This window comes from Cornus florida, unplaced genomic scaffold (assembly GCF_030987335.1).
Source record: "Cornus florida cultivar Cherokee Brave unplaced genomic scaffold, ASM3098733v1 CherokeeBrave_3.0.0_Hap2_Chr08, whole genome shotgun sequence".
Classification (NCBI taxonomy): Eukaryota; Viridiplantae; Streptophyta; class Magnoliopsida; order Cornales; family Cornaceae; genus Cornus; species Cornus florida.
Window position 1 is genome coordinate 33,682,476 of NW_026775578.1, and position 72,089 is coordinate 33,754,564.

The window sequence follows — 72,089 nt, forward strand, 5'->3', positions numbered from 1 at the left end:
AAGAAAAAATTTAGGCATTATTTGTCGTAGTGTCTTTTTAACAAATCTATATAAAATGAAAATCAATAAAAACCAAAAAATGAATGCACAATATAATTTTCAGACATACATATATAGATATAGCAGATAAATTTTAAGGAACAACTTAGATTTATATAGGTCTAAAGGCCGGATGGAAATGCAAATATAGTATAAATAAAATTTAATACTATATATATTCAGATATATATATATATATATATATATATATATATATATATATATATATATGATTGGTAAATAAAAGAAGTTGAGAAAGAAGAAGAGTGCGTGTTACTAGACTGTCAAGTTCACATTAGTTAGATGAAGGAATATATTTTTTATTGAAAAAAATTATTTTGAAAAATATATAAAATAAATAAAAGAAGAAGAATAAGAAGAAAAACATGTAGGCATAAATAATATATAAAAAGAAAAAAAAAATTAGGCATTATTTGTCGTAGTGTGACTAGTGTCCCTTTAACAAATCTGTATAAAATGAAAATAAATAAAAGCTAAATAAATGAATGCCCAGTATAAATTTTAAGTATATATATATATATATATATATACACACATAAAACAGATAAATTTTAAAAAAAAACTCAAATTTATATACGTCTAAAGGCTGGATGAAAATGCAAATATAATATTATAGGTCTAATGGTGCATATTATATATACCATTATATTATGATACATATTATATATAATATTATAATGGTGTATATAAATAAATATATATATGATTGGTAAAAGAAGTTGAGCAAGAAAAAGAGTACGTGTTGTTCCAGTGGTGAAGGATATGCGGTGAATAATGATAATGGAGTAGATGTATTTGTGAGGTATATTAAAATAGTTATATGAGCATTTTTGTCTCCAAAATATATGAGAAAACTCAATGTCCAACCAACTTCCTTTAAAGGAGGGCGAATCCAAAAATTGTCCATGGGGTGGGCTACTAGTAGTAATAATATATATATTTTTTGGGCTAGGCCGGAGTTAGGTATAGGAAAAAAAAAAAAAAAAAAAAAAAATATTTTGGGGGGGTGGGCTTGTCAGTGCTTTCAATTAATTTTCATTAATTAAATCACCCCCTTGAATAGTTGAGGGGAGTTTTTTGGTAAAAAAATATAAAAGGGAATTAGTGCAAAATGCATATAGAAAATGGTGGTTTAATGCGATTCACCAAAAAATTATATATATTTTATTATATTTGTTTAGTCATTTTTTTTCCCAGGAAAGATTCAGCAATATTTATGCGTGTGAGAGACTGAGAACTGTACAAAAGGAGGGCAGCGAGGGCCATTACATGGATCAGACAACTAACCCAAACCAGGCAAAGCCCAACCAAGCCTAGACGGAACAATTAACCAAACAGGTCTGGTGAATGACCATTTTTGAGCGGATCGAGTCTGTGGAACTTGAAAATATGATTTAGGTTCTCTTGGGCTTTAGATTGCTTTGTTCGGTCACATTAGATGAATTCAGATCCAAAGCAGTACAATGACGGTTAGATCATTCACAACTGTGGCTGTCTCACGTTTGAATGATCCCACCGTCCGTGTTACGACACAATAACATCAGAGGATCCAGCTCTAGATGAGATGTGCTGGCTAGTGAGTTTGTTTTCAAATTTTTATCGACTTAAGCGTAAAGTAATTAAGGTGAATTAGATCACGTAAAACTTCCTCAATCACAACTGGTGTTCAATGATTGGAGGTAACACATAATAAATACCCTCGAATATTATATACTTTATCATACAACGCTTTCTCATATTGAAAATAACTAGGGCAATGATATCTTTTATATTTGATTTGTGTGTTTGTGCGTGTATTTATTATTTTTTTTTCCTTAGCATCTTAGTTTGTTACATCTTTTTTAACCTACAAGGAGTAAAAACTCCTATGTCAAAAATTAATTACCCATGAAACTTTTTGTGTGCATCGAGCTTTGCTAGCTCTTTTCACTTTTTCCTTGTACTCTAAGTCTTGACACTATTATACAAAATGGTACTATGATACTCGAATACATATATGTCCTACCATTGTGGAACAATAATACAATGCATGGAATTAATGACTAACAGGACTGGTCGATAACAAGTTAGTTGAGCATATAAATGTTTTAGATTTTATTTTTTATTTTTTTGTGGCTCCAATTAGTAATATATATATTTTGCATTTTATACCTATTGTTTTTCTATTTATTATTATTATTAAATATTTATAAAATTTTAAAATTATCCTCACTAAAATTATATATATTACAGTGGGGGAAATTGCTCCCACTTAGGAATGATGGCAATGGGTGTGGTTCTGAATGGGTGTATCATCCCTCACCCCGTTTAAATTACCCCATCTGTTCAGTCCAAAACCGTCTAAACGGGTGCCTTGCCACCCATTTCCACTCCCATTTATGTTTTTGCACCCTGCGGGCACTTGCTACGCTTGTTTACTTCCAAATAATTTTTCTATTTTATTTATCTTTATTAATTTTTGCCCCAAACACAATTATACAAATATACAACCCACCCAAAAAGCATTATTGATCAATACTCAAAAGTAGTTAATATAAAATTCAAATTATAAATATTTCATAATGATTTCTACTGTTTTATACCTACGCTACAGGAGTGTAATTTAGTAAAATTAAATCTAAACGGGTGGGCGAGTAACCACCCCTCAAGGTTAAATTGCCATCTGTACTCTCACCGGATATAACCATCCCCTCGGGGTAAATAGTATTTAGGCCTATGTATTTCACTACACAATACAATTTGAGAAATCGATTAGAATATAATTAATTATTATATATCTTTGCCTAATTTACATTGCAAAATTACTTAAATACTAAAGATACATAAAATTAAAAAGGAAAAAAGAAAACTTAAGTCGTGGATTTTTTATTTATTAAAATTAATATGGTAAATTATTATTGAAATACAAAAGAAGTGAGTAGGAGAAAGCTACTCGGCAATAAATAGTTAAACATTATTCTTTATAAAATATCTATACAAATGCCGATGCATGTTTCATATAACAGTAAGTCGAAAATGAAAAACATTTACAACATTGTTAATTCTCAATTTAATTATTGTACCGCTATTACATTATGAATTTAAATGCATTCGGGCCTCGAGGGTAAGACCAAACATAGCCGAAGAAGATTCTGATTCTATCGATAGATAGATGAAGACACTACAATGAAAAGTAAAATAATAAATGTGCATACATATATATATATATATATATATATATATATATATATATGGTCCAAATGTGCAAGACAACTAAGCAGGGATCGAAAATGACTTTGTGAGACGACTTGACAAGATTCGGACAAAATTGACGTGGACATGGCTAGAAGTGCTAAATTATGTGGTCAATTAAAGTGCTTTTATGATGATGATATGCCCAAATAAGGTCACATGGTTATTATGATATACTGTCACATTATTTTTATTTGATTTAGATATTTTTTAGAATTTGTATTATTATTATACATATATTTTTCCAAAATTAATTGCATATTGCTGCTATTGCACATTGCACATTTGATAATACAATACAAGGACATGGTTTGTTGCTCATCCATTAGACAATTAAAGTGAGTTGAGTCTATCAAGATAGCTTAATGGAGAATTGATTCGAAAAATTTAATTGGTAAATATTAAAAATTTATAGGCATTATTCAGTGACTTAATTGATAAATTACACAACTTTTTATACAAATATGTTCATATTCGAGTTCTCCCTCCTCTTAAATTGCCAATATATATACACAATAAAAAAATAATGTTAAAATTACAACGTCATCCCAAAAGTATTCTTCTGATTAGATTATGGCTTCTCAATTTCATAAGTAAAGTTGAGTCGAGCCTATTAAGTGTGCGTGTTTTCTTCTACATTCCCAAAAAAAAAAAAAAAAAAAAAAAAATCGTATTTGTTATTTAATATATTTGTTAAACCATTTGCTATGATGCTATTTGCAAATAAATATGATGCTCATGCTAGTTGTGTCTTGTTTTTAGTTAGGGCAACAAAGAGTTTGTCATGTTATTGTAAAGTCTCTCCTCATACAACTTGTTAAATTCAGTTGAATTCTTTTTAGCACGAGTTGTTAGATTATTTATTTATTACTTTATATATATTTGCCATCTCTAAAATAAGTTGTCTTGTGAAGATAATAATTTTTTAATGTGTTGATAACATGACTAATGACTTAGCTTTTATGTTTAAAATAATATTGGAATGTCATGCTGCCGGTGCAATCTCTAGTTTTCAATATTAAAATTTTATTACCTTCCGAAAAAAAAAATAAATAAATAAATTTTATTTCTTTTTTTATTCTATCTTAATCAATGTTAAAATTTATATGCTTAAAATATGATTCTATAATCGGAAAAAAAATTATATCCAGTTACTCTGACTTGCAAATTTTCAATTTATACCTACAGCTTTAGTATAAAACATATATATATATATATATTAAAATATTTAATGAATTTAACCTTCTCCTTTCCTAATTTAACAAAACCACAAAAATTTCTAAATTACTTTTCTCCCCATTTAAAAGTTTCCTAAACCAACATTGCCCAAACTAATAAGAGCATCTCCAATTGTCATATCCCAAGCGTCATTTGCAACAGCTATTTTTGATATCAATAATTCTTTTAATCGTTGCATCAAATACATACTTGACATTTGGTATACCATCAAATATGTCAAATTTTGCATTTTAAAAAATAGTATGCTTATTTTTTTTATTATTATTTTAATTTATGAATTCCACAAACTATTTAAATTTGGCATAATGTGCATCTCCACCGGAAACTTCAAATATAAGTAAATTTAAAAGTTTATATATATATATAAATATATGTATATTTTCGAGCCAAACATATTTTACTATTCAGTTTTTTCTCCGGAAATTAAAATTTTCTGTTCACTTTTTTAATTCGGAAATTAAAATTTACTACTCCCTATTTACCTATGACTTGGTCAACTTTACTGATTTTAACAGATATATATATATATATATATATATATATATATATATATAGATTAATATGAGTACTCCGTAATAAACAAGGATAAAAAAGTGAAGCTGAGCTGTGTGCAACTCAACTTTAACTGTGGTCACTTGGCCAATGGAGAGTGACAGTGTACGGAGATTCAGAAAAAGATGATTTGATTTGAGGAAGCATTAATATTGAGCTACGCACGTTTTCACGAACCACTCGTCACTTCATTTCTCTCTCTCTCTCCATAACCCTCTCTCTCTCTCGTCTCTCCTCATCTCTTCTCTCTCTATCTGCCCTGAAGAAAAACCGAAAGGTAATGCCAAATTTCTCGGTTATTTTCAGAACATAACTCGTGATAACTTTGTGAATTGAAAAATTATATACACATTTTTTTCCTCCTTCTTTTCCAATTTTTGTGGTGATTTTATTTTTTAGTACAGGCTTATTTATTTGATTTATTGGACATTCATTACTCAAAGATTTTATTTTATTTTAATTAATACCATGTTTGTTTGCCTAGAAAACAGAAGAAAAGTAACGGAAAATTAGTCTGAGGGACCGCATTTCTTGTTCCCTGCTTTCTGAGGGTGAAAATGTGGTGTAAATTAACTAGTCTAAGTATTTTAGGTTTTGAAACTTCTCAGCAACCTAACGGTTATTCTATTTATTTATTGATTATTTCCCTTAATTTTTTTTGTTTCTTTTGATATTTTTGTTTCTCTTTCCTTTTTACGCCTGATGACTCTAATACTTAGTACTGTTGCATTAGTTGAAAAATGTAACTCTGCTTGCTTAATCATTTTCTGGATAGTGTTGTTTTTTTTTTTGGAAAATGAGATGAAGAATAATAGTAGTAAAGTTGTGAACTTTCTCAACAAATTCAAACAATTTTATTATAGGGTTTTCAGTGGCAGTATAAGCTTAAAAAACAACCCTTTTGCTTTTGTTTTTTATGGCAGAACTTTAACCAAAACAATGCAAAACCTTCCTTCTTTAGGCAGCCACTATATATATTTATATAGATATATATATGCGTGTGTATATATATATATATATATATATATATATATAATTTTTATTTTTGTTTTGTTCTGTTATGTTTTTCTGCAATCCCATATTAACTAAGATTACTATTATTTTCCTGCATCTATTTTCAACACATTATCCTAAATATTGTTGTTCATTTTAAAACAAAACAAATAATTTTGTAAAAAAGTTTCAGATTTCTACTATAAGTATAAATAGAAAATGAATTATTTAGTATATGTACTCAACATTTATGTTCTTCACAGGTCCGTAGTTAAATTTTTTATGCTTGTTTCATTGTTTTTACAAGTTTATAATGTTAATTTCTTGTTATAAAGTTTTGTACCAATAAGGTAGGTTAGGATGGTGACAGAAACATGGAATTAAGCTATTGAAAGAGGACCATGTCATTTACTACTCTATCACAGAGGAGGCACACGAGAAGTTAAAACTATGGATAACCATGAGAAGCTGTGATTCTCATTCTGTAGTTTAGTTGACCATGTCAAGGCAAGCTCACCTTCCTCCTCGATGCCCATTTCAAAAGAAGGCTATAAATAATCCAATTCATGACCACGACCCTCCAACCCTGTTCAGAAATATTGAGTCGTATCCCCGGCACCATAAATCTATATCGCAGAGCTACATCTTAGAGGAGCAACCGGCATGGCTTGATGACTTGTTGAGTGATTCGGACTCAAACTCCAAAGGGATATTCCATAGGCGATCTGCTAGTGACTCCGTGACTCTTTTGGATGGTCTTGTTCCACTACCAAGTCTAACTACACTTAATGACGATAACAAATCATGTTCTAATGAAGCTGGTAGTGGTTTGGAGTCAGCTTGTGTGTATGGTCCTAATTCCCCTAGAGGCAAATTAAACTTTCCAGAGAATGGCATAATTTCAGCACTATCAGAATATGTTTCTGAAAACCCTATGCAGTATTTAGATGGGGATATTTGTGTTTCTAGGACCCCACAACTTGATTCAGCACAAGATGCTCGTGGTTCAACTGGTGAGATCAATGCAGATACAAAGGCAGTGAAACGGTTAGCTTCTGTACCACATGCTTATTTTCCAAGTTGGACCAATATATTTTTATCCAGTCATCTAACTTTAGGGTAGCTGCTTGGTATAACATGCTATATATATATATATATAGATATTGAAGGGATCTGATAAAGTGATAATTATGTGGTTCTAAGAAAGCTTTTATTCATAGGCATGGTTCTTCAACATGACCTTTTATGTCTGAAGTTTTCTGATGTGAATTAGTTGCCTGCAGTAGCATTAGTATATTAAAATATGGTGTTTTCAATTAAGTAAAATTTTTAATTGCTATTTTAGTGGAGTCTTTGATTCTCATGTAATTGCTCTGATACTCATATATCCTCTTAGTCATTTAAGTTGATGACAAATTACAGGATTGTTGTTGATGGTTGGTTTTTTTTTTTTTTTTTTCCTACTCTTGAGCTCTACATCATCCTTAATTTCAATTATGTCCATAGGATAACAGTTCATTTGACTTTCACAACTTTTTGCATTGGTTTTGTGAAATTCATCACACATAAAGGATGGGATTATCATAAGAATTACAGGCTGAAAGCCTTTGCATGTGGGATGTGGGATGCTGGAGTTATTTGGGAAGCAAAGTCTTCGTGTGGGGTGTGTGGGATGCTCAAGTCATAGGATAAGCAATTTGCAATGCATCTATAAAAGGAAAATTGAACCATAACCAACATATATGATGACTTATCCCCCTATAAGCCTTCATAACTACCAATGAGATCTTGTTTCTTGATTCAGTCATGTGAGGTTGAATGATAGGAACTGTGTTATGAGTCTACACTATGTTCTTCTAATTACTCAGAGAGGAGAAAGCACAAACAACTCTCCATTTTGAAATGCACACTTTTAGAGCCAACCCGTCCTGGTTCAGTGCTAAGTTTATGCTTTATCTTAAGCTTAGACTTCACAGTCAAGAGAATATTATCTGTTGAATCATTGTATCCGTCTGTGCTTCTTACTCCTTGCATCGGGTCAAATTTTCAGTTGAACTGCCTGGTGTTACATCATAAAGAAATCCCAATGGTTGCTAAGGAATTTCAAAAAGGAGAGAAAGAACAGGCATACGCAAGCAGAGAGTGATCATCGGCAAGAAGATTAGAACACTAAACCAAATTGCTTGTTTAATCACTAGTGATACAGTGTAGAAAGAACAACATTCATATCGTGAACCATATAGCGACAAACCTCAAAATATAAATTATAACTTTGTGATTCATATCATTTAGTGTTACATTTCCCCACTTATCAATATTTTGGGCTTGTACCTTCTCCCTGTCTATTCTCGAAAGTATCTTGCTCCTCAGGAAACTGAGACTTAGCAGTTGATAGCTTTACCCAAGGTTCCTTCCCTAGCATTCTCCACTTTTTGTCATTTACTCTCTCTATGTAGCTCAGGTGAGCATCTATTATTTGTGGCTGTTGATCATAAACAAGAGCTTGGTACCTATGACAGACGGTAGGTTGGTTAACAACTCGATGTACCTAAAACTAATGCCTTCTTTGTAACATCTTTGGCTTTCAGTCTTTCACTTTGTTGTCACTAGCAGTCTGTTTCATATATTGCGTCCACGTTTTCATCAATTGGATTTATGAAGACGATGCCTTAAAGGGTTTTCATTGTTTCAGGCAGTTTAATGGTCTTGTGTTACTGACAGAACTTTTGCGCTGATTTGATTTATTTTTCTTTGAGCTAAATTTTAGCCAAATACCCTGGAAAGAAGGTTATATTTGTCTTTTTCTTTACCCGAGTCATCAGCAGATATATTAGTGACTCAGGTGGGAACCTAAGAAATACCTCACTAAAAATAGATGTTTCTAATGTTTGTTCGAGAACAATAAGATTCTAATTGAACCTCAATTATTTTTTTTTTTTTGATTACTGCCAGTGTTTGAGACATGTTCTATTGCCTCAAATATTGAAGGCAAATGTTTGAGTTCATGTATGAAGCCCATGTAATTTCATTACTATATGTTGTTTTCCATTCTCAGTTATATTTTGTTTTATGTTTTCCATTTTGCCGTATATTAATTTTATTTATTTATTTATTATAATTGGATTTTATGGCCTTTAAAGACATTAAATTTCTGTATATGCCCTTTTGTGTTTATTTATGCCTCTACTCTATATTATTTGATAACTAAGGCAGATTTTTTTGACACCTATGTATAATCTTCGATACAAGAATCATATCTTAAACTAAAATGGTGCTGATAATTTCTTGACAGGCACTCCGGTCAGCGCTCAAGGGTTCGTAAACTCCAATATATTGCTGAACTAGAAAGAACTGTTGATGTTTTTCAGGTAATTGTCTGAGAATGGTGTCTGATGCTAGTATGCTGTATTAATGTAATAATCTTCGTCATAATCTAGGTGGCATGCAAAGGGTTCTTTGTCATCTTTGTGGTGATGATATATATTACCTGGATGGGGTCTCAAGATTTCCATATAACAATTCACAGAAGAAAATGTAGATGGAGAATTTATGCCTTCTAATACTTTCTTGGAAAAGAAATAGTTTATTAAAACCATTAAGATGTAAAATAAAGTTAACATTGATTACATACAATATCTACCATAAACCAATAGTTTTTCACTAATATATAAGACTTTAGCTTTGATCAAAACATAATGCTTGGGCCTGACCGCTAGCTTCCAATACCCAGTTTGAGAATGCTTTGAATGTTGTGGCAATATAATGTGAACCAATTGATAAATGGGATTTATCTAATTCCACGATGTTATTGGTTCGTTTACGGATCTTATTGCTTCCGCAGCTACTAGTTTTGGTCAATCATTTTCTGACAAAACAAACATGAATGTCTCACGGTGCAGACTTTGGAGTCTGAGTTGGCTGTTAGGGTTGACTCTCTGCTTCAGCAGCGCACTGCTTTATCAGTGGAGAACAGCAAACTAAAGCAGCAAGTAGCCAGATTGCAGCGGGAAAAATTGATAGTTGATGGTGAGTTATTTGTCTTTTGTTTGTTTTCAGGGGTTCATTTGAAATTAATCGGGAATGCATACGAAAATCCAAATTTGCTGCCATTTATTTTTGGTTCAATTTTCTTTTTCCATATAATAAAGAATTTGAGCTTACAAATAAAATTGAGAGACAAATGGAAACCCCTGTCTCACTTGACTGGTTGCTTGGCCTTGATTGTATGATTCATCATAGCTCCCATCTTTTACACATATGAGTCATATGACAAGCAAAACCTTTCAAGGACTTTCATTTAAGGACCAAACATGATCCCAGCTTGCTATTTAGGGTGCCGCTCCTCCTTCAAATTTCTTTTTAGGGCCTCTTACCTGAGGATTTCACTTCTCTTACTTCTTTAGGGACTCTCTTAGGGGTCCAGATAGACAGCTCCAACATGTTCTTCGAATTGAATGCATTTAAAGAATGTCATGATTGTGCTGCACTACTCTGACCATTGCACTGGAGGCTTGTTGATCAGGTATATATTGACTTGATCAATCGAGTGCTTGCTAGTCAATGCTCAACCGGCTCAGGCCTCAACTCACTGTGACCTCAATTGGTCAAGCTTTCTATTATGTAGATCATATCGGTTTTATGACTCGTGATCGTATGCAAGCTCTCTTGAGACTCCTCTTACGTGTTCCAAATCTCCTCCATCAAACTTGACCTCATTTGTTCTTAAGCATACTGGAGTGACCAGTCCACTCCTTGCCTGTTTTGGTCCAGCTGATCTAAATGGTGAGACAAATCCTTCTACCTTATGAGGAAAGACCTCTTTACAGTGTTCTTAAAGCCAAACTTCCAGTACAAACCTTTGGGTTTGGATACCACTTGTTGGCCAGTGCGAAAGCATACACATCAAGATCCAATAAAAAATAAACAGCAAACACATAAGAATACAATAATTAATGTTATTCAGCTAAATTCTACAGAGAAATATGAGAAGAGAAAATGCACTACATACTCTAGAGGAATTATGAAGGGTAGATAATATAAGATGCACTGAACCAACACTGTTGCCCCAGTTTCCTGCTCGGTTGTACTGTTCACCAACAACCAAGCGATGCTGAGTATTCCACTTTACTTCCTGCTCACTAAATTCAATGTTGACCTATGAAAAGAGACAATCCTCTATACATTAGATGAATTGCAAAGGGTAGATAATACAAAACACAAGTGAACCAACACTGGTTCCCCGAATTTCCTGCTTCGTGTATCACTCACATGGAGCAATGCTCAATATAATTGAGCCTTGAAGCACTCCACTTTACTTCCTGCTCGCCTTCATCGTCTAAATCCATGGAGCAATATGATTGTTTAATTCTCACCTCCAGCTTTCTTGTGACTGTACCAAACTTTTTCTACAGGCCCTACAAGGTAAAGGCACAATACCCTCACCAACCTCTCTCTCACGAGTCTACAATCTCTACTTACCATTATGAGAAATCTCAACCAATTGTCTATGTATATATCTAGATCTTATGCCTTTTGGCATAAGAGCTTTCCATACAAAAGAACTTTTAAAATATAAATCTAATTATATTAGGATTGGAGTCATATCAAGTCTCAATCAACCACGTGTATATATTTGTTTTGAGTTTTGAAAGAATTAAAAACTTTGCGTATCCTCAAAGGCGTTTTAGGGCTGCCTCTCCCGGAGAACCTTGGAGCAAACTGCAAAGTGGCTTTTCAAAATTATGGCAGTGAGAAACTATGAATTGTATCAACTTATGGTCATTCAGTGCTTACGAGTATTTCAAATGCTTGCTTATCTATAATTATTTGAAAAGTAAGGAAGATAATGAAGTGGTGATGGTGAAGATAGTTTTGATCGTGATTGTGATTCCTGCTACTATTATTCTTAAATCAACAATTTTGTGAGCACTTCCTCTAATCTTTATTGTGACATACTCCAGAAAATAAGTTACTCTGATTTTCTTTTCTTGTAATGTTGTCCATAAATTTTGGTACAGGTCGGTACAAGTCTCTGAGAAAAGAAATGGATAGGTTGAAGATTTGTTTAGCCTATGCCCCAAGTAGCAAGGTCAGCACGAATTTCAGGTCAAGCCATGCTGCCGAAGCAGTTAGTTCAGTGGCTACATGGCAGATGCTAGAGTTTGGAAAACTTGATCTTAACTGAAGACTTTGATTCGGCATGAAAGATGAGAGTTTTTTCTCCGTATTGTAATTGCCATGTATACAGGAAAATCAAGATGAAGTTGCTTCAAGGTCAGTCATCATTGCTTCACTCAGCTGTTGTACCTGTAAACGTCTCGTATGTTTATGTTCTTCTACGAATTGCCATATGTTTTGACTATAAAGTGCATCAATCTTTGTACCCATAAACATAACATGGGATGATTTTGAGCATCCAATTGAAGTCTTGCAAACTACAAATTTTCACTCGGCAACTCTCAAAACTTGCAGTTCTGCTTTGAAAAGAGATTTTCGAAGTGATAGAATTAATGCAGCTCTTAGCTGCAGCTGCTAGGCCTGTGGGGATGAAACTCGTGTTCTAGTGTGCATTGTAGAAAATAGTTATGGAATAACTCCTAACGAGTGAAAGTGGCATTTACTATTGTGCATCCACATCAAGCTTTGACAATGACAGATTCTAGTTGAGTCGTTAAAGCATGGATGGAAAAGGTATCAGCAAACAAGCAATTAGCACTAGAACAATAATAACTTGGCATTCTCGTTCAGTTGATGAACAATAATGGAATGTTCTCAACATGGAAGTGGGAGTTGTATAACACACTCGAGGATTATCGTGAAATGGTCACACTTTAGACTACAATTTTACAATATGGTGGCATAACTTGTTTTGGGACTAAGATCCTCTCCTAAAAAAAAGTGTCGTGTCTCGACCGGTTATTAATGTACCTTACAAAAATATTGTGATGTTAAATCTCATATCACAACATTTTTGTAACATACATCACTGTTTTGCATGAGAGGATTTTTGATCCGTTGTTTTGTTACAAAAAAAAGTTATTGAGATGCAAAAACATGATCAAGAATAATATGCAGGCTATTGGATATCTGTACCAGAAAGATTCTTTATTAAGAGACGAAATTTTCAATGAAGCTCATATTATCTCTTTATTCAAGCAGTATCAAAAGCAATTGCAAAATAATAATAATAATAATAATAATAAAATAAATAATAGCAACCGTTACAACTCACATATGTCGCATGACCTGTTAACGAAGAGTCTTAAAATTTAAAATTTTCAGAAATCCTCAATTTCAAAATTTTACTAGTATTATCAAATTTACTTAATCAATTTGTCATTTAATTTATTCATATTTGATTACTCAATTAGATAATCATTTAACTCATTCAAAATTTATGCAATTGAGTTACAAAATTTTCTGACCTGATACTGCGCAACTTATGCAAAAATTCACACCAGCTCTGTACAGTTAACAGCAGAAGAAACACAACTTCATAAACTCTAATCACCAAAATAAATAAGAGTAAAACCCCATAATCCAAATGAAATTTTTGCCGTTTTCATTTCGTATCTTCGTATAGTAACGACTATTTTTTTTTCCCTGATGTTTTTACTCCCATTTTCGTAGGTCCATATCAAAGTTTCAAGTGTTGCCTATCATGAAATATCTCCAAATTATTTGAAGTATTAGCGATCGCTATAGAAAGCAAAGTTATATGATGCACATATGTTTACAATAGCTAGCTCCGGCATAATCCCTCTGAGAGAATGAATAGATCCCCAAGAGATGGCAAACGAACCCTTCAACCTAGCCAACTCCCTCTCTAACCACGAATTGATGAACGAGGGACAGCAGGTAAACCCAGTTCATCCTCAGCCTGTCAAACATCAGAATTGGCAGATGTAAAATGGGTAAGGACACAACAAATGCCTGACTGCACAATACATATGTAAAAATACATGTCTGTCAATCTGTCCCATTTTTCATAAGATTATATTATGAAACCACCTCTTTTTTTTCTTTTTCTTTTTTCTTTTTGTAAGTATATTATGAAACAACCTCTTAACCCCCAAAAAAGAAACATGGAACACAAATAAAAGGGAGTGTACCAAGAAGAAGCGTTTCTTTCAGGCAAACCAGGTTAACTCGTGTAACAACAAATTTGTCGAAAAAGTACCTGAGCATTGGATCTGCCTGCTGGAACTGCTGCATGCCCAGATGGTGCTGAAGGCAAGTTGAGTTCTGAATCCAGATCAGGTTCCTTATCAGGTTGAAGATATGCAGGCACCCCTTCACCTTCAGTCTCCATCCCCATGTCTGCTTCCAAAGCATCAAGCTCTGCATCACAGAATCACAAAAAGTATAAAGGAAACAAAATAAACAATCTGGATACCAAGTTTTGCCATGGATCCAATTTTGTTGGATATCTTTTTGCAAAATCAGCCAGCTGTGATATTGAGGAGAACTCGCATGACAATATACCTCTTCTTAAGAATATTACTCGTTTATAATGGGATTTCAGAAGTTACTCACCCAATTATTTCTGTTTTCAAATTTTGGTCCAAAGAAAAGTACATATAAATTAACTAAGAAAAAGAAAAGAAAATATATATATATAAATTTCCAAGGAAACCTTTTGCTAGAACTATTACTTTCACTTTTGGTAACAATCCCCATGGCACATTTCCCCTTTAACATCTAATAAGTTTATATATGAGATTGAGCTTACCACCCATGAGATCTTCCTCATCAATGTCATCAGGTACACTGTAGCTTCTACCAAGAGACTCTTGAATTTCATTACTCACATCCATCAGGTCAATCATTTCATCTTGCAAGTTCTACAGATTAAAATCAACAATCCAGGATTAGAAATTCCCAATGACAACCACAATGGAAGACAAAGAAAATAGAAAAACTATACAAACATCTATATCTTGAATCTTCACAGTCTTCATCATTCCTTTCAACTCTTTGTTTGCTGATTTCAGTGCTGACATCTGGAAAGAATGCAACAAAATTAGTTCGTGCAAAGTCACTCCATAAATAATTATTATAATAGCCTAAAAGTGCCTCCAGGACACCCATCACTTCATAAACCAAAATGAGTACTGATACAGAATATGAGAGTATCTAAAATGTGGATCAACCACATATTTTTGAAAGAAATCCCTCCCTAGTGACAAATGGGTTGTTCCCTACCTCTCATGAGGTAGGCAGCAGGTTTGAACCAGGGTACAGAATATGCTCCGTCTGACATGCCTCGAACGGTGACCCGTGGGGCGCTACCAATAAAAACACATAGTTCAAGGTAAATATAGCGTAGCCCCAATAAACCATATTCAATCTAGAGTAATGTAAATCTAACATAAATGGTGCTGATTATAATTTATAAGTAGAGCTTGCAGAAAGACCCAGTAAGAATTTATGGCTGGAAAGTCTTGATTGTGACCACTCCAGAAAATGATAATAATGATAATAGCTGATTGAGATCATTTAATCAAATATTATCTGTGGCTTCGCTGATTATCAACAGGGCCCACAAATGTTCCACCAGCAGGCCTGAGTTTCAATTGTATTAATCAAACTATCATTTGTGGCTTTGCTGATTATCAACAGGGCCCACAAATTTCCCACCTGCAGGCCTGAGTTTCAGTTGTATTAAATCAAGCTACATATAAACATACTTTAGCATGTCTAAAGCCCAAGCCTGCTAGTGGGACACCCCAAGTTCCAATTAATTACATTGTGAGCTCAAAACTAATAAGGCAACCGTACTGCAGAATTTTCCAATTAATTACTTTGTCCTCTTCACAATCTAAAATTGTGTTGAAGCAGCTCAAAACATGGATGAACCAACCAAGACACTTAAAATATTAAAAAAGTAAAAATTTAACAGGAAAAAACAGTTATAAGCTCCAAAATATTAAAAAAGTAAAAATTTAACAGGAAAAAACAGTTATAAGCTCCCTCGAACATACTGTTTGTTGAGCATCCTTAATTCCCTCGGCAGCAAATGAAACTTGGTCTAAGTTGAATGTTTGAGTGTAGAGCATGTCACGTTGTCCTTCATATCTGTTCAGAAACTTAATGGTTGGATATGTATCACGGCAATAAACACACACAACACAAATCAAGCAGAATGGTAAGTGTAAAATTGAAGAAATGCAAAAAATCATTTCAGCCCAACAGCTGCACAGCATAGCATCAACCATATAATAAGCATACAGGTCAATGATTAACATGCCACCCATATACACTTGGTCTGAGAGCTAATTAAAATTGGTTTCGCATAGTCATATTCTACAAGTTCATAAAACATGAAGATAGAAGTACTAAAGATAAAGATCACTAAGGTAACTAAGGTTTAGATCATTATTGTAAAGAAATGCAATCGATAGATTGACTAAAATACTTCCCAAGTTTAAGTCTAATGAAATATACTTCAGATGTTTACATTTTTTTTTATCCTAAGCACTTCAGATGTTTACATTACAGTCATTGCTTATGGCAAATACAATACAAAACTCTGTATGATACAATAGGCACATGAGGTAAACTTAGGCACATAAGGTAAGTAATCTTCAACATCTTCTAAATTTTGAAGATTACTTCTGATTTAAAATCATATTCCAATCAAAATATAAAAATATCTGATAAATTTAAAGATACTTTCACTTTTATTTATACACTCAACAAAAAAAATTTCTCTCCCCTATAATATCCATTGCCTATTATTACGCGCCTAATGCAGTCTATAAAAGCCTCAAAGAGCATATTTGAAGAAAAGAAACAATCTACATTCTCGTTTGCACTAATGTTTCTACTATTAGTATAAGAGCTTTTGTAAGATCTTCTTCACGCTACATGAATCTGTTAGAAGAGCCGCATAAAGAAGAAACAACATAGAAAAAACCTACATTCTCTTTTGCTTGAGGACCCTCATGGCTCTAGCTTTGACAGCTTCTTGAGCAGGACCAGGTCGGGTTTTCTTGATCTGTTCTCTAAATCTAGCAAGTTCAGCATCAAGCTTTTTTATCTTCTCATCTACTGTTTCACCTCTTTTATTGATCTGGAACAAATTTATAGAAACATAATTTAAGCATCTCTTAAGAGAAATAACATCTAGGATTAAAGAGACAGTGAAATGATGAAATCTCAAAAGGTGCACAGGAATCACAGTTGAATGTCGTCCATGATATCTTATGCAACCATAAACATCATTACGGAGAAGCTCAAAGATATGCAGTTTATGATGATAACACCAACACCATAAATGAAGTTGCAAACAGTAAAACAACACTAAAAGCAAGTATAATAGTATTACTGAACTCATTTCTCTACAGAAGAGTAAAAAAAAAAAAAGAAAAAAAGAAAAAAAAAAAAAAAGGCTTTTCAACTTGTTTCCAAAAAAAAAAAAAAAAAAAATCCCTTTCAATACGCAAAACTACAGATTCCAATCAGAGACCAATTATTTAGTACAGTTGTCAACCTTCAGTTGTTGTCAATAAGGAATATCAATAGAGAACATTGGCCCATAATACATAGGAAACACAAGGTAGAAAATTATTCTGAGTATATTCAGAAAAAATTAGGGCAGCTTCATTTTCGCCCTGTCCAGAACGATCAAGTGGGGTCAAGAGTGACGAAGATAATAGCAAAATCAGAGGTTCAAGAATATTTTAAGCAGGGAAAATTAAATTGAAGTAATCAACAAACAAACTATTTTAAAAAGGTGCTTTCCCGAAAGCGTGTAAGTTGTAACCAATGGCCGGCTATCCTTTCCGCTCATATACTAACCGAATCACAGCTCTAAATAAGGGGCTCTAATTTATAGTGCATTAAGCTTCACCGGAAGCAGGCAAGGAGAATTGAATGAAATTATTGAAGCAAAGTGACTATAGCAATACTAACTTATCAAAAAAAAAAAAGTGACTATAGCAACACTATCGAATTGGAAGCATATAAAATTTCTTGCCCATTGTGCTTTCATAATTTATTAAGAGCGGTGGCGGACCTTTCATCTCACTGCTGATTTCTTTTTAGCCAAGAGAGAGCCTTGGGAACTCCAGACCTTATTTTCATGTTGCCTGCGGTGCTTGCCAGTTGGTCTTTCTCTTGCTTCCATAAGTCTCTTATCTGTTAGAGACTTTGACAGGTTTAATACTTCCATTTCGTTTTAAAGAATAAAAATATAAGTCCTGTTGCACTTTTTAGCAAATTCTCGGTGCAATTTGATAATTTTTTTTTGGTCTTGTCATCACATTATTTAGTGATAGATCAAACCACATGAATTTCCAGGATCATGCCTAGCATGGAAATCCTTTCAAAGACTTATTTCAATTCAAGAATCAACTTACTATAAATTATACCACATTTTGGTGCACATATTAAGTTCAAAACACGCCAGCTCGCTAAAACGAAGACATGAAGACACCAGCACTTCACATAAGTGTGAATGCATTTACTATTCTGAAAATATGTTTTCATATAGCACAAGTGTGTATGCATTAAGATGAATTATAGAAGAAAGGGACAAAAAAAAAAAAAAAAAAACTAAAAAAGTAAGTTCTTTAATAAGAAGGCATGACAAAGTGTTGCATTTCCACATATCTTTTCAGGTAAATGCGCTTAACTAAGTGTTACAATGGAAGTTTAGATACACAGAAAGAGTGTCATGTTGCCACAGCTCACGACTGACACACCTTAATCCATTTACCATTATTTGATTGTTCTATCTTTAGTCAAAGTGGTGTTGTGGCCCTTATTGCGAGGGGAAGGGGAAGAAGATAACTAATGTGGGTTGAGATAGTTAGAAAAGATAGGATAGCCTTACATAGAATTAACACTGAACAGGATTTATATTGCTGAACCCTATGTGATATGGACTTAGGGTACATGTATTGGGTACGGGTATATATCCACGTATCAAATGTGTCAAAAATTCCAAATATATTTATATTTTATTTTTTGGAGTAAAATAATGTCTTTATGTAATCATAGTGTTCAACATAGACATTTCATCCCCTTTTTTTTTGGATAAGTATAGACATTTCATCCGTTTTGAAGCTATAATATAATAAAATTGAATTATTGGATATGTTTTTAAAGTGCCTGTCCAACCAAGAGTGTCGGACACGTATACTGTATCCACGCCCGAGTGTTGTGTGTACGACTTGGGTACTTCAACTACTTTGAAGAGTTGGTCAATGTAACATATGCTGACCCCAAATAGTTGAGGAAAAGGTCACCTACGGGGTTCTTCGCACCCGGATAGTACCAAGACCCTTTTATTGAGTTGATTTGATTGAAGTTGGGCAAAATCAACATAGTTTTTTTATCTTTACTTATTGGCTGGCCAAATTCTCTCCCATTAATCAAAATGGTTAGCTCTATACATTCAGGATTAGTCAGCCATTTTGATCTTTCAAACATTTAGCACCAGGTAACCAACCCTAACAACAATTTGTCAATATTAACATACGCCAAACACTAACAATATGCATTGCCACTAGAAATCAATACATTGGAATTGGACTTATCAATCGATTCATAACCTTTCGCACACAACCAATATCTATTTGAACTCCCTTCACTTGTAGAAGTACATCTTGGATCTGTCGATTATGTTATGTCCAGAGTACTACTCACAGATACCTGGTCGAATTGGAGGAGGCTGTAGGTATTATTGCAGGTCAATATATTGGAGAACCAGACATTCAATTAACATGAAGAACTTCTCATACTGGCGGAGTATTCACAGGTGGTACTGTAGTCAACTTGGGAAATCGAGTTAGCTGGGCTGGTTCCCTGTCCCCGACATGTAACGAAAAGATTGATTGGTTTACCGCATTCATTCATGAAAGCACCTGCCTCTCTCTGGTGGGCCTTGACTTATATTGAAAAGGTAAAGGAGAGGCAGTCGAAGTCATTACTTTCTTTGGTCTTAAGGATTCTCATGGCATAGCCAGGAGATAGCTGCCCACTAACTACTGGGGTAGCACTACTAGCTAGTAGCTACTATTAGGACTGTTATTAAAGACCTTGTTTAATTAAAAAACGTGCATTAAGATACAAAGGCTTCTTATTCCACAACAACAAAAGCACTTTTTCACTCTTTCATATAGTAGGGGATTCCACTTGGAAAAGAAAATGTTTCATACAAACGAATTTGGGTCCATAACCACGGATTCCAACACACTAGATCTTGTAGTACTCTACTTCAATTTTTAGGTATGGGGATCCTTCACAAATATGTTGATACCAATATGTAACTTAACAAAAGACATAACACTCTGATATTCCAGACATTTAACTTATAAAAAAACATGAGCATGATTGGAAGTCTCCATTTTGGTCTCAAACAATAATAACTATACATGCCATGTACACACAAATTGCGAGTACACATTAATCACTGTAGATCACACAGAATCAAAGACATTCCCAGGAAAAAGACACACAATTCATGTTGTAACAACATTAAAAACAAGAAGTGCAATTGAAACATTAGTAAATTATCATCATAAACAAGCAAATATAATCAAATCATATAAAGCAAAATTCAAAAGATTTAATGCGTGTAAATATAGAGAGAGGGAGAACCCGATCAGAGGTGTCTTGAACGGAAGGAGGGGGTTGCTTTTCTTTCTTAACGCCGAACACTCTCTTCATTGTTCTTCTTCTTCTTCCTCCTCCTCCTTGTTTAGATTAGGGTTTCAGTAGAAAAAGAAGTTTCGAAGTAATTACCAGATTTTTACAGGCGTGAATGTATATATCGAGTCCATCGACATTAAAACCATACGTGCTGTGATACGCGTGTTACGAACGCGACACGAGCCATTTAAATTAAATGGCAACTCACTAATTTTTGGGTAATAAATTTGATTTTAATTTCTCCACTCTAATACCTATTTCTATATTTTAATTGTGTATATTATATTTTTGCCTTAAATATTTTGTAGACATAAATTTATTGTAAAAGATATTATATTAAAATATAAACATATACTTATATAAAATAATGAATTTCACTAAAAAAAATATATCAATTTAATAATGAATATTTATGTCAAAACGTATTATAAAAATTTCAAAATCAACATATAAAATGAATAACTTATGAAAATAAAATATTTATTAGAAGGAGATTAGAATGCACAATATCTTTCCACATATAATATTATTATACTATATTAAAACATAAACATATATATAAAATAATGAATTTCACCAAAAAAATATATCAATTTAACAATGAATATTAATGTCATAATTTATCATAAATATTTCAAAATCAATATATATAATGAATTGTAATGGTTGTAATTTATTTATATATGTATAATTGTGTGGCGAAAATAAAAGGAAAAGAAAGAAACAAAAAGAAAATGTTTTTGATGGTGGGACCCACCACATCTTTTAAAGGCTGAGAGGCCTCTCTTTCTTTCCCGTAACTCTCTCTCTCTCTCATTCTCTTTCTAGATTTTTTTTTCTTTTCCTTTTGCTTCCAAAATTCAAACCTTGATTTCTCCCTCACCATTCGGGGTTTTTAAATGCCGTTTGTGGCAAACTAAAGAGCACGTCGAGATCTTCGATTTGATCAGAGCAAAGGTTGTTTTGGTGCACCCTAAGAATTTTGAATTCTAGGGTTTGGATTCGACAAATTTGAGGGTTTTCTATAAAATTGAGGTAGGGATGTTCTAATCCATGACTTCTTGAATTTTTTGTGAATTTTTCTCTTTAATTTGACATTAAGCATGCTTAATTTTAATTATCTTGTCCATTACTATTGTGGTTGTATGTGCTCAAAATGACGAATGTGTTTTACATGCTAACTGGGTTATACACATGGCTATTTACATTATTGTGAAGAAGCATGTCTAATTTTGGTATATTATGTGACTTGTGAATTCCCAATTGCTATGGAAATTGATGTTGTGGTTGTAAAATAATTGTTTTGGAATTTGCTATCAAATATATATATAAAATAATAATAATAAAATGGTGATGGTGTAGAAGAGCATGTAAAATTTTATTGTTGAATTTGGCATTCGGAAGCATGAAGCATTCATGCATTCATTGGGAAAAGTAAAAGGGAAATGTTTGTTTTAAAAACAAATGAAATTGTTTTTGAGAAAAAAGTTTTTGAAATAGTGTTTGTGAAAACTCGGACGCCTGGGAGGCGCCTAGTGGTCCGTGGTGTTAGTATAGTCTAAAGAGGATTAGGGATTGGGCTAACTAGGCCGGATACGATGCCTTGGAGGTGCCTTGTGGTCGTGGATAGTTAGTCAATCCCCTTTTCGTGACGCCTTGGAGGTGCCTTGGGTCGGATTACACTAACGGTTTGGAAGTTGAAACGGAATTGTTTCAGAAATGGTGAACGACATGGGCATGGCATTACACTTCATTGGCATATATGGTGTATTTGTGACTTGGATGACATTGTGTTTATATTTGACGTTGTGGATATGGATTGCATTCCCGGTATAGTATGATCCTGTTCTTTTGATTTTTATTCTATACGTGGATTCACAGGGTCATAAGAGGTGTGTCTTAAACACCTGCTACTGAGCTTAAGCTCACCCCATTATTTTAACATTTTTTAGGTTTGGGAAAGGAAGTGATAGACGACATTCCTCCACAGGTTTTGATGGGTTAGTGGACTGTTTGACCTATTTTGTAGCTATGATCCATATTATTATTATTTATAAACCCTGAGATGACACGTATATTATGTATTGCCATAAGAATGAATGGTAACGTCTTTTGTTGATTTCGGATTCGGGTAAGGATCCGGTTAGCGATTCGAACTCTCGAATTCGGGTCGTTATATGAATAACTTATGAGAATGAAATATTTATGAGAAGGAGATTAGAATTCACTCACAAATCATTGAATTTTTATTTATATAATAGATTTGCATCATAACAGTGCGAGGGTTTCATGATTGTTGATTATAAACTTGAGTGAACTATGTATATATAGTATATTGATGGATTTTCTATTTCCACTTTGCAATTTTATTCCCTTCAATAGATTTTTACGTTTAGTTTACTCTAATTTTTCATATGTTTATATTTCTCAATAGATTTTTACGTTTAGTTTACTCTAATACATATGAAAAATTAGAGTAAACTAAACGTAAAAATCTATTGAAGGGAATAAAATTGCAAAGTGAAAATAGAAAATCCATCAATACTTTTAATTTGGAGTGTAGCATCAAGTCCATCAATATGTTTAATTTGAAGCGTAGAATTAATACGTTTAATTTCAAGAGTAAAACAAGTGATGGAAAACCTAAAAATATAATATTTGAGGGTAACATTGTCATTTAAAAAAAATTTTAAAACCTAAAATCACCTAATAGCGGTGATACCAAGATCAGCACGTTTAACAAAATATGCAAATTAATCAATTAAATTCAAACTTAAAATGATATGTATTAAATTGAATTCATAAATCTAGAATCAAATGAATAATTACTTACCATTTGAAAAATGTATATATGTATATGTATTACAACTAAACCTAAAATCGACCGATAGGCTTCTTATCTCTTCATCTAAGAAATATGGGATAATGTTGTCTTTGAACATGGAAATAGTTGAAGGTGGTGTTAAATCTTGAGATGGACCCTTGTGGGAAAATTGAATACAATTCGGTTTTGGGGCTAATTTTTTTTTCTATTTTGACTTGCCAATGAGATTTTGGTATAATAAACTACATTGTTAAGGAGTTTATAAGTTTTATTTGGCCCAAAAGTGTTGAGTTTTGATTTTATTATGGATTTTTGAAATTGAAGATAGTTTGCTATCAGAAATGTTGAAGAGTAGAAATTCTTTTACGGTTTTCTTTAAAAACTGACACAATTGACAAAGGCACTCATTCAAGTAATTTTAAGCTTTCAAATGATTCTTGTTTCATGCAAATTAAGTTAGAATTATATTTTTGATGATTTTTTAAAGAAAGTAGGTTTTTTGCTGAAAATATGAGTAAGCTTCGTACGGTAGTACCTTTAACTGAGATTTTGGATAAAGAAAATAGACTAAATGAGGTTTATCAAAAAATTTGTTATACCAAGAAACATGGAATATTTAAAATTTAATTTTGGGTACAATGATAGTAAGTGCATTCATCCCGAAAATGAAAGATGGAAATTATGGGCTGATTTTATGAACTATTGCAATTTTAAGAAAATGAATTTTATTTGTGAGAGACTGAACTCGAAAATGGAATTTGGAAATTATGCTAATTGAAGTACTATTATTTATTTAAATATATTCTGTCGTCTAATTCCAATTATTCACATTTCCTGAATTATTATGCAATTGTTAAAGGAAGCTATTCTTCTATATTTTAAAGTAGCTCACCATTTTCTTCTTAAAAAACATTTTCAGATCCAAACCTTGCTCAGAAGTCAGAAAGAAATGTAAGTTGTCATGCAGTAATGTATTCTTGAGACTTGGTGTTACAAGTGAGATTTGTGCCGATGAAAAATTTAATGAGTATATATAAACTGAGTATTAATTCCACATAATAGTTTAAACTTTTGAATCGGATTGCGAAACACCCATCCATTACCATTTTTATTAAAATCAGAGAAATACCACGCCAAACCCCATCAAATATTTGATGTTTAGCGGGACTCATGCATGACTATTGACTAAATGACCCAGGTGATACTAATATCTGTTGGGAATTACGATTAGAAAATGAATAGTATTTAAATCACACAAGAAGTAGGGGTGCAACTTGGACGGGTTAGCTCAGCTCAACCCGAGTCCAGCCCATGAATTTTAAAATCTGGACACATAAATTCATAATTCGGGTTTCAGTTAGGTTGGGTTTCTAAACCCAACCTTATTCGGTTTGGGCTGGGTTCAACCCGAACCCAACCCGAAAGCCCAAATTAAACATTTCATAAAAAAAATAAATTCAAAGAACCCTAACTTTCTCTCTCCTCATCCTTCTCTTCTCTCTCTATATCTAAGCAGCATCGCCGCAGACAACGACGCTCCAATCATCATTAAGAACCAGTGGATTTTTATCAAACTGGTTGTTGAATTGGGAATTGATTAGTTGTACTGTTTCATCATCAAACTATAGAAGTGAACATATGCTTGTAATTGTTTTTCCTTTTTTCCTTTTTTTTTTTGTTTGCTAATTATCCTCTCTGATTTATTTTTTGTTTTTCTAATTTTGTTGTCAGATTCATGGAATATTGAATGCTGTGAGTTGGGGGATTATGTTTCCGGTAGGAATAATAATCGCAAGGTATTTGAGAACTTTCCAGTCTGCAGATCCACTCTTCTTTTTCTTTCTCTTTCTCCCTCTTCTTTTTCTCTCTCTCTCTCTGCCGCAGTCCATGGGCGAAGCTTGAGAGTTGAGAGGGGGGCAAGCTTGAGAGTTGACAGACAGCGGCTGAAGCTTGCGAACGGTGAACCCGAACTAGAACAGCGGGCCGGCGATGGACACTGAAAGATCTGGATTTTGATTTTTTGAACAATCTGAAAGATAAGCCGATCTGATTTTTGATTTTTTGAACAATCTGAAATGATATGCCGATATGGGTTTTGAATCTGATTCTTGTAGATTTTGTAATTTGCAGTTGGAGAGAGAGAGAGAGAGAATGTGGATGGGGCGACAGGCAGGCTGAAATGATTTGGTTTTTTTTTTTTATAATAATATAGTCAAATATATATAAAATAATATATTATATATATATATATAATTTTTTTTAAAAAAACATAAAATTAAGAACTCAACCTGTCCAAAAATATTCTATTCGAATTATAATAATAACCCATGTTAAGTACAATTCGGGTTGGTCCAACCCAACCCGTTTCAAATTGAGATTGGGTTGGGACTGGATTAGGCCAACCCAAATTGCAGCCTAACAAGAAGTATGAAAATGTTTACTTTATCAGTACTTAAAAGGGCAAACAAAAACATGAATAAAGCTCACACAAAAGTACGACAGTTTTGTTTCGTGCCATGTGATTGACCTGGGACCATAAACATGAATAAAGCTCACAAAAGCTGACACTTTTTGATTTATTGTCATCTAATGATTGACCTGGGACCATTCCAATGGTTCTGAACCCATGTAACAATTTTTCACCTGTATGAGGAGCCTGATGCATTTGTTTTGCCGTCAAGAGGGGAAGGACCAGGCCAGACAACTTGTGGAGGCCATGACAATGGCTTACCATTGATTCAGACTTGGTCGGAGTTGCCAGAGTAAAATACACTGATATCCATAATAGATATATACAACTGTATTGACTTCGTATGCAAAGCAATTGCCAAAGAGAACAACCCATGTTGCAATGACTTTTCAGTTGACAAAATTGAGTTCGGTAACATTGCATGTCTGAACCAAAGGCCATGGTATCACCTCCCCATCCTCAAAGAGGGGGGGTGGGGTTTGAGCCGGGTGCAGGCAAAAAGTGTGTGAGAGTGGTGTGAGTGCATTTCTTACCGATGTTACCATTAAAAAAAAAAAAAAAGTTGTTCATTGCATGTCTGACTGCAATGGAACTGACTTCATACTTAAACACATTCTATTGAAGATAGGGAGAGAACACTGTCAAAACTTCCTTGTAAACGGGCTTCTTGAAATCCACTGCCTGCATAGAAAATGTAGAAAAAGAAGTGAAGTTAAATCACAAAACCAGATCACTGGTTTTAGGCCAGCACAACAATACGAGGGAAAAAAGTTCACCCACAAGATCAACTACTTGTTCTGGTGACATCCAAGACCACTCTCCAAACTCGGCCTTCTCGGTCCCATCACCTAAAAGATTGATTTCGTCCTCCTTTCCAGTGAACTTAAGAAGAAACCTGTGTTTTTTTGCATGTTGAAATTTAATGAAGTAACTGATTACAGACAGTTCAGTGCAATAGAAAACCCAAAAGGTGATATTCATATCAAATCTACACACACCACACAGTACTTTTTTGGGAGCTGTTACATGGACTGTTCAAAAGTAGTGAAGTACCCGTGTCGGACACATATCCCTCAGACATGGGTATGGGATATGTGTCCGACACTTTTGGTTGGACATGTACTTAAAAAACATACCCAATCATTTAATTACATTATATTATTACTTTAAATGAGTTAAATACCTATATTGAACATTATATTAGATAAAAATATTACTTTACTCTAGAAAATAATTTCAAATAATTAATAAAATGAATATTTAGCCGTGTCCGTGTGTCCTTCTATTTGGAGATTTGACACGTCCGACGCATGGATACATACCCGAGTTCGACACTCGTACCCGAGTCCATGTAACATACTTGGGATAAACTCTAGCTGATTAAAAACGCAAGAGATTGAATCACGAACCATTTTCCGAGACTATCTACTTTACCGGAGATCAAGAGCTGTCCCACCAATATTACATACCCAGCATGCCATTTTTCAAGTTTCTCATGTTAAGTTTAGAATTCAAGGATGGGATTACTACTAAAGCCCATCAACTTGATTGCTGGATTTAGCAGAGATGACAAAACATGCATTAGTACCTAGTCAAATGACAGGTTTGAAAAACAGAGTGTATCACCATGTGGTCCTGCTTACGCAAGGCGATAGGAAGGAAAATTAGAGATAGTCACCTTTGGTATTATTTTGCATACAGTGGATGCTTTGAAACTTGAACATGCCTCCTCATGTATGGTAGCCAGAGTTTTTACTATTGTACGGGCTTGAAAAAACATAAGTTGTACAAAGTTATTCAGCGATGTAATGGCAATTCTTACATCAGCTCTTTCCAAAAATGATATTAACAAAGTCGTTTCTGTTGTAGCCAAACACAACTTGAGCATATATTAGAGCTATGGGTTGTGCTCCCATAGTTTTAGTAATTTGGCTCTAGAATGACAATGTAAGAGCAACTATGAGATAGGTCGGATGAGGTTAACAATTTATGTAATAACTCAACTAGGGAAATGAAATTCAATAATTTTTTCGGTAAATTTGGACTTGTTTCAACTCTAGCCTAAACTTGAAGCAAACAAAAACATAGGGCCTTGGGGTTGTATTCCACCAAGTGTCAAGCAGGTGTGTACTTCAATGTGTTGCTCAATAATAATAATTAAGTTTTAATGTTGTCTGGGCTTCATAATCCTCAATTGTGTTTAATTTTCAATGCCAACCCAAACCCAAGTTGCTGCCACCTAATTTCAACATATGCGTCTGTGTGTGTGTAACCAAGTGTAAATGCATAAATTGATGCACTGACCACTTCTGTGCTTGACCTTTCCAGTCTGATCCCCATTGATGCTTAAGTTTTTCCCTGACCGCGGGTGGGAAATCATACGTTAACCAATATGGGACCTGCATGAGGAAAATATTGTCAAAAACTGGCTTGGTAAATCCATGCACTAGGAAAAAGAGAAGGGAAAAAAAAAAAAAAATTCCCGCATGAGCTCTTTGCTTTAACTTTAGTACAACCATGAATAGAAACCAAGAGTAAGATCCAAAGAAAAAATCACTGAAAGCTAACCTTAACAAGTCAAAAATATTAACATAAGACGCGGATATTTTGACAGGGATGAAACTTAGCAAGCCCAAATGGCATGTCTAATTTTTATTTAATAGAACAAGCACCCAGAAATACACAAACTTGTACATTACTAAAAATAATTATAATGCACAAAATTAAAATGGTGTTGACCAAGTATGTTTTAGTGCGTAAAACATGAGATAATAAATAACAAGTTCATAAGATAAGCATTGTGGAATTGCAAATATTTGAACAGAGGAGAGGTAGAACGAGAAAGAAAAAAAATTAAAAATTGTTATATTCGTGGATGTATTAAAGTGATACCAATTCACCTATTGAAGAAAGAACGGATTTTTTTTATCTAATATGGTTTGACATGCACAACAGACCAATAATTTACATTTTGACTTGAGTATGAGCATGTCCTATTGTGGTAGGGATCTGGAGCCACACGGATCTTCAACGGGTTCGAAACTGATTCCAGGCGGCCGGCCCCTTAAGACAGAACTCTAATGGTGTGAAATACTTTCTAAGGGTTTTAATCGAAACAAAAAAATGGGTTATCAAAAGCATTCTCGCAAAAGACCAATAACTATACCAATGAGGACCACAGTTCACACAGAGGATAATGCTAGAAGCAAGGAAAGATCCAAATTAACATAGGTTGAGATAGTAAAGAAAGATACGATTGAATACAATTTCATTAAAGTTATGACCCTACAATGAAAAGGCAAAACATGTTTTATATAATCAACCCCAAATAGTAGGGACAATATTTTAATTTGCTGAGATTAGTCAAGTTGAGACTTCAACTACTTATGATATAAAAATATAGGCAATTCTGAAAAACTATAATATACAAAGTTAAAATGGCTCAGAAGAAAGATTGCAAATAAGACAATTTGACCTGAAGGTATTTGAAGTATAGGCTTGAAAATGCATGGTCATGATGGCGTAACCTAGTGTTTCATGGAATTAAGAGTGCATTTTCATCATAGATTTGTGTCAAGATTTAATTTGGTGAAAAATATGAACACCTTGAGACACAAGTAAAAGAGACTAGTTGAATTGTTTATTTATCTATGTATTTTGGGTGGATTAAAGTTATTAAACCAACTTCTCCTAAGATTACGCATTATTAATTTAGAGACCTTAATGTTGGTTAGGAAGCTTAGACTTTTGAGTTTGAAGTTGTCAAAACTGACCTATCTGTCTTCAAGAAATCATTAAAAATAAAATACTTGGAATCTTGGGATGAGTTTTATGTATCAGGAAGCTAGATTAGACAAGGTTTCCAACTATATATTATATGAATAATTTTGAATCTATTTGACTCCTCAATGAAGCATAAACACCCATACAATGTGCAGACAGGTCTGGCAGAAAGCTTAGATCGCTTTCACTTGAACAAACTCCCAAGAGCTTCAAGTGATAGGCTGATCGCTCCAACTCGCTGGGCACATCACTGGAGGGAATTCAATTGCACGGACTTGCCTTGGATTGCCAGTCGGATGTCTAGAGTTGGTAAAACATGCGTTTCCAAGTTTAAATTGATTTCTAAATCTTCTAAAACTTACCCAAAACATTCCCAATCAATCTTTAGTCACTCCAACAATATAAAAATGTGTTCTAAGATTCTCTAAACATAAGAAAACATAAGAGACAAAACTGCACATACGTAACAGAGATTGAAAGCTTTATTTATTTAATCACAAATTAGGTTTTTCACTAGAATATCCTACTATGTGATTGAGATCTAAATCATGGAGCTTCATCGAATTCTTGAAGATCTTCAACCACAACATACATCAACCAAAGAATAGAGAGTTGATACACGAGACGACAGACAATCATTATAAGAAGGTGTGAGGAGTGATTTCGTTGATTTACAGCAGCAGAGCCAGGTAGAATGTATGGCATGAGTTTGGATCAAAGGTAAACCAACATTGGTGATTCTTAAGGGCTTTATTTTTAATCATAAATTAGGTTTTTCACTAGAATATCCTACCATGTGATTGAGATCTAAATCATGGAGCTTCATCGAATACTTGAAGATCGTCAACCACAACATACATCAACCAAAGAATAGAGAGTTGATACACGAGACGACAAGCAATCATTATAAGAAGGCGTGAGAAGCGATTTCGTTGATTTACAGCAGCAGAGCTAGGTAGAATGTTTGGCATGAGTTTGGATCAAAGGCAAACCAACATAGGCGATTCTTAAGGGGCAAGAGTAATAACTAAATATATGGGTAACACTCTCTTTGATTACAGTGGATTATTTGTATTTGGATATGGCCTTGAGGTCTTTCCCCTCTGGGGTTTTCCATGTAAAAAAAAAAAAAAAAAAAAAAAAAATGTCTTTGTTTCTCCAATTTACTTTATTACTTTGAGATCTGAATTGATTAATTGGATGATGGTCACGATCAATTAATTAATTAAAATTTGAAATAAATTAAAAATTATCGAAGTATGCATTAGATCTATTCACCCTCTCTCTAGGTCTAATCGGGACATAGTGTACTCTAACGTATTAGAACCTTGGGCAACAGTCATTTCCCTCAATATGAAAAATTATAAAGACCAAGTACAAGATGCCAAAGAGAAGTAACAAATAACAGCTCATCTGAGAGAGGAAAAAATTTCCTATTTCATGTATTGTTTTTTTTTTTTTTTTTTTTTTTGATAAGTCCTATTTCATGTATTGTTCAGTGGAGAAAAGGAGAGGAAAAACTAAGCTCTTTAAAATTTTGGACTTGAGAGTGTGCACCAATAAGAACTTTATCCCTCTTAACAGAACCAATATTATATAACTTTAGAGGTTGGTTGATATCTTAATCTTAATTCTCTAATTTGGCTTTTGATTTTGATTTTTGTTCCATAAAAACTTCAACAAAGGAACACGATAACAAATGCTTTTCAGTTGAGCATTTTCTTTTCTCTTTTGCCAATCTTTCTGGGAACCAAATGCATTGTGAAAAGAAAAGAATTTACCAGAAGACTAATAAATCAACCAAAAGTTTTAAAGCACAAATAGTCAAATCTACAATCCAAACCTCTGCAAGAACTTCTGCTGAAGTGACTCCTGTTTCTTCTCTTAATTCCCTCATGGCTGCATTTCTTGGATCTTCATTTTCATCAATACCACCCTGTTTAATACAGCCGTATCACATACCTCCTTTTCATTTATATATATGAAAACTAGATTTTCTAAAGAAAGAAAAATCACGTTGCACAAAATTTTATAAACATCAGAGAGAATTCCTGCAACATCTCAAATTTAACAATTATTACAAATTCTACGAAAATCTTACAGCTCTATGAAAATTCTTCTCTTACAAATTCTATGAAAATTCCATTAAAGATCACCAATTAATATACAGCAATGCTTGTTCACCTATTCATTTCACACATTCACACAAAATATATAGAATATCTGTATAAAATAAGAAATAAATATAAAGTTCACAAAAATATCTTCCTCCAAATTTCATAAGCAAATCTCCTAGGACCTCCCCAAAAATATCCCAAAAATATATATGTATTATAAATTTCAAAAATCAAGGCAATTCTCATACTTACCTGAGGCATCTGCCAGGCATCAGGTATATCGAGCCTTGAAGCAGCAAAAATCTGCATAATTCAAAAGCATAACAACTCATTATATATATGTGTGTGTGTGTGTCTATATATATATAAACACAGAGAGAGAATATGCCTGACCTTTTTAGATGGATTGATGAGACAAATGCCCACATTTGTTCTGTAACCTTCAGGAGGGGCTTCCATGGATGAGGACGCTGCAATACACGAACCACTTATCGAGATTATATTAAGAGGTCTTCGACGCAGAAGGGTCAAGTCTGCGAATTTATTCAATTTTAGAGGGTAATTTGGGGAAGATAGACTAGGGTTCGCGAGCAGTTGCACTGGCTGACGTGAAAATGGGGAATTACAGAGAATGAATCGGCATAAAGCCATAACACACCTACGATTCTCTCTCCTCTCCCTCTCTCTCTAGAAAAATCTTCATCTTCATGCGGTCCTCACACTCTGAATTTACGACAGTGACCCTATGTTTATGCTAAAACTACCAAAAGGGCAATCACACTCATATTTATAATTTTATTTCTTTTTCTTTCTTTTATAAAGGTGACAATTTCTTTTTCCTTTGCTTCTCTTCCCTCTTTAGTTTCTCTCTCATCTCATCTCTCTCTACCCTATGTACGGTGTGCTTACAGTTGAGATTTTGATTCAGTTCGCTCTTTGGTTTTGTGGGTCGTCCATTTTCAGGTTCTTCTCTCTCTCTCTCGCACAGAGAAACAAGTTCTTTCAATATTGCTGCTAATGACAAGGAGAGAATTTTACTTAAATTTATTTATTTATTTTGAATAAGCCTAATTTTAAGCAATTGCATAGACCAGGAATATTACAAGTAAAATGTTTTTATAGTCTTATCATAGTCTTATGATTGAACCACCTTTCAACTGGGTTGTAAAAATTATGGGTTGGGAAGGTTTATGCCCAGTTTTATAAACAAAATTTATTTTATTTTATTTGTGTTTTTGCATTTTCCAAATGACAATTGGCACAAATGAATGTCATGTGTCCTATTTACTTATTTGATTGAACATAATGAATGTTCATATAACAAAATAGCAATGCAGATCTCACAATTCTTTAGGCTGTGTTTTTGGCGTCTTACAGACCAGTGATTGTGTAGGTTGTCCTTTATGACAATTCTGCATGTTATATTGAACAATTATTCGTCAGTATGCACTCAAAATGACAAGATAGAGAAGAGCTGGAAAAAAAAGTAGCAACACAAAATAAGAGAGAAAACACCCTAGAAATCCTTTATAAATGGAAAATTTCCTCATTTAAATTTTGTAGATATTCGGCATTAAACATTCGGTATTAAAACTTATAAATATTACTTCTGTAGATGGGAAGTCAGCCTAGCATGTGTCTTTGGCGATGTAAAGGGGGTGATGCCTGTTGGAAGGCACGAATAGTTTGATATATATATATATTTATATGTATGTATGTATATATGTATTGATTATGACCAACAGGCCAAGGGGCCTAGCGGTACCAAGCCACTACTTCTTAAAGAGAGGTCAGAGATTCGAGCCTCAATGGAGAGGCATGTGTGTGTGAGTACCCAACTAGGAAAATATATATATATATATATATATATATATATGATTATGCAAACTAACATTCAATAGCATAATAGTGCTCGGAAATAAGGTTTTTATTTAAAGTTAGTTTATTACTCATAAAATTAGCAAAATATAGTTCTTTCTGGAAAAGTGGAAATAAAATGATATTATATATGCCGTTGGATCTGCTTGACAATGCATTTCAGTACATCAGCTCCCATTTTATAGTACTAGCATAGGTTCTTTGGTTGAAAAGAGTGGTGTGGGCCTGTAATGACTTTTAGTGGATTTTGATAAATATTAGAAGGCATTTTAATGAGTAACAACCTATAAATTGTATTTTAAGCCACTATCGGCAAAAAAAAACTTACTAATTTGTGGTTCACTTAATTTATGACTTGAATGCACTTAGTATGAAATAAGTAAAAACTACCAAATAAAACACATTAAACAACAATGGAACTTCCCGTCTGGATAGATTCTTGCTCTCTGGAGAGTGGGAGGAGAAGTTTCCGGATGCTGCTCAAGCCGCTCTGGCTAGAGTCACGTCGGATCATATTCCTTTGGTTTTGGACTGTGGAGGATTGAGTTCATGTCGTACCCCATTCAGATTTGAGAATATGTGGCTTAGAGTGGTGGATTTTCACGGTTGGTGCGGTCTTGGTGGGAGGAGGATATGGTTGTGGGAACTTCGAGTTTCATTTTTGCAGGGAAGCTTTGCCTTTTAAAAGATAAGCTCAAAACATGGAATAAGGAGGTCTTTGATAATTTGGAATGGAGGAAGAATAGAGCCCTCGCTGGCATTGCAGAGTTAGATAGATTGGAAGCAGTGAGTGGTCTTGTTGAGTCTCAATGTAACAGGAGAGCAGCTTGTTAGGCTTAATGTGGCGAAATTGCGATTTTGGAGGAAATCTCGTGGCGACAAAAATCTCTGGCCTTGTGGCTTAAGGAAGGTGACTGTAATACTAAGTTCTTTCATCGTACCGCTAATGCTCATAGGAGGGGTAATTATATTGGGCGAATGTGTGTGGACGGCTATGTTACCCGGACTTGGGTACGGGTATCGGATACGGGTATGTGTCTAGAAGTCAGATCCATCTATGTATCAAATTATAGGACATGGGGACACGAAATAAAGTGTCCAAAACTTGGACACGGGTACGGGCACTTTATTTATGTTGTAAAAGAGAGAGTACTCTTGTCAGTTGTATACCTTTTAGTTTGCACAAGTTGAATTTATATTTTTTGTCAAGTCTGTTTTTTTCTCTTTTAGCAACCACATTATCTTTTACTGTTTTATCTCAAACCAAAAAGAAAATAAGAAAATAACTTACAAGAGAAAGCCCAAATAATAGCCCAGTTCAATGTATTATATAATTGAAACACCTTTACAATTTAATGTCCAAATAATAACCCAGCCTAATGGATTATATTATTAAAACACTCTTACAATTTAATGTCTAAATAATAGCCCAGCCCAATAGATTATATTATTAAAACACTCTTACAATTTAATGTCCAAGTAATACCCCAACCCAAATAATAGCCCAAGCCCAATGTATTAATGTGTGAGAGCTATAACCCACCTATCCATTCTGCTCAAACGGTCAACATGACTGGTTAGTGGGTTACAGCTGGTAACCCATTAACCACAATATTTATGATTATATATATATATATCTATATATATATATATATATATATATATATATATATAGATATTTAGATACTAGAACCACACACATTTATATACTTCCATATATATACTCTATTACGTTTCTCAATAACAAGCTTGACAGCTGCCGAAATTTGTTTACGCATGAATGGAAAAGTAAGAGCGTGAACAAAACGCTCCAAACAGGGTGGGTTTCTATGCAAAAAACGCGTGAATAACCCTCGTCTTCTCCAAAACCTCCTTTCTAAAATCGTTGTGAAACCAGAATGTATCCCTAATTTACGACCACTGAAGCAAGAGTTTTCTTCAGCGGCCGTGTCCGTACAAGGTCGGACGCATATCTCGAGTCCGTGTCCGTGTCCGTGTCGTGTCGTGTCGACACGGATACCCTCACCGGAAACGACGAGTCCAGGTAACACAGGTAGACGGAACAACGTTGAGCTCTGAGGAGGAAGTGCGTACGGGGATTGTTTCTTTTTATTAGAGGTTGTACACTGAGCCTCTTCGTTGGAGGCCACGTCTTGATGGTCTTCATTTTGACTCTATTTCAGTGGAGGATAAAGAAGGGCTGGAGAGACCTTTTACGGAGGAGGAGGTTCTTTTGGCACTGAGGAGTTGTAATGGTGACAACGCCCTAGGTCCGGATGGTTTCACTATGAGGTTCCTTCTGGAGAGTTGGGAGGTGGTTCGTTAGGAGGTTATGGGCACTTTTCATGAGTTCCATTCTAATGGGAGGTTCGAAAAGTCATTGAATACTTCTTTTATTGCTCTCATTCCCAAGAAGGGAGGGCAACTGACATTAAGGACTTTAGCCCCATTAGTCTGATTGGGTGTATGCTGTGTTACCTGGACTCGTCGTTTCCGGCGAGGGTGTCAGTGTCGACACGACACGGACATGGACTCGGGATATGCGTCCGACCTTGTATGGTCAAGATCGGTACACGGCCGTTGAAGAAAACTCTTATTTCAGTGGTCGAAAATTATGGTCAGAAATTAGGGATACGTTATGGTTTCATCGCGATTTTAGAAATGAGGTTTTGGAGAAAACGAGGGTTATTCACACGTTTTTTGCATAGAAACCCACCCTGTTTAGAGCGTCTTGTTCACGCTCTTACTTTTCCACTCACGCATAAACAAATTTCGGCAGCTGTCAAGCCTGTCATTGAGAAATGTAATAGTGTATATATATGGTAGTGTATATATATGTGTGGTTCTAGTATCTAAATATCTACATATATAATTATAAATATTGTGGTTAGTGGGTTACCAGTTGTAACCCACTAACTAGTCATGTTGACCGTTTGAGCAAAATGGATAGGTGGGTTATAGCTCTAACGCACATCCATTGTGCACACATTAATACATTGGGCTTGGGCTATTATTTGGACATTAAATTGTAAGAGTATTTTAATAATATAATCCATTGGGCTGGACTATTATTTGGACATTAAATTGTAACGGTGTTTCAATTATATAATACATTGAACTGGGCTATTATTTGGGCTTTCTCTTGTAAGTTATTTTCTTATTTTCTTTTTGGTTTGAGGTAAAATAGTAAAAGATAATGTGGTTGCTAAAAGAGAGAAAAACAGACTTAATAAAAAATATAAATTCAACTGGTGCAAACTAAAAGGTATACAACTGACAAGAGTACTCTCTCCTTTACAACATAAATGAAGTGTCCAAGTACCCGTGTCCGAGTTTTGGATACTTTTATTTCATATCCCCGTGTCTTATAATTTGATACATAGATGGATCCGACCTCTAGACACATACCTGTGTCCAAAACCCGTACCCGATTCCGGGTAACATAGGGTGTATGTATAAGCTGATCGCTAAAGTCTTTGCGCTTCGTTTGAGGGGGGTTTTGGATGGCGTCATTTATGATTCTCAGAATGCGTTTGTTGGGGGTAGACAGATTCTGGATTCCGCCCTTATTGGCAGTGAATGTGTGGATTTTAGGCTCATTAGCGGGATTCCGGGTGTTTTGTGCAAACTGGACATCGAGAAAGCCTATGATCATGTTTGCTGGAATTTTCTGTTTTATCTGTTAGAGGGGATGGGTTTCAGGGAGAAATGGAGGCGATGGATTGTAACTTGCGTCTCGTCTGTCAGATTCTTGGTGTTGGTCAATGGGTCCCCATCCGGGTTTTTTGGCAGCTCCCGTGGTTTGAGACAAGGGGACCCTTTCTCCTCTTTCCTGTTCATTATTGTTATAGAGGCTCTTAGTAGGTTGATGAGGAAAGCTGTGGACTTGGGGTTTATTCGGGGTTTCAAGATTGGTTTTGACGCAGCTCATCAGTTGGAAATTTCTCATTTGTTTTTCGCGGGTGACACTCTGGTTTTCTGGGAGGCCGAGGAGTCCCAGTTGAGATACTTGCAATGTGTCCTTGCTTGTTTTCAGGCAGTCTCTGGGCTGAAAGTCAACGTGGGAAAGAGTGTTATTATCCCTGTGGGGGATATTCAGGAGGTGGAGTCTCACGCAGTTGTCTTAGGGTGTAGGACGAGCTAATTTAGGCTTGCCTTTAGGTGTCTCGACAAGAAAGGTGGGAAGCTGGGACCCGGTGATTGAGCGTTTCGAGAGAAGGCTGGCAAGGTGGAAAAAGCAATACCTTTCGAAGGGGGGAAAAGTTACTATGGGAAGAGTACTTTATCTAGTCTCCTAACTTATTTCCTGTCGCTCCCCTCTGCTATTGTTGGAAGACTTGAGATGCTCCAACGGAATTTCTTGTAGGGCGGTAGAGGTGAGGAGTTTAAGTATCATCTCGTTCGATGGGAACAGGTTTGCAGACCCCTCAGGTTGGGAGGCCTAAGGATTAGGAGATTGGCCCCTTTCAATAGGGCCCTCCTAGGCAAGTGGCTTTGGAGATTCGGTAGTGAACGACATAGGTTATGGAGGAAGGTTGTTTCTTGTTGGTTTAGAGAGGAGGGGGGGATTGTCAGCTAGACCGGTTAGGTCGACTGTCGGTGTGGGGGTTTGGAAATCCATTGGGAGAGGTTGGGATGATTTCTCAAAGCATATTAGATTCAGAGTCCGGGAAGGAAGGGATATCCGGTTTTGGGAGGATGCTTGGTGCGAAGATCGTCCTTTGTCTCGTTTGTACCCGAGGTTGTTCAGGATTGCTGTTGATAGACATGCTATGGTTGCTGACTGCTATTGCCTTGATAGTGGTAGGTTGTCTTGGGATGTTTAGTTCTGGCGCTCCTTTCAGGATTGTGAGTTGGATGATGTCATTGGTTTATTGGACCTTCTGTATAGATAGGAGATGGATGGCACGGGGCCGGACTCATTGACTTGGGTGCTTTCTCCTCAGGGGAAGTTCCAAGTCCGGTCCTATTTTCACCAGCTTTCAGATTTTCGTGGATCCACCTTCCCGTGAAAAACTGTCTGGCGCTCGATGGCTCCTTTTAGGGTGGCTTTCTTTGTGTGGACTGCTGTTTGGGGCAAGATCTTGACTCTTGACAATTTGAGGAAGAGACGACATGTTATCGTTAACCGGTGTCGTATGTGCATAAATGATGGAGAGTCTGTGGATCATCTTCTCTTGCACTGTCCCGTTGCTCATGAATGCTGGAGCCTTTTGTTGGGTTTCTTTGGAGTTCAATGGGTTATGCCCCGGACCTCAAGGGATTTGATTGATGGTTGGAGGGGCCAAAGGGTGGGAGCGCGCGCTTGTAATTTCTGGAGGGTGATTCTCCTTTGTATTTGGTGGAGTCTGTGGAAAGAACGCAACCGAAGATCTTTTGATGGGGAGGGGACTTCCATTGGGGCTTTGAAGTTCGCTATTCTTTGCTCTCTTTTTAGTTGGGGCATGGGGAGAGATTGTATTTCTTTGGATGAGATTATGGACTTTTTGGGGTCGTTGGGTCCATAGATCTCATTTTCTTCTCTTTTTTCGTCTTGTACAGTCCTTGGGAAGCGTTCCCCTTTTGAATGCCTTCTATTACAATTTACTTATCAAAAAAACAAGAACAATGGAACATACATATCAATGACCTATAATGGAAGTTGGTACTTTTAAGCGTGGAATATAGCTCATCACCAAAATGACTTTGTTCTGTATGATTGGTATTGCTTATGATATTTATTATTCATGAATCTGATGGGGCCCATTTGGTCTCTTTGTGATGAATAAGCTAACTACAATAGTGAGTTCTTATTTTATTAGGCTAAGTTATTGACCTTAGTTGACATAAATGAGTTCCAAAGATCTTGAGCAAATCCAACCAATAATACACCCAAAATATTTCTAGATCCCAATACAACCAATAATACACCCAATGCCAGATAGTTGCTAGGAAGCAACCAAATATTTTGGGGATAAATACCAATTGCAAGTTCTGACGACGCAAGAAGCACTTGATCATATTACAATCAACAACCATTGTAATATTATCTGAAGAGAACAGCTACCCAGCTAACTTTTATTCTTAAATACTGTCAGTATACAGGTAGATCTCATTGTGAAAGACCTACTGGATAATTCATGAATAGAGCCAAAGAGTGAACAACATGGATTCAGGCAATGCAATGTAGTTAGACTCTAATGTGGATCCGAATGAATCATCCTTTCCACTCATTGAGCAAAGGGTATGAAATAAATCAAATGAATTTTTTGATCAAAAGTATCATGTGAAATATTCGGTTACAACAGCTTGCGAAACAAAGGCCAATAAAAGAAGAGAACATGTATGACTGGCATAACATTCATGATTGGATTCAAAAAAACATATCCTCGGGCAATTTGGATGATGAATGCTTTTAAGTAGTCGGCTTGGCCCTGAACCTATGTGCCTATGACTTTGAGGACAGGTTTGAAAGTCATTCAGTAAGATTCTCGGGAAGATAGGCAGTTACCCAAGGCACTGATATTCTGATTCTCTCAATCATATGCGTTTTAAAGAGTTTCCATCAAAGCAACTACTAGAGTATCTCCTCCTATCAGAGTAAACCAAGGAATACTAAAGAACATCCTTTGGAAGCCAAGAGGGCGATGCCCTCATGTGTAGGACGAGTGAACAACGATGTGCAAGAATAGGGGGATCTTACAATTCTTGTCGGGTTGTAATTGTAACCCTCTTCCTAGTTTGTAAGAAATATATTAATAGTTGATGAAGAAGACTCAGAGATTTTATCCTCTTATTGCTGTGGCTATATCTGATAGTATTCACCAGAGATGTATGGGGTTTATGGTCCCCAAGGATAATGTGGTGACTGCATTGAGTGATCATTGCTAATACCAGGGTGATGATATGTAACTAAGAGTGGGGGATCATAACCACCTACATGGATCACGTCCCTAATCAAGTGCCAGATATGGGCCATATCCATATGGTGGTGGAGGATTATAGCTTTGACCAGAGCTGCCGTAAGATTTAGAGGAGTCTTTATAAATAAGTCCTCAAAACTACGTATTTTAGAGGGCTACTCCTTGGATAACTCAGGCTCCCTTCGGTGCCTTCTTCTGCTAGAGTAAATAGTAAATCTACTAGGACCTCCACCGCCTTGGCTTGAAGGTTTGGGAGTTAAAGACGGAAGTGAAATATCCTCTCCTATCTATCCTGAAGAACCAATATAATCATATCCTTTGGCTCCACCTCCAGAGCCTCCATTACCATGGCCATCATCACTAGAATAAAATGAGTGCAATCCATCACTGCCTTGATCACTCTTAACTAATGAATGACAAGGTCTATTCTAAGAGTCTGGAGCATGAGAAGTGGAGGGACCAAGGTCATGAGGCTGACTAGCACGGTGACTAGTAGTAGTTTTGTGTCATGCTGTAACCCTCGTCATCATCACCCTTCCAACCAGATAATCCTGACCATCAAGTAATGGATCTTCCCTCTCCTCTAACCATGGGATCAAGAGATCCATTTCGAAATTGTAGTCAAGGTTGATGGGGTTGAAGCTATTGTCAATTTCCTGCTGACTTCTCCTATGTAAATGCCTCAACTTCAGCTTCATATCATAATGAATAGGCACCAAATGCTGAAAACTTGGAAAAACATATTGCAGTTTGTTCCTCGACCTTCTATATGGATTAGGCGCATTTGCAATTGGGTCTTTTGGCTCAGAACTTTGACTGCAATAGGTTGAAGCTCCGGAGCACTACAGCCATAAAGTACTCACCTTTCAACTGCAAGCACAAGAATTAATTTAATCAGAATTGAAAGGCAAATAGGCAAATACTCAAATAGGCAATCCACCATCTAAATTGAAACATGAAGTAATTGATTTACTAGGATTGGGATTTGTAACTGCCCTCTCTGCCAAGGGAATGCCAGAAGATTCTTTCTGCCCTTTGTACAAGGATTGGTATTTTCATCACACCACAACAAACGTGTGGAATATGTTAGGCAACATGAAATATATGGGACATGTTTAGTAGTATTTTTTTATATTGTTTTCTAAGAGAAGAAAAATGATGTGAAAAACTTGTTTGGCAGAATATTTTTAAAAATTATTGCTTAGTTTCATGATTGTGGGTCCAAATTACAGAAAGTCTTATGTTCATGTTTTCTTGTTTGTTATGTATTTTTTTTTTACATATATTATGATGTATGATCCCTGAAACAATTTACATTAGCTTTTCCAAAGGATTTACATATGTATAGAGAAAGATTTTCTTTTAATAGCATTGTTGCCTTTGAGAATATGTTGGGAATTAGGGCATAACTCTATTTTATAGATATTCAGAGCTTATTGCTTGCATCATGGAAAACGTGTTTCAGTGGAGCATATTTAAGTTTTATATATAATTACATGAAAAACTGTTTGTTAGGATATTTTTAGAACTGTTTCTGAAAAAAAAAAAAAAAAAAAAAAAAAATCCTTCAAACCTGTTTATGAGAAACTACAAAAAATTTTATGTGTTTTAAAAAATGTTAATCCATTAGAAAATGAAACGATCTGAGAGCAACCTTTTTAAATAATTCTTAATTGTTTTATTTTCAAAAAATGCAAAAAATGGAAACACTAGGATGAATACCAAAACAAACAGGACTTTAATTTTTTTTACGTAGATCCCGTCTTTTCTCTCTTTTAATTTACCTGTTTTTGTCCTTTTTCTCTTTTTACCTGTGAATTGGTGGCATATGGAAGTGAGGACTGCTTATATACAGCTGCATTGTTTGCCTGAAACATATGTACATACATATATGCCTCTCTCTTGTTATTCTGGTTTTATTTGCTCTCTTGTTTTCTCCTTGCTGGTGGCTATGGTGGATTTTTCTCCAAATTTAGAGGATGGTGAAAAATGGCTGCCTTCTGATATCTATGAAGAAATTGTCCCTGATAAATTTACTTCTGATGCTCTTGCTGATAACATCGCAAAAACATGTGCTGCATGGGTTTTAGATGAGCCGATCGGATCTGATTTCGAAATTTCATCCAATGTATTCTTCAATTCTGATTTCTTTTCTTTTGTTCTAAGAAAGTAGATTCTTATTAATCATGATTGTGAAGCCTTATAACCCTACCCTCATTCTACTTTACCTTCCTTTTTTTGTTGCAATGAGATTTTGGTTTGAATATATTGGTTATCTGAATAATTCAGGTTATGTTGAATTCTGTCTAGGGTTATCTTGGTGCTAATGGAGTTCCCTGTGATAGCAATCTATGTCCATTTCAATCAATATCTGGATTCAAATCTCCCTATAGTTCTGATGCACAAACTCAAGTCCAGGTAGAAATCTAGAGAGAATCTATCAGTTTTCGTTTATTAACTAATGAAGGTCATATATAGTCTTTATTTTAATTAAGGTCAAATAAGTAATTTATAAAATAAAACAATCTCTTCTTTAAAACCGATCACATCATCTGGTAAAGAGCAATGGCTGGATACATTGTACACCATGCATTTCCTATGGAAAACGACAAAATGGCAATCCATGGATTCTTTCTTTCTTTGATTTTTTAATTTAATTTTTCCTTCACTTATTTATTTTGTGCAGTACTGGACTTATTCTATTTTTGAAGTGTTGTGATAGTTTGTACTATTTTCCATGTCATAGGTTGAGAGCTTTAAGCATGCAGTAACCACTATTTCGAAGGAGAAACAAAATCGATTTTGGCCGGTTCATTTGAATGAGGAAGTAGAGGGTTTTGTTGGTTCTAGAGGGACTGGTGTCTTTCTTCCGCGCATTACAATCCATGCGAAGGAATCTGAACCGGTTAGAGGAACTGGTGTTTTTCTTCAACCCTCTGTTGCAGATGCAACCACTGTTTTGCGCAGAAAGAGAAAAAGTAAGTTATGAATTTAAAGCAGCACAGGCATGCAAATTTGTCAAAAGTAGATTTTCTTTATTTGAATAAATTTAAAATCTTATATAATCTGTCTTCCTCAAAGTGTCTTATATATAGAGTTAATGCATCCTGATTTGTGCCAGTCTGGCTTATAGAGATTTAGTTAACCTTCTAAGCATGACTTCTTTGAGATAATAGCTTCATTGCTGGAGCTCCGTTAGCATTTATAAAACCATTATCCTTACTTCACAAATTTTATTGCTTTGACATGTGAGAATTGTGTTCTAAGATATCATACAACTCACAAGATCTCATTAGACAAACATTTCGATATTTCACCTTAATGAATACTTTGAGATTACATTCTAGATGATGATATAAATGCATTTGAAATGAACAAATATAAAGGCTTACATACATTAGTAGAAAAAATTGCATACTGAAAAACCCAGCCGATAAATTGGAATATATCACAATAAATTTGGACTTAAAAAATAATAGCTAACAATAAAGATAAACTAGATAATTTGAGAGGTATGAAATATTTTTGTTGGTTAAATTTTGTAAATTTCTTTGCCATGTCTAAACTATGTATATCAAATTTCTACCGATCAAATATCAACAAATAGTAATTTACTAAAAACTTGTTTAACAAAACCTAGAAGGTTTTATCATTTTTCATCTCCTCTCTCTTTCTTTCTAGGACTAAATATGTTATTTTTCTAATTTTCTTTTTCCTTTCAATCCAATGGTCCCCAACTAAATAAACATAGGGGGCCAACTAAATAAACATAGGGGGCTAAGACTCTTGTATAAAATAACTACCGGCTGTCATATAATTTTTTTTTAAGTCCCCTTCACTAGGCAATATAAAGATAACAACTAGATATATTTTGCATTTGATTCTTATAGAATTTCATCTCTTGTACTCATTCTGCATTAGTATAGCTGAAAATCATATGATTGGTGCTCATTCTTTTCTTTTTATTTTTATTTTTTAAAATTATTTTTTATTAGTAAAGTTAAAGCTCATTCATATTCTTGACAAGCCGTAATCCTTGCTTAGTTGACTGAGGTCCTATATCTCTGTTGGAAACCTAGTACAATCCAATCGACAATGGCAAGACATTTCCTACTGCTATATTAAAAAAGCCCTAAAAACCAAGCAGGAGTAATAAAATAAAGCTCTAAGATGCTGCAAGAACTTTTTTTTTGATAAGTGACAGGCTGCAAGAACTTTGACATGTTGATTACAACCATGTACTTGAAGAAAAACATTCTAGTACAACTATAAATGTAAACATTAATGAATTACATATTGAAAATATCCTTTTACATTTCCTGTTGATAGTTACAAATTTAAATCGATTAGAAAACCCTCATGTTCTCTTTTGTTTTCTTATTTTTAGGTGGGAAGACTGGGCAGGGGACTGAAAAGATATCTGTCACCAAAAAAGAAACTCCGCAAAAGAAAAAGTAGTCTCAACTTTCAACTGTAATCTGTTTACCTCTAGAGATGTAATGAACTCTCCTTAGAAAGAAGTGTATTAGAGAGTAATAAAAAATATTATGGAATAAATGTTTAAAATAGAACTCCCTTGTATTGGAAAATTAAAAAGTGGAATGAAGTGAATAATTAATTTTGAATAAAATCAGTTGCATGAAATGGGCAATTAGAGGCTTTTCTAATTTTCAAATAGATAAGATTGACCAATAAGAACTCCCTGATAACAGATCAGACTCAAATTGATTGAAATACATTAAAAACTGATTTCTCCTACATGACTAAGAACTTAAATAGAATAGAATGGAGCCACCCTCCAGTTACATGTAGATTCCAAATTAGATATTAAGTTCTAAGGGTCTGTCAACTATCCTGTCTAAGTATGGAGTTAACATCTCCATTCTTTATAATAAGACTGACATATCTTGTTTTTTTAGATTACACAGCACGAATATCAATCACATTGTCAGTTTGTTTATGACCTTTCATGTAAGATTGCAACTTGTTATCACATATGGCATTGTTTGATTTAATTTTATACTAATGGTAGACACATGCGCTTCACATAGACACTTCACCATCACAAGTACAAGGTTAGGCATGTGAAGGTCAAATTTATGATTCCGTGCATCAACGTTCTAATCAAAATGGTTCTAAAAAGTGCATTTTGGCATCAACGTTCTAATCAACTTGTGGATTTTTTGGTAGGTAAGAAATATAGGCACACACTCACACACCCCATACTTCCCCATGTGGGGCTCGAACAATTCACCTTCCCTTTTGGGAGGAGAGCTTATACCACCTGCGCCAATGGCCCGGTAGTCTTCTACAATGAAATTTGGTAAGTGAGATTTTGAGTAAGTGCTTACAATTCTTTACTTGTATCATAGTTGTCCAATTGTTGTTTTATACCTCTATAGACTTCTATAAGTAATACAGATGGACATAGATAGATATTGTAACTAAAACCTACATTATGATTAGAAATATTTTGACAGTTTGATGCCATACATGGAATTATATCAACTTTAAGGGGAAAGTTAAAAAAAAAAAAAAAAAAACCTGTTATATACAGAATGTGCAAATCTGCCCTTGGTGTTCAAAAACTCCCTTTACCGTTTTCAAATTGAGCAAATAAGGACATTTTGTCATTTTGAAAACTGAAATACCTAAAATGCCCTTAAGACAAAAATAAAAAATAAAAAACACTGATTTCACAAAACGGTGAATTCTTTGTCTCCATTCTTTTCTATTACACTCACTTCACCTACTATGTTTAACATTAATTATTCCATATACTTCTCTTTCCTTAGCTATCCAAATAGGAGGAGGGGTAACATTGTCCATTCCTATTTTTCTTTCTTACCTAACTAATGCTATCATTTTCTTTAATTTCCCATTATTCAAACGCATGTAAAGTAACAAGTACAAATTTTAGTCCAGATGAATTGAACTCGAATTCTTTTCACGTGACAGTGATTCACAAATGCACAGGGTGGAATTGACAAGTAGCACAATTTATATGGCCTAACCATGATCTAGGTCATCTGACATTGTGACACGCATCATCATCTCAGAACAAAAGCATCAAATTTAGATGTCTCGTACCGTCTTACGCAACGTGTTGCAAACACACGGGTGCACACATATGTTTTTATATATCCTGCCTTCTAATACCTGTCATCATTAAAAAACCAAAGTATGAAATTTCATGTCTCTGACACAAGTATTTGCGACAATTTTTTTTATTCTTTTATGCATGCGTGTATATCCTGTCTTTTTGTCCATTCTCTCTTTTCACTCCTTACTACTGTAGCAGCGTCACAGTAATTGAAAAACGGCTGGTTATATATAGCAGCATAGTCCCCTGAAATAAATTTATATATTCTCTCTATTCTCTCCTTCTCTATTGTGTCTTGCTTGCTCTTGTTTTTCTTTGTGCTGGTGACCATGATAGAATTTCCTCCAAATTTAGAGGATGGTGAAAAGTGGCTGCCTTCTGATGTCTATGAAGAAATAGGCTCTGATAAATTTCCTGTTGAATCTCACATTGATAACATTGATAAAGAATGTGTTGCGATGGTTATTGATGAGCCGGTGAAATCTACAGAAGAAATTTCTAATTATGTATTCTTCGATTCTTGCTGCTTTCTCTTTTTTCTTTCCCTTCTTTATTTTTTATTATTTTTTTCCCAGTTGGTAAAAGTAAGATATTTATGAATCATGATTGCGAAGCCATATCTATCCTGCCTTCATTTTATTTTACCTTATTCTTTAATGTTGAGATGAGAGTTATGCATTTATATCTATCCTACCTTCATTTTGTTTTACCTTTCCCTTCATGTTGAGATGAGACTTTTGCACTTGTATATATGTGTATATATACAGTAAGCTAATTAATTTGGATCATGTTGAACGATGTCTAGGATTTTCTTGGGGCTATAGGATTTCCCCTTGATTGCAATCAGTTTGCATTTCAAGCAGGTCTTGGATCACTTTCCCTGTACAGTCGTAATACACCAATTCTATCTAGAGAGTTAAGGAAATATCAGAATTTTTTCACTGAATGACATAGGTTATTTACAGTCTTTTTTTCATAATAATTATTAAAAAACATACAAAAATTAAAAAAAGTCCCTTACCTTTATTCAGTTAGTAAAGGGCAAGGATTGGACACAACAATACATCACACATAACCTATCAAGAAAAGAGAAACTAACATTCATATTTTTGTTTTATTTATTTATTAATAATATTTTCTTCCATTTATTTATTTTATTTGGAAAACTTGTCATACTATAGTCTGGATTTGGTGATAGTTTGTATTATGTTTGTCATCATAGGTTGAGAACTTTGAGCATGGTAGCGATTTGCAGGAGCAGCAAAACGACTTTCGGGCAGTTCATATGAAGGCAGAGGAAGTGAAGGGTTTTGTTGGTTCTACTGGGACGGGTGTCTTTCTTCCCTCTGTTGCAGCCATTACAAAGGAAGCTAAACCAGTCAGAGGGACAGCTGTTTCTCTCCATCCCTCTGTCACAGATGCAACCGCTGCTATGCTCAAAAAGAAAAAGGGTAAGTTACAAATCTCAAAACTGTTAACTCAACAATATTTTTTAATTTTTTTAATTTTTTCTGATAAGTGTGAACTTGACGAATTTTCAAAAGCAGATTTGGTTTTATCTGTTCAAAGAATCCAAAGCATTCATATCTATTATCTTCTCCACATTGTTGCATATGCAGTGATACTAATCTCAGATTGCATTAATCTTCTAAATCTATCTTCTTTGTGATAATGGGTTTCTTACTAGAGAGGAGGTTTCATTTATTTAGTTATTATCCTCCTTATCACATCATTAATGCATTTAACAATGTGGTGGTTGTGACATGTGACTCATGATTTAAGATACCGCGAAAATAACATGACTTGTGGATACAAAGTTTGAGATTACATTATAGAGGACATAAATGCGTATAATCTCAATAGAAATAAAGGGCCTTTTATAAATTGGTGTTCAAAAAAGGTATTTAAGTTTAGTAAGTAAACATGTGAAACCAGGACAATCAATATACTAGCTAATCGGGGGGTCTCATACGAAACTTCTACTAGTCAGGGATAGTTCAGGTTCCTGGCTGAGCGAGGCGTAGGAGTGAAGTTGGTTTTCCGAATGAAGCAATAAAGAATGATGGTGCTTTTATAATTTTTTTGTCCGAAAGACTGTAGGTTTTTCTACTGGGGAACATAAAAAGGCCAGTTCTATCCAGTCACCTTCGCCATTAGATGTACCCAATTCTAATATGACAAGAACACAATTCTTTCTGCTTTCATTTATTTTACCCAAAAAAGAAATAAAAAAATTTCTGCTTTCATTTGATTATTCGACTATAGCATATCTACCTCAGTACTCTGTTTTGGTCGCTGATCATGTGGTTTGGTTCTATCGTTCTTTGTTGACAATGATCATCCTTGATCTCATGAATGAGTGGATTATGCATGATGAGATTGCAAGAGCATTGATATATTTCACAAAAAAAAAAAAGAAAAAAAAAAGAAAAAGAAAAATGCTAGTAGGATTGTCAAAGGTAAATTTCTAAGAATTTTGCATTATATTTTTGCTCTGAATATTTACCTTTTTTTTTTCCTTTTTTTTTTTTTTTTTCAGGTGGAAAAAGTAAGCAAGCGAAAAAGATGTCCGTGGCGAAACAAGGATGCTCAGGGAAAGAGAAGGTTGTCTAAACTTTGATATGGAATCAGTGTACCTCAAGAGTGGACAAGCTGAACTCAACTTGTGAGAAATAGACTCCCTTGTATTGGAGAATATAATAAATAAAATTGAATAAATGTTTTTAATGGAACTCCCTAGTATTGGAAAACAATGAAGGATCAAAATGGTGTTGATGGTTTGATTAAATGCTTATCTAATTTATACTTTCTCAAGTCATACCACAGGATGGAAAAATTAAGGGAGATTTTGTCCCCATTGGTAACTTGAAGTACCTCAAATCCATAAAGAATTGAAATGATTGAGAATATTCGCTTAAGAATTCTGGATTTAAGTTCCATTTTTACTGTTCACAGCCTATATATAGGTAAAATAAAACCTGTACCAGGTGGTATTCACCTGAAAATCATACAATTTCATCATGATTTTTAGGTGGTGAAGCAAAAATCTCTCCCTTTGGTGGGTCAGAGGTCGAGCAGGTTAAGGTGTGTTACCCTCAACCAGAGAAGATATTTTGAAAACAAATGGAGAACCGACCGCTTCACTATGCACTGTAGTCGAGGGACTCACCCTCCCAACCCATTGCATTGTACAAATGCTCCACTCATTGCATCTTATGGGAGGAACGGGAGTGCTTCTGGGACTCACTCTTTGAACCCATTGCATTGTACGAACGCTCCACTCATTGCAACTTACGAGAGCGTTCCTTTTCAAAGTAAAATGAATTATTCCTCAACATATGTCACTTGACAATCACTTAAGCTTCATATGGATTTATGAATAGATTTGAAATGAATATATTTTAATGTCACTTGACAATCACTTAAGCTTCATATGGATTTATGAATAGATTTAAAATGAATATATTTAATTAAAAACAAAATATCGTTTATTCAAGTCAAAGGAATAGTAGATTAGAGGCAGGAAGAAAATCCTTGCCCACATGATTTCAAATGGTACCTCGAAATACATAACTCTCTCGAATTGTTGCTAAAATTTAAATTTTAGTCACTCATTTCAAATTTATGTTCTAATTTTTTAAATGACTGAACATAAATCCATTTTTTTTAATTTTAAAACCATTCAATTTAAATGGAGCCTTGATGTCACTGCCAGCCTGGGTTGAGTCTTTCACAAGCCTGTGGGCAAGGATTGTGCATTATGAGTCCTTAAATATAGGGGCCACGTGTCACCACTCCCTATGCTTTTTAACCTCACACAAAACAAAATATAGCATTTTGACCGAGTCCTGTCAGTTGTGAAGCCCACCACAACTTTAACTTGTAAGGTCCACCATAATTGTGTCAAACAACTGACTTAGTCCCATATAGATGTAAGGTCCACCACAATGGTAGGTTGTGAGGTCCAACATAGCGTGTCAGGGTAGTGAATTTTATATAATATATTTTTTAAGAGATAATATTTAGTTGGGTCAAGTGCAAAAAATACTCTTATAGTATACATGTAGTGCATATTGCATCCCTCTCGTGTAAAAAATATCCCTAAACTATGACATTTGTACAAATAGGTCCTATTTATAAAAATTGGACTAAGATACCCTTAGTAACATATTTTATAATATATATAAAAATATATATTTTGTGAAATGACTAAAAAGGGCTTGGCCCTTCTTCTTCTTCATCTTGGTGGTTGCCAGGGAAGCTAAGACTGGAGAAGATACATATATACACAGACATATATATACAAATATATATACACATATACACAGGCATAAATATATATATATATATATATATATATATTTGTTGTAAATTTACATATTACACATATATACACAGACAGATATATGCATATACACGTCGCCGAGGAGGGAGTGAGAGGTTGATGTCGCCGGGAGGGGATAAAGAAAGAGGCGTCTCCGGGGAGGGAGATAAAGACGGAGGCGTCACATGCTCATGGCCGAACCCAGTTGTCACCGGCGGCGAAGGATAGACCGGATTGTGACTGCGAGGGGGTCCAAGGAGTCCTCTGCTTCTGGGTTCACCACCGGTGATCTTCAACCTAGCCACCTGTCCAGCCGCTGCGTTAATTAGACTCCAAGTGTCGTCGGCGGCGACGATACCTGAAAAGGACCGTTTGGGCTTCCATTGTTAGACTAGCTTCCGATTCCACTGAGAGTCGATTGAGGCGATCCGGATAAGACCTATGTCTTCTGAGTTAACACAAACACCGAATCTGAACATATTCTCATGAAATTCATGACAAAAACCAAGCAAAATCAAAGATTATAGCATCATACCTCGATATTTTGGGGACGAGGAGTGTTTTTCTGAGTTTCTTGCAGAGTGGGCCAAGTCAACTGGTGAGTCAGCGCGGCGAGGAAGTCCTCGTTACTCTCAATCTCCGTCGAGCTAACCACAGACTAACCGGCGGACAGCGACGACAAGTCAGGATTCCTGTATGGCGAACGGCGGCGGTAGACTATGGTGATGTGGGGTTTGCGAATGGGTCTTACAACTTTTGGTGGTTGGCTCTATAGGCTAGATTTTGGTGTTTGAAGAATTTGGTTTGGTTGGCAGTGGTTATGTGTATATATATAATTTGTAAATTTACAATAAATACATATATCTATCTGTATATTTATGTCTGTGTATATGTGTATATATATTTGTATATATATGTCTGTGTGTATATATATATATATATATATATATATATATATGTATCTTCTCCGGCCTTCCCTTCCCTTGGCGACCACCAAGATGAAGAAGAAGAAGGGCAGAGCCCTTTTTAGTCATTTCACAATATATATATATATTTATATATATATTATAAAATGTGTTGCTAAGGGTATTTTAGTCCAATTTTTATAAATAGGACCTATTTGCATAAATGTCATAGTTTAGGGGTGTTTTTTGCACACCTTTTTAAATAAGGGGTAAAAGTGCTATAAAAAGTATACTTTAGGGGTGTTTCTTGCATTTTCCCCTATTTAGTTCCACTACCAATAATAAATGATACCACATTTTTAATTATCAAATTAGATATGGTAGGATATATACTCACTTACCGAATCACAGATTTTAAATACATACACCTTCTTTGATTTGGTAATGAAAAAATACGAATAATATTTAGTCCTCTCTAGTGAGGATTACATCATAATGTAGACTAGTAATAAATGGACACATCCTATTTTAATTATCAAATCATAGAACCCCACCGTATTGAATTGATAATTAAAGATGACATTTTCATTTATTATTGGTCCACATCAGCTGTCAGTATGGTGTCGATACTCACTAGTGAGTGCCTAAGTATTGTTTGAGAAAGGTATGTTCATATTTTATTAGTTCATATTAATTATGAGAACGGTATACATCCTCACTGATGAAGATCTAAGTATTGTCTTATTTTTCAAATAATAATAATAACTCACTTCGTAAAATTTTCCACTTGAATGAACGGCATTATTTGGTGCCATGTACACCTTAGGGCATTTGTTGTGATGCGAAAATGGTGAGCGTGGCATTCGGCGTGGGACTCATCACACAACGATGGGTAACAGACTCACTAGTCTCATTAATTTTTAATTAGTACTATGTCGATTGACTAAGCTGGTCACTTTAAGTGGCTAGCCATATTAGTCGAATGTGGCACCGGAATGACTTTAGGTAGCCCATAGTTTGAAGGACATTATGATGAATGTTGGGTATATTTTTGTTAGAACGAGACCAATGGGTGCCACTGAACAGGGTCATGCGCATAGGACATGACTCTAGTATGGGATAGAGTGTAGCGACCAGTAGGGGAGTGTCACCAAGTGATAAGCATTAGTATAAAACTGTGGATAAAATTGATACTTCCTACCAAATTATAACGGTATTGTTGAGTGTAGACTTTTTAGGTATTTCAAACAATATTCTCCTATAATTGAATAAACTTTACGAGGTGTTAGTATAATTTATATTTAAAAAAAAAAAAATAATTTAGACTTGGGAGTTCAATTTTCAACTAAACAAAATTGGTGTGTGAGTTATTTGTAAAAAATAATTAAAATACAAAGTACTCTAAAACCTATTTCAGGAGGGGTGGACGTTTCCATGGAGCCCATTGGGCCGTGTAGGTTCGTCCATGATTTTTTTTTTTCCCTAATTAGTATTCACACACACACATATAAATTTTCTTTTTATATTTGCAAAAAAATACATTGACACAATTATCTCTTTAAAACATAAAGAAGTACCACTAGACTATAATCTTAATGAATTGCTGTAGAAATCCGACCATCAAAGATTTATATATAAATATAATCATGAAATTTTGATGGTATCACCTGGAGCCTAACATTACTGTTTATACAAAAAAGTGCCAAATGGACATGCTTTGTGAAACCTAAAAAGAAGTCACTTGCTACATTCTGGATGTTTTGTAAAACATGACCAATAGAACTACCCAACATTTTGATTTCCCAGGTTTTATCTACAACACTAGCATATAACCAAAACACTGGCAATAGAACACATTACATACTTTGAATAAGAGCTACCTTTATTAGATTATGGACTAAAAAAAAATAGGTATACCAGTTTGAGTCATATCTTCGCTCGAAAATATATATATATATATATATATACACACACACATATATACCGAATGACTTACACCTCCTTAATCCACGGCCTATGTAAGTCAAACCAATGGAAAGAGGCTACAAGGTTGTTGAATGAAATGGTGAGCAGAAATATCAAACCGAATGTAAGGTTACACTATGCTTATAAAGAGAGAAGAAAAATTGACAAGATTATCACAAGTTTGCTCCTTGCCCTTTCCCCCTCCTTTCCCTTATCTTCTTCCTCCTTGTTCTTTTCCTTGGAATCCCTCTTCTCATCCTCCTCGTTTTAATTGAGCTTAGCAGTGGGTGTTACTTTCAAGTTTGCATTTCTGTAGTTATTAATGTTTGTCGTATTAATTGAAGTTTTCACTCCTAAGCTCAATTAAAATGTTATTCTAAACTGAAACTAAAAATAGAAGTAAATTCAAGATTTAACTGAGATATAAAGTACTACAAATTAATACATCTAACGGTCTAACTTTACCTACTTGTGCATTAGCCCCAAAAAAACATGGCAACGAATGAAGAGCCAACACACCAAATGGAGAGCCGGACACTTAAAGCGTTAAAGATTATCATATACATGCTAAAAAGTTTACCCCATTATAATCAAAGTTTGAGTCTGATAATCAATGGATCATTACCGAGTACAGTGTAATATATTCTGAGTGACAAACTTGAAAAAACAAGTTTGATTTGAGAACGGTAATTTGTGCAAATTATTGTCAATTGCATTATGGATTTAAAATTGTGGTGACCACCCAACACTAGCTACCGTTCCCTAAATTCATCTACCAATGGGTAAGCATTGGAAAATATCTGGAAATGGGAGATACACATGAGAAATAGTCAAATAAAGGTAACAGAAGAACATGATTTTAAATTATAATTAACAACTACAAATGTAAACAAACTCTATAGAGATCAAACCAGTTTCTCATACTTGAAATTTACAGCAAAATTACAACTATTGCTCCGTTAATACAAGGGGCAAAACAATTTACTTGTTCATAAATCATTTTTTAGATAGAAAATGATTTATAATTTGAAAGTTGGACAAACTCCTATCGATTTATGTGAGAAGATGCTGATATCATCATGACGTCATGATGGCATCAACCTCTACTTATATGAAATTAGTCGAATTTATTTGACTATCGAACTCTCTTGTCATAATGATGCATGTAGCCACTAAAACAGACTTTCTAATTAAGAATTGTGCTACTAATTGCGAATGATAAACAAGATTCAAGTAGCCACTAATGCACAATTGGGACAAGACTTTGTTGAGTTGAGTTATTCATTCACGTTTGATCTTTCAATTAGGGCTCATCCCAAATAAAAGGTTCTAAAGACCTGATTAAGGAAGATAAAAGCATAATAAGGGAACAAGAATAATTGTTCTAAATTTTTTTTTTTTTCCTACAATAGGAAGATGATCTGTTTTCCCAATGTCACTTTGTGGATGTCTTTTTTTATGCAATTCACCAATGTAAACAAGATTTATATATTGAGTTAATCCCTACAAATTTTGTCCACAAAACATCGTCAAATAAAATATAAACCTATACAAACATGAGAGTGACCATGCTAATTCTATAATTGAGCTCCACACAATTATCCACAAAGACTGAAAGATAAACTCTGTGTTTATTCAAGAATGGTCCGAATCTATATATCAGAAAGTTAAAAGGCAATTAATTACAATACAACCTTAGCTATTTGATATTAGTACTCATTACATTTACATTTTTGAAATTTCACAAATTATATATATTTTTTTACCAAAATAAAATATGTACAAATAACGAAGGACCAAAGTTTATACTTTCCAACCAAATAAAACAAAAGAAAAAAAACCAAACTTTATGCAGAAATGAGATTTGATAAAACCCTATGAGTTGCAAGAAAGAGTGACCCTTGTCTAAAAATCCCAGCTTAAGGTTTGAAAAAAAAAATGCAAATTTTTTCAAAAAATAATGATAATAGAACACCTGAGTGTTTTGTAATTGCATTTTAACAAAACACTCGGAAAACAAATGTGAAGATGTTTTGGTGATCCACATGTTTTAGTATGTACCACATTTAATTCTAAAAAGATTGCATTAATAAAATTAAAGATTTGTCCCTCCTTATGTACCACATTTGAATATAAAAATATCACAATAATAAAAATAAAGATTTGCCTATTTTTATGCTTATTGCAATATTTAAAAGAAAAATGATTTTTTTTACCGAATAGTTGAAGTGAATTGCTAGATCTACTTTTTTAATTGGTCAATTATACAACAAATAAGGAAGTAAAACCATTCACTTACTTGTATTTAGTATAAATAGCTAATTAAAAATTATTCGATTACATAATTCACTGCAATTATTCGGTGTAAGTATTACTCAGATTTAAATAAACTCTTCCTTCCATAAAAACTTTGTAGTTGTATTTTTCTATTTACAGGTCAAGAGGTTTCATATTGTAACAACTATGGAATTTTGTATATGTATTTTTTAAATAGATTTCTCTCCTAAAGTGTCAACAAATTCAAATGACACAATCAGTTTATTGTAACAAAATTAAATTTCAATTTAAATAATATTACACCCTGGTTAAAAAAAAAGTTAATTTTGACTCTATTTTAACACCATCTAATATAAATGTGCAAAAAGATAGATTAGTGCAATCTTTAAATCAAAGTCAAAGATCTTTTTAATTATTCCCTTCCGTCCAAAATAGACGGTTACTTTGGAAATTGTGTTAGTAACCATCTATTTTAGGACGGAGGGGGTATGACTTATGAAAGATATATATATTTTTTTCTTCATATACTTCATGTCATATCAATCAATCCAACATAATTATGTTATATACTCAACCCGGACACGCCATTTTAATAATGGTGTCAAAAACTCTAATCACACCATCACACCATTTTAATAATAGTGTTAAGAACTTTTATCACAAACATCACTTGTTTTTTTACATGACTGACTTGACAGGATCACATAACTTGTTTAATAATAAATCATGTAATTTAGGATGCAATACTACCTACTTAGTAACTTATTTAATTCGTTTAAATTAAATAGGTCGTGTAACTTGTTTTAAGTATAAAATGCAAATCATACTAGAATGAATGAATGCATGATTTAATTAATGAAAATGAAGACAGTTAGATACTAAAATTGTTTTTTTTTTTTTTTTTAAAAAAAAATAAAAATAAAAAAACAAACAATATAATAAAATAAAATATTTATATAGAGTTTATCTTGAAATAACAAAAATGTTCTTTCTAATTGGGTTAAACATGTTACTAGCTAATCAAATTAAACTTACATGTTAATTAAATTTGTCTAAATGAGTTAAACGTGTTGAGCCCACAATGACACAAACACAACTAAAATCAATACAAACTCACTCACTCACTCTAAATGGATGAATTTGGAGTGAGAAGCCAGAACGGACCAATCTTCTTTAACATTTTCTTGTTCTTATGGAGATGGGCCCAAAAGAAAAGAAATACCAGTAATAGTAGTATTAATAATTATCTGCTTTGTGTATTTTTTTTTTAATTCTTTTTATAGAAAATTAATTTCAGAATGCACTTATCACCGATGATATAATTTCTACTTAATTTTCTTTCCACTACTGAGACTATTCATACATTTCTCCTATTTTCGTTGAACTTAATATTTGAAAATAATTTGAAAACAATAACATATATATTTATATTTATATAGAAAAAAAATATATCCTAGAGTTGTGTAGCACTTGTTGGGTACAAATGAGACCCATAGGAGCATTTAGAATTCTCTTCTAAAATATCTATAAATTTACACCGTAATACAACACTTTAAAATCTTTCAATTCATGCATGAGGGAGAATGTTGCCTATAAATCTCATTGGTAATGCAAACATGTCGTAAAAAGTTAGGGTAACATGGAGAACATCTCTATGAAAAAAAATTAATGAATTTTACTTTGCAAATTTGGTGGCTATTTATATATATATTGACTTCATAATCACTTTATATCAATTTTGTATAAAAGGTAATAATATGAAAAATATATTATTATTTTTTCTCTGAGACTAGATTACAGACCTTTTACATCGTAACAAACTGTTGCAAATAAATAAATTTTAAATAAAAACAAGAAAATTACAAATACTACAAAGTCCGACACTTTTGTTTTTGTTTTTATTTTTTTTATTTTTAGATATATATATATATATTTTTTCCAACAAGCTCTCAAGTTATTATAACCCATCATAAAAACAAAAACAAAAATTAAATTAAAAATTCATCAATTTTGTTACTTTACAAATTAAATTTTGTGGCTATTCATATAATTGTTTTAATTGTTATTTTATGATCACTTTATATTAATTTTGTATATAAAAATAATATATATATATATATATATATATATACATATATATATATATATATTGTGAGGCTAGATTACTGGCCTTTTACACAATAAAAATTGTAAATAAATAAATTTCAACTAATAACAAAAAAATTATAAATGCCTTTAAAATTCGATAAGGGTTTTCTATAGTTTTAATTTTTAATTGATGGTTATGTTTGTTAACACATATGATATAGTTGAAATTAATATTCACTCTTTTCTTTTAATTATTCAATTTGAATTAATTGTCAATAAATTATGGTATTATGCACAATTTGACTTCTTTATTTTTTGGATATAAATTTTGTTGATAAATTAAATACAATTACAAGTTTTTTTTTTTAGTTAAAAAAATACAATTACAAGTTGGTTCCAATTAAAAGTCTTGGTGAAACAGGTCCCAATACCGAATAAACCACCGTCTTTACAGTGCGTGACTGTGTGTACATAGAGAGGGGGGAAGGAGCTGAAAATGATGAAAAGAAGTGTTTTTGCCGCCTCAAATTTTGGATGTGGTGTGCTCTCTCTCCAGCAAGGTACTTTTTCCTCATTGATTATCCATTTGCTATTGACAATTTCACTAACCTCACTCTATGACTAGTCGAATCCAATTGATGAAGTCTGTGAGAAAGCAAAGTAGATTTGATTTCACGTACTAAACCTTGACGATGCACTCGCATTGTTCGTTCAAATGTCTCAAATGCGACCTCTTCGTTCAATTGTGCATTTTAATCAATTGTTATACCAATGTCTTGCCGAGGCAATGGCAATTTCTTTACTTAAGCAAATGGAGTCCTCAGAAATAGGTGACCCAGACGCTTATTCTAGGCATCATAATGAATTGTTACTGACATTTGAATCGGGTCGATTTCTGGCTCGAACGCTTGGTTATGAAGTGAACTGTACAAATGCTCACCACCCTGATGAGGGGATTCTATAGCCAGGATAAACTAGGTCAGGCAGTAAAGTTGTTTAATTACATGGTGACAAAAGGATTTCAACTTCATACAATTACTTGTGGAACCATTTTAAATGGGTTGTGCAAAACGGGGGACACAAGTGTGGCTATTGAGTTGATTAAGAAGATGGAAGAGAGATATTGGGAAACCAACGTCATTGTTTATAGCATGATCGTTAACAGTCTTTGTAAGGACAGATCGGTTGCTGAAGCTATGACATATTGATTAATGGATATTGTAAGAAGGGAGAATGGCTGAGACACTAAGACTTTTCCACAATATTTCTCAGATTGGAATGGTTCCTAATAGTGTCACTTATACCACTCTCATAGGTGGTTTTTGCCATGCAGGAAAACCTCTAGCTGCCTAACAACTCATGCCAGCTTGTGACCAACATCCTAATATTATGACATACTGTGCTTTGTTAGATGGATTGTGTAAAAACCAATGTCTTGCCGAGGCAATGGCCTTGTTTCGAGACATGGAAGAAAGTGGATTGCATCATGATATTGTGGTATGTGCATTAAAGGCGCAAGGGAGCTCTTTTGTAGTCTTTCTTCCAAAAGGTTGCAACCTAATGTTCGCACATATAATATTATGATCAATGGACTCTGTAAGGAAGGGTTGTTAAGCGAAGCAAACATGTTGCTCAAGAAAGTGGAAGAGAGTGGTTGCTCACCCGATGGTTTCACTTACATTATAGTTGTCCAGGGATTTCTTCGAAACAATGAGAATTTAAGGGCAATACAACTTTTTCAAGAAATGGTTGAGAAGGGATTCTCTGCTGATGCATGTACTATAACCCTATTATTGAATTTATCAAATAATAGTGGATTGGATCAGTCAGTGTTGGAGATGCTCAATAAGTTTATGTGATCTCTATTGGGTTTTCTCATGTTGGGTAGAAGTTTCACATTTTGTTGGCCTTGCAGTGTGCTGTATGCATGGCTTATTGATTCTTGCATCGGTGTCTTTTGGGGGTGAAATTATTGTTCCATGAGAAGTGCGAATAACGAAGGAGAGAACCTGAGTTGGGTGATGTTGGAGAACTTCAGAAGAATGCCGGAGAGATTTGTATGAAACTGGTTGATTAGATGGGATAAGGAAGGTGACTGGGTGAAAACGAGAAAGTGATTGTTTCTCTGAAGAAAGAGAAGTTTCTGCTAAAGCATGTGAGAATGGTGTTTTAATGATCCCAAAGAATGTGTTCTTATCCGCTCTGCCTTTTCTCGCTCAGGAGTTTTCAAGAATGGCACCTCATAAATTTCATTTCCTTTCTTGTTTACACTTGGTACAGAGAAGGTATGCCTTCCTTACCTTTGTATTAATTGATTGATGTTACTAATTTAACCATCACATTAAGGGGGAAGAAAGGCACCCCTTTCAAATCCATCAGACCTTTCAGAGATTATTTTCTTGTAGAACAAGAAGATATTTTTCTGAATTCTCAGATGCAACTTTCCCTGTATATTCAGCTGTTTATAGAAGTTGTTCTTCCCACTGACACAATATTTGACTCCAATATTCTAGCTTGCAAAGGACCCCGTATTAATGCTTTGGGTTGTGAGCTTGTGGAAGAGTTGCTGCCTCCTTTGGTCTGTAAGATCTTTTTTAACAAAATTTTAAGCCAACTAGGTGAATAGTAATACTATAGGCTCATGGGACCCTAGCATGCAACAGTGTCAATTGAGATTGGGGTGACTTCGTAGGTAGACTCTTGGATAGGATTTGGATATTAATGGTTTATATGATGTGAATGTGATATGTTTCTATAGTTCATACTCCAGGATTGGCACTCAACTAAAGTATCTGCTTTCACTCTTTGTTGCCTTGCAATGTTGTGCTAGTGTTTCTACGTGGTTAAAAATATGCCAGTGTCATGTTATGTGTTTGTCTGTTGTAACCCATCTCATTGTTGAACTAGATTTATTTATTTATTTTCCGATTTCTGCTTCTCATTTTAAATAGTCGCATCACTTGGATTCCATTCCATGAATTTCGCAATCCTGCCCTAGGGTCTATAAACAGATTGTTGGTCGTTCTTGTAACTGTTCATTATCATCTCAGTAGCACTGTTATAGTAGCTGTACAAGTGGTGAGTTGACCCATTGGTTCACATCTCGATTTCGTCTGTCATGGTAATTGAAGTCATCAAGTCAAAGCTTAATGAATTTCCACTCATTATTTTGTTTGTATATCACATCCTACTTTTCCAAATTCAATGTAAAGGCCAGGAAACCATGAATGGTGCCCACATTAGGTTAGGAAACGTAAAAGCAGAGGCCCAGATGGAATGACTCAAAAACTTTTTCTTTTCAGTTGGGTGTGTTTGAGGTTGTTTGAGGTGATCTACCATTTTCTAGGCTTAACACCCAGATTACATGGAACGACCCATTTTACCATATGGTATGATATTATTCACTTTGGGTCTGAGCCCACACGATTTTAATCTTGGGCTTTACCCCAAAAGGCATCATAACAATTGGAGGTAACACCACCATATATAAGCACTTTATCTTTCCCTTACACAGGCGATGTAGTGTTTTAACGCGTAAGGATTGAATCTTTGTATGAAATTACCTCAATAGAGGTACTTATTATGTCACTAGACCTTTTTAATGTATAAAGGTTCAAGCTTTGAAAGAAAATGAGAGTTTTGAGTTAAACATATTCGAGTTCCATGCGACGTCTCGAAGAGTGTTTTAAAGAGTAAATATACAGGGAACTCGAATAAGTTTAACTCAAAACACTCATTTTCTTTCAAAGATTCAATCTTTATACTTTAAAAGGTTGTACTGGCATAATAAGCACTTCTTTTGAGACTTATTTTGTCCCTGGACCATTTATATATAAAGATTGAATCTTTAAAAAGAAGTGAGCGTTATGAGTTAAACCTATCCGAGTTCCCTATGACGTCCCGAATAGTGTTTTAACGCGGCGAGAATGTAGAGGGTTGGACTTTGCATTCAGACAGTGGTCTCAGGTACAGAGGGAAGATGGTTGTTCCTCTGTCTTGTCGTGACGTTGTTCTTCGGGATTTTCACCATTCTCGACTCGCAGTTCATCCTGGTAGTATGAAGATGTATCACAATTTGCGGTGACAGTTTTGGTGGAAAGGTATGAAACGGGATATTTAATCTTTGAAAGAAAATGAAAGTTTTGAGTTAAACATATTCGAGTTCCTTGCGACGTCTCGAAGAGTGTTTTAAAGAGTAAATATTGAATCTTTGAATGAAATTACCTCAATCAATGTACCTATTATGTCAGTAGACCATTTTAATGTATAAAGATGGAATCTTTGAAAAAAATGAGAGTATTGAGTTTAACTTATTCGAGTTATCTATGAAGTCGCAAAGAGTGTTTTACGTGAGATTGTGCACTCGTAGTTCGCCAGTGTGGTCACAGGTCATCACAATCCACCCCTTTTGGAGGACTGACGTCCTCGTCGGCACACTTGTGGCTGGGTCAGTCTCTGATACTATTTGTAAGACCCACTCTACCACATGATATGATATTGTCTGTTTTGTACCTGAGCCTGCACGGTTTTGATCTTGGACTTTACCCCAAAAGACCACATACCAATTAGAAATAACACCACCACATATAAGCACTTCAAATTTTCCTTACTCAGGCGATGTGGAGTTATGCACCCGTAACTCGCCAGTGTGATAACCTGCCTACGGCACACCCACCCACAAGGTCATCACTTACATCTGGGGCTAAGTTCAACTCATGGCTGAGTTATGATCCACCCACCCCTCACCCCGCCATGGCAACCGCCCTTACATCTACTCTAGAAAAGAAATGGGGAGGAGCTTCACTTTGCTTTTTCCCACTTTGTCTAAAAAATTGACCGTTATGCAGCAAATGCATATGTAAGAGCCGTGATGAAGACTTCTTTGTACGCTAATAATATGACAAATAAGTATGAAAGCCATCTCAGTCAAACCTATAAAGAAAAGGAAAAGAAGGCCATATGTGTCTACTGTTTCTATTGTTCATGCAATTTTAATCTTATCTCCTTACATGGTGTGTTGTCCCCTAAACCCGAGAGACTCACCACGGAGACAAAATTATATGGAATGGACATTTTGAAACGAATGGAGAGCCAACAGCTTCACTATGCAATGGAGTGGAGGGACTCACTTTCCCAATCTATTGCATTGTATAAAAGCTAGCTCCACTCATTACATCCTACGGGAATGCGGGACTCACTCTCCCAACCCATTGCATTGTATGAACGCTTCACTCATTATATCCTGTGGACGCGTTTCAAAGTGTTGGAGAATGAATCATTTCTCAACATATGTCATTTGACAATCACTTAAGCTCCATTTGAATTCATGAATAGATTTGAAACGAATAGATTTAATTAAAAACAAAATATCGGTTATTTAAGTCTTATAAGTTATAATCAAAGGAATATTAGATTAGAGGTTGGAATAAAATCCTTGCCCACATGATTTCAAATAGTATCTCGAAATACATACATTGTTGCTAAAATTTAAATTTTAATCACTCATTTCAATTTTATGTTCTAATTTTTTAAATGGCTGAACATAAATCCAATATTTTTTAAAACCCTTTAATTAAAATGGAGCCTTGATGTCTCTGCCTGCCTGGGTTGAGTCTCTCACAAGCCATGTGGCAAGGATTGTGCATTATGAGTCCTTAAATATAGGGCCCACGTGTCACCACTCCCTATGCTTTTTAACCTGACACAAAACAAAATAATAATAAAGTACTACTACCTCTGTCTCAGAAAAAATATCCTGTTTGGAAAATTGTGACTCACAAACATGACATCTTTTTTGGGACAGAGGAAGTATCACGTTAAACGCTTTGACTTAGTATTGTCAGGCTCACCACAACTATAACTTATAAGGCCTACCATAATTGTGTCAAACACTTGACTTAGTCTTACGTAGTTGTAAGTTCCACCACAATGGTAAGTTATGAGGTCCTACGTAGCATGTCAGGGACGTCCATTTTATAAATATATTTTTTTAAAGATAATATTTAGTTCCTCGCCAATGAGGATGTATTCGTTCTCATTACTAATGTGGACCAATAATAAATAGATACCACATTTTTAATTGTCAAATCAAATATGTGGATATATACTCACTTACCAAATCAGAGATTGTAGGTACATACACCTTCTTTGATTTGGTAATAAAAAAATGCGAATAATACTTAAGTCCTCACTAGTCAGGATTTATACCGGCCATATTGACTGCTGATATGGACCAATAATAAATGGACACATTCTATTTTAATTACCAAATCATAGAATCCCACCATATTGAATTTAGTAATTAAAGATGACATGTCCATTTATTATTGGTTCACATCAGCGGTCAGTATGGTGTAGATTCTCCTTACTAATGAAGAACTAAGTACTGGTCACAAAAAGATATATTCATATTTTATTAGTTCATATTAACGATGAGGACGGTATATATCTTCACTAGTGAGGTGCTAAGTATTGTCTTATTTTTAAAATGATAATAGCTCACTTCATAAAATTTTCCACTTCAATGATTGGCATTATTTGGTGCCATGTACACCTCAAGGCATTCGTCGAGGCATCTGGTGTAGAGCTCGTCACACGATGATGGCTAACAAGCTCGCCACGAGCAAGCCTAACTAATTTCAAATTAGCACTATGCCCATTGACTAAGGTGGTCACTGTAAGTGGCTAGCCATATCAGTCGAATGTGGCACACAGAATGACTTTAGGCAGCCCATAGTTTGAAGGACATTATAATGAATTTTTCTTCTTCAATTGTGTGCTTGTAAATGAATGCATGTAATTTTGCAAAAGTAATGAAAAACCTTAAGTGTTTGAAGGTCATAAGTCATCAATCATCATAACTCATAAGCCCAACTTTTTCAGTAATTTTATATTGGGTTAAGTGCAAAAACCTCTTTGATATATAGGGTTTGTGCAGAACTAGTCCTTACTTTTTGAAAATGTACATATTATTTCATAAAATTTTAAAAAGGTGCAAATAAACCCATTTGACCATTTTTTGACCAAAACTAAATATGAAAACCCTATTTTACCCTTTCGATTCTTATTTTGCCCCTCACCCATATGTGCATATAACCCCATATGGCTAAGTGTGTCTTATTTATATATATATATATATATATATATATATATATATATATTAATTCCTTATGTCTGTAAATTTGTTAAAATTTTTTATCAATTCAATAAACACATAAAATAAAATTATAATTATAATTAAAAACTAATCAACAAGGGGCGGACACAGGGGTAGGCAAAGGTGGGCTGTAGCCTACCCCAAATTTTTTTTTTTTTTTACTATACTAATATATTAGCCCAGCCCAAAAAAAAAAAAAATTAATAGTATTAGCCCACCCCAAAAATCCAATGAAGCCCAAGTAAATTCAACCACCATACTAAAATAAAGGCCCAAACCAATTCCTTAGTATTCATGTTTAATGTTAGCCCACCCCACCTAGAAATCCTGGATCCACCCTTGTAATCAACTGAAAATCATGTTAATCAAAGAGAACAAAAATGCATTCCACAGGGTCACAATGAATCCAAGTATCAAAGAACAATCTAGAAGTTGGATGAAATTTGATTCAACTCATATCATACAAATGATAGAAATTGACTTACAAAAATCAACCAACCAGCTTTACTGGGTCCTTGTCTATCATCAACTTAGGAGTTGATCTCGAACGCCGAAATCCAGTGCTATAGAATCAGAATCCCGGTGAAGCCAGACTGAAGTGGTAGCTGAAGGAGTGATCAACAAATAAGGAGTGCCACAAATGGAATTTTCCACTTATGCCGGAGCTAAGAATGAGAGGCTACGCATAAGGAGTCTGGTAGCGAAAGATGCTTTCTAGTTGTATTCTGGGATCGGAAACCCATTTTCACTACGAACTCAATGGGATACGCTTTTGGATTCCTATTTTGATCATACGCCTTTGAGAGACATCAATGAACTTCAGAGGACGACAGATCAGCAATAGGGGGTGGTGGCCATGGTGGGGAGGAAGTGGGAGGAGGAGGCGGCGGCCATGGTGGGAGGACACGGCATGTTTGGTTTTGGTTTTTTTTAGGTTTATTTGGTTTAGCTTATTCCAATTTTATACAAATTGAGATTTATTTTATTCTTGTCCCAAACAAACACAATTTTATACAAATTAGACAAAATGGTCATTTTACATGGCCTATATTTATAGTTATTAATTTATTCAACTGATGTGAGGGTCGTCATTTTGTAACATACAGGGAATTATTTGTACCAAATCGATAGTATAAGAAGGTTTTATACCACACAAAAACTTTTTTACACTGTATCAATAGTAAAGGGATTTGTTTTGCACTTAACCCTTTTATATTTCAACCAAAACCCAACTCACAGTACACAGTACGTGAAGTTCAACCTATGGCTCGCAGTACAATCCAAGCTTCCCACATTGGATAGCAAATCCATGGCTCAGCATGACAACACCTGTGTCCTCTGTCGTGCTCAACCAGAAACACATGACCATTTGTTTTTTAACTGCTGCTTTGTCTCACCTCTTTGGCGATACATCAAGTATAGAGCTCACTTCTACTCCTCAATTACAAACTGGGATGACCTAATCCATTTTACTAGCAATCAATGGAAGAAGAACTTTGCATCTAATTTGATTCGCAAGATTTGTTTCTCCTCAATTGTCTACCATACATGGGAGGAACACAACGAGAGAATTTTCAGAGGGAAGAAAGCTTCACAAAGATTGGTGCTCACCCGCATCTGCAACACCATCACTTCCATCCTTAAATTGGGCTGCTTGCAGAAACTTCATGCTTCAGATAGGATCCTGTGTGAATGGGATCTTTCGCCCTCCTCAGAGACCTCCAGATTGATTCTCTCCGGCAATGGCGCCGGACATTTTCTATCCTCTCACCGGATTGGATTGGGGTCGCTTTTAACGGCTAATTTTCTGTTAATTGCAGTTACCAGTGCTAAATTGTATTATAGTTTTTAGTTTGGGCTGCCTTTTGGGCTTGTCTTGCTGCCTTTTGGGCTTGTTCTTGGCCTAAGGCCCTCCTTGTTTCCTTAATTTCAATAAATAATTTCAGTTGCTTTATCTTCCAAAAAAAAAAAAAATAATAATAATAATAATGATTTTGGGGCGCGAGGCTGTTTGGTAGCCTTACAGAATATGAGAGTACACAAATTCTCTCTCTAAATCTCTCTCTCCACGTGTGTGTGTGTATATATGTGTTTGTATCAACGTGTGTGTGTATATATATATGTGTGTGTGTGTGTGCTTGTATCTCATAAATACCTTTGCCAACAGATATTTATCTCTCACACACACTAGAATTTCAAATTTGGGCTTGTTAGATAAATCCAACATACCATCTGCGAATTAGAGACTTCTGTTTTTGTAATTTACAATTACTTCTAGAGTGAATGATTATTTATTATTATTATTATTTTTTTATCTTGTTTGCTTCACTTCCTTATTTAATTTCATTTCAATATTTGTTTCTTTTCCTGTAAATAAACTTGCATAAATAAAAAGAAAACTTACAGGAACAAAGGGGCATACCACCGAGCAAAACAAAACACAAACAACAGGTTAAGCCGAAACCAAGCCCAGCCAAAAAAAAACATAATAAATAAATAAAAAATTTCAAATACGGGGACTTCGAGCCCATTTAGCTCAACCAAGCCCAAGTGTACAAAGGGTCCAACAAATTAACTCACTCAAGTTGGACCATTCGTTTGTATCTTATGTTCCATGAAATTGGAATTAGAATTCATGGAATTAGAAAAAAGTTTAATTCAAACTTACAGAAAATTTAACTAAAATTTTCTCAAATTTTATGGATTATAATTCTAAGACTTCAATTTCATACAACCGAATATAAATAGATAGTATTAACATTCATAAAACAGGTAATTATGAGTATCGTCATCTTTGACGCATAGAACACACATTTGGTTCCATGAAGAAGTCAAGGTTAGGTTTGTGTTTGGTCAGAAGCTTGTTTTGGATAGCAACAACCCATAGGGAAAAAGGAGTGTTTGGGTATATTTAAGTTGAACCAGACCAATGGGTGCCAGTGAACAGGGTTATGTGCAGAGGACATGGCTCTAATGGTATGGGATATGGTGTAGTGACTAGTAGGGGAGTGTCATCAAGTAATAGTGTCTCTTTCTATATAAGCATAAATATTGTGTATATATATATATGTATATATATATATATAAAGGAATATATGTAAATATATATATTTATATATATTTATTGACATGCTATTAATTAGATTAAGACGTGAAACTACTACAACAATTAGTGGCAAATCTTATCTGGATCACTCCAATTTGAATAAAGCTTCTTGGGCCGATTCCGCTCAAGCCCAACAAACATACGAGGAGGGTGGATCTAGGGGCTATTAGAGGTAATTTTAGCCCAGCTCAAAAGAAAAAGAAAAAAAAATACAATAGGAGTAGTCCACTCCAGAATAGATTAGCCTCACCCCATTATGCATTTTTGGATCTGCCCTTATATATGACACCGTGTGAGATGGAAATGCATGCTTATCCATAATTTGATGATTTTGAGATGAAACTCCAAAGAAAGAAAAATGAAATTATGAGTACAACTAAGAAACTACACCAAAATTTGAAGGGAGGACAATTACGTATCATCAGAATCTGAAGATTATCTCAATATATTTAATGAAGAGTCAATGGCGTCACTTGTCTTTGTTCTTTCTGTAAACTTTAATTTATTCGTGTTAAGCCATTAATCACAAATTTACATGAATCCCATAAATTTAGAACTTCATAATTTTCACATATTTATAATATATAAATAAATATAGTTAGATATAAATACCTTGAACCATGATAGCCAACCTTGTTGAGATCAAGTCTAATGTCGAGATCCTTTAATCACGAACTAATCTGCAACTCTGATCAACAGGCAAAGGTAGAAACTGATTTCTCTCTCTTGGCCTTTTGCACACATAAAACTTTTACGTGTTGTATCATTAATCGTACATAATTGATGGAGTATATGCACTTTTATAAAGGTAGAGAGAGGATCAGTTTTCCTTTTGGTAATGTAATTCTACTTTCCATCAAAGTAAGGAATAAGAAAGGAAAACACTTCTCCAATAAGTAATTATCAAAAAGGTAATTAAAAGTTGACCAAATAATATAATATTAATCTGAAATCTATTTTATTTAACCACCAAATAATATGTCACATGGCCAAATCATATGGACCACAATTAAATAAATAATCTTACACTTTCTGCTTCAAATGTATTAATTTTTATTTATTTTTTTGATAGTAACCAATTAAATATCATGGAACGTTTAATATGTATATGCTTGTTAATATATATATATATATATATATATATATATATATATATATATATGAGGTTTCCATTTTTTGAAGTAAATGTATGGAAAAGTAGGAAGGAAGGAAAAAAAAAGTAGGCACCTAAAACAATACCAACTCATTGTGATTGATGGGCTTTACAGGTTAGGGCCTGTTTGGGGGATGCTCCATCTTGTTCTATGCCCTTCCTTACAGTGCAAATGGACACTATTGAGGACACCAACTTGTTTGGTATGGGCTGTATTGTGTCCAACAGTGCTAGAACAATTTCTGTTTTTGGGCCAATTTCCGGAACAAAAAAATCATGTTCCAAAGTGTTCCCAAATTTCAGCCAGCCCACTATTCACTGTAAAAAAGAGAACAACAGCCCAAAGTGCAGGAATTCTGAGAACACATATTTAACAATCGGTGGAACATTGCCCTAATTGTGAACTTGCCTCCATCTCTATTCTTGTTCTCAATTGTGAACTTGCCCTAATTTATGAAAAAACACTTTGACTTGCCCTCTCTCTCTGCAACTGTAAGCTACAAAATCTACAAGAATCAGAAGTTCGAAACCCACCTCCATCTCTATTCTCGTTCTCAATTCTGAAGTTGCCCCCTCTCTCTCTGCAATTGCAAACTACAAAATCTAGCAGATCTGTGAACTTGCCCCCCCTCTCTCTTTCAAGAACTATCTCAGCTCTGCGTTTTCCGACGAACCCCACCTCTGTGTTTTCCGACGAACCCAAAGCTTCGGCGCGTAGATCTGTCACTCCGGCGAGCTCTTGTGCGCTCTCATCTGCCGATTCCTACGAACCCCCCATTGCATTTTTTTAACTGAATTTTTGTTTGATCCAAATTCTCAAATCTCTTGCAATTTTTTCACCTGCTATATATATATATATTATCTGAAATTTTAAAAAAAATTGTATATATATATCAAAATAGCTTGAATCCTCATTTTTTATATTTGTCTATCTGAAATTTAAAAAATTTAAATTTAAATGGAGAAAGAAAATAGTTGTGACTTATTATTAGATAATATAATATATGATTAAATTTGTTTTTCTATTTTTAGTAAAAAGGTACTGAAGAAGCAAATTTTTTATTTACAGATTTTTATTGGTAATTTTTTAATAAAAAAACCAACACTCGTACTAATTTCATGCAATGAAATTTATTGGTAATATTTACAGGTTTTTATTGGTAATTTTTCAACAAACCAAACCCAACAATTTTTTTTGGTAACTTATTGTTTTGGAATTTGTCACTTAAAAAAAATATATATTTCATGATTTTTTTTTAGTGATTTTGGTTACACTTTTATTCTTCCAAACATGTTTTGTTCTAATATTTCTTAGAACAATATACATTATCAAACATGTTCTACCATGTTTTTGTTCCAAAATTCTCAGAGCAAATTTGGAACACCAAATATGTTTTGTTCTCATTTCAGAACATCACACTATAAAACACTTGTTCTGTTCTAGACTAGAGCAGTACACTACATCACACTACACTTCCCAAACGGGCCCTTAGTCTCAATGTGATTGATGGTAGTTATTAGTTAATACCGGTCTTAATAGTATTGTTAGCACTCTCTCAATACAATGATGTGTCACACTGTGATTGGTTGTCAAATATGAAATGCTCTGCGGAAGCCTCAGGAACACTTGCCCCAAAAAGGATCTGCTCGCTCACGACTTCATTTAGTTTTGTAACTTTGAAATTCAGCATCTAAAGCTCGTGGCCAACATTTTGGTTGTCAATACTCACTTCATTTAGATCTGCAGATGGCTCGGTAGAGAGATACAAAGGCTGTAAAATCAAATTGCTCTCCATACATAAAAAAAATTTAGAATTAAAGAAAATGACCAGATCCTCTTAAATTAAAAAGAAAAAAATCATTTTTCATTTCTGCTTACGCATCACACTTAAAAAATCCTAAAACATGTTCGATTTCGATTTCGATTTCAATTTCAGCCGACTCTTCTCCCGACAAATGCTTTATTTGTTGAAGAATCTCAAGACCACAGAGAAGCTCTTGAAGCCCTCAAATTACAAGACCACAGAGAAGCTCTTGAAGCCCTCAAGTTTGGTCCGTTTTTGCTTCTCTCTCCAAATTCATCCATTTAGAGTGAGTGAGTTTGTATTGATTTTGGTTGTGTTTGTGTTATTGTGTGCTCAACATGTTTAACTCAGTTCGACAAGTTTAATTAACATGTAAGTTTAATTTGATTAGCTAGTAACATGTTTGACCCAATTAGAATGAACTTTTTTGTTATTTCAATATAAACTCTATATAAATATTGTATTGTATTTTTTTTTTTTTTTAAAAGAACAATTTTAGT

The 72,089-nt window shown here is 34.4% G+C and overlaps 4 protein-coding genes and 1 long non-coding RNA gene across 10 annotated transcripts; 2 read left to right on the plus strand and 3 right to left on the minus strand.

The window, feature by feature from the left end:
• The first annotated feature begins 5,248 nt into the window (after positions 1-5,248).
• On the plus strand, positions 5,249-12,494 carry LOC132271225 (basic leucine zipper 6). 2 transcript variants are annotated; one of them, XM_059772545.1, is made up of 5 exons: positions 5,249-5,359; positions 6,411-7,122; positions 9,368-9,443; positions 9,975-10,101; positions 12,093-12,494. In XM_059772545.1, the coding sequence occupies exons 2-5, from the start codon at positions 6,575-6,577 to the stop codon at positions 12,257-12,259; spliced, it is 918 nt and encodes a 305-aa protein (XP_059628528.1). In that variant the 5' UTR covers positions 5,249-5,359; positions 6,411-6,574; the 3' UTR covers positions 12,260-12,494. The 2 variants fall into 2 exon arrangements, with proteins under 2 accessions (XP_059628528.1, XP_059628527.1); XM_059772544.1 differs by having other exon boundaries at positions 5,249-7,122.
• A 1,044-nt stretch (positions 12,495-13,538) lies between these two features.
• On the minus strand, positions 13,539-20,836 carry LOC132271226 (vacuolar protein sorting-associated protein 60.2-like). Its single transcript, XM_059772546.1, has 7 exons — positions 20,683-20,836; positions 16,998-17,149; positions 16,059-16,152; positions 15,006-15,077; positions 14,807-14,918; positions 14,255-14,415; positions 13,539-13,954 (listed from the first exon to the last, which is right to left on the minus strand). The coding sequence occupies exons 1-7, from the start codon at positions 20,749-20,751 to the stop codon at positions 13,901-13,903; spliced, it is 714 nt and encodes a 237-aa protein (XP_059628529.1). The 5' UTR covers positions 20,752-20,836; the 3' UTR covers positions 13,539-13,900.
• A 5,545-nt stretch (positions 20,837-26,381) lies between these two features.
• LOC132271229 (nudix hydrolase 26, chloroplastic) lies at positions 26,382-32,653 on the minus strand. The gene is made up of 6 exons (XM_059772552.1): positions 32,321-32,653; positions 32,180-32,230; positions 31,654-31,746; positions 28,332-28,426; positions 26,808-26,922; positions 26,382-26,708 (listed from the first exon to the last, which is right to left on the minus strand). Exons 1-6 carry the CDS (start codon positions 32,576-32,578, stop codon positions 26,643-26,645), a joined length of 678 nt encoding a protein of 225 aa, XP_059628535.1. The 5' UTR covers positions 32,579-32,653; the 3' UTR covers positions 26,382-26,642.
• Positions 32,654-38,378: 5,725 nt separating this feature from the next.
• LOC132271227 (uncharacterized) lies at positions 38,379-49,542 on the plus strand. 5 transcript variants are annotated; one of them, XM_059772548.1, is made up of 6 exons: positions 38,379-42,835; positions 43,018-43,125; positions 43,454-43,685; positions 45,898-46,030; positions 48,066-48,261; positions 49,350-49,542. In XM_059772548.1, the coding sequence occupies exons 1-5, from the start codon at positions 42,536-42,538 to the stop codon at positions 48,097-48,099; spliced, it is 807 nt and encodes a 268-aa protein (XP_059628531.1). In that variant the 5' UTR covers positions 38,379-42,535; the 3' UTR covers positions 48,100-48,261; positions 49,350-49,542. The 5 variants fall into 5 exon arrangements, with proteins under 5 accessions (XP_059628531.1, XP_059628533.1, XP_059628534.1 ...); XM_059772550.1 differs by adding an exon at positions 45,095-45,161 and having other exon boundaries at positions 38,381-42,835; positions 45,898-48,261; XM_059772549.1 differs by lacking the exon at positions 45,898-46,030 and adding an exon at positions 45,095-45,161 and having other exon boundaries at positions 38,382-42,835; positions 48,033-48,261.
• A 1,427-nt stretch (positions 49,543-50,969) lies between these two features.
• Positions 50,970-52,097, minus strand: LOC132271230 (uncharacterized). The gene is made up of 2 exons (XR_009469669.1): positions 51,670-52,097; positions 50,970-51,582 (listed from the first exon to the last, which is right to left on the minus strand). It is a non-coding gene; the product is annotated as an uncharacterized LOC132271230 (long non-coding RNA).
• Between the last annotated feature and the right edge of the window lie 19,992 nt (positions 52,098-72,089).

Bases quoted from the DNA above. Each gene is read 5' to 3' on its own strand.
- LOC132271225 (XM_059772544.1), top strand. From the start codon at position 6,575: ATGTCAAGGCAAGCTCACCTTCCTCCTCGATGCCCATTTCAAAAGAAG. The intron at 7,123-9,367 runs GTTAGCTTCTGT...ATTTCTTGACAG, and splicing joins GATACAAAGGCAGTGAAACG to GCACTCCGGTCAGCGCTCAA. The intron at 9,444-9,974 runs GTAATTGTCTGA...CTCACGGTGCAG, and splicing joins GAACTGTTGATGTTTTTCAG to ACTTTGGAGTCTGAGTTGGC.
- LOC132271226 (XM_059772546.1), bottom strand. From the start codon at position 20,751: ATGAAGAGAGTGTTCGGCGTTAAGAAAGAAAAGCAACCCCCTCCTTCC. The intron at 17,150-20,682 runs GTTCTCCCTCTC...AATTTGTTCCAG, and splicing joins TTCAAGACACCTCTGATCGG to ATCAATAAAAGAGGTGAAAC. The intron at 14,919-15,005 runs GTTTGTATAGTT...TTTAATCTGTAG, and splicing joins TGAAGATTCAAGATATAGAT to AACTTGCAAGATGAAATGAT.
- LOC132271229 (XM_059772552.1), bottom strand. From the start codon at position 32,578: ATGGCTTTATGCCGATTCATTCTCTGTAATTCCCCATTTTCACGTCAG. The intron at 26,923-28,331 runs GTCAGTGCATCA...AAAAAAACACAG, and splicing joins AAAGGTCAAGCACAGAAGTG to GTTTCTTCTTAAGTTCACTG. The intron at 26,709-26,807 runs GTGGGTGAACTT...TTTTCTATGCAG, and splicing joins CAGAACAAGTAGTTGATCTT to GCAGTGGATTTCAAGAAGCC.
- LOC132271227 (XM_059772547.1), top strand. From the start codon at position 42,536: ATGGAAGTGAGGACTGCTTATATACAGCTGCATTGTTTGCCTGAAACA. The intron at 42,836-43,017 runs GTATTCTTCAAT...AATTCTGTCTAG, and splicing joins ATTTCGAAATTTCATCCAAT to GGTTATCTTGGTGCTAATGG. The intron at 46,031-48,032 runs GTAAGTGAGATT...TTGTCATCATAG, and splicing joins GTCTTCTACAATGAAATTTG to GTTGAGAACTTTGAGCATGG.